This window comes from Eschscholzia californica, unplaced genomic scaffold (genome assembly GCF_041429995.1).
Source record: "Eschscholzia californica isolate CP2 unplaced genomic scaffold, dmEscCali1.0.p SCAF_4, whole genome shotgun sequence".
NCBI classification, from domain to species: Eukaryota; Viridiplantae; Streptophyta; class Magnoliopsida; order Ranunculales; family Papaveraceae; genus Eschscholzia; species Eschscholzia californica.
The window spans coordinates 37487910-37559998 of record NW_028238461.1 but is presented as its reverse complement, the minus strand read 5'-3'; the positions used below and the strand labels follow the sequence as shown (position 1 = coordinate 37559998).

At 38.0% G+C, this 72089-nt stretch overlaps 2 protein-coding genes, 1 long non-coding RNA gene and 1 pseudogene across 3 annotated transcripts; 3 read left to right on the top strand and 1 right to left on the bottom strand.

Moving 5' to 3' along the window:
• The first annotated feature begins 27721 nt into the window (after positions 1 to 27721).
• On the top strand, positions 27722 to 54621 carry LOC147544462 (uncharacterized; annotated as a pseudogene).
• Positions 54622 to 55018: 397 nt separating this feature from the next.
• Positions 55019 to 55531, top strand: LOC147544461 (uncharacterized). The gene has a single exon (XM_086635712.1). The coding sequence runs from the start codon at positions 55019 to 55021 to the stop codon at positions 55529 to 55531; it is 513 nt and encodes a 170-aa protein (XP_086491838.1).
• A 4166-nt stretch (positions 55532 to 59697) lies between these two features.
• Positions 59698 to 60494, bottom strand: LOC147544460 (uncharacterized). The gene is made up of 2 exons (XM_086635711.1): positions 60247 to 60494; positions 59698 to 60124 (listed from the first exon to the last, which is right to left on the bottom strand). The coding sequence occupies exons 1-2, from the start codon at positions 60492 to 60494 to the stop codon at positions 59698 to 59700; spliced, it is 675 nt and encodes a 224-aa protein (XP_086491837.1).
• Positions 60495 to 61371: 877 nt separating this feature from the next.
• On the top strand, positions 61372 to 70572 carry LOC147544459 (uncharacterized). The gene is made up of 2 exons (XR_015223717.1): positions 61372 to 61787; positions 69797 to 70572. It is a non-coding gene; the product is annotated as an uncharacterized LOC147544459 (long non-coding RNA).
• Positions 70573 to 72089: the final 1517 nt, after the last annotated feature.

Genomic DNA, 72089 nt, shown 5'->3' with positions numbered 1-72089 from the left:
ATTTCTTTGATCAATTTCAACTTGGTACCAGAGCCAAAAGTCTTAAATTTGTGTTTGGGAATTTATATTGATTGAAAGAGAAGAGCCTTTCATCTTCATCTTGTTTTTCCGGTTTAGCTAAAGTGAAGGGCAACTGATGCTTCCACAATAATGACTCTCAATAAGGCAAATTCAAATTTTGCTAAAGTTGTTGGTCAATCTGACAAAATTACTTATAAGTGTACACACTGCAACAAAATTGATCATACCAAAAGTCATTGTTATGAACTATTAGGCTATCCAAAATGGTGGATCATAATCGAAAGAAAAACTCTAAGAAGACCCTTGTAGATCCAACTGTTAAGCAAATTTCATCGACGATAGCCACTACAGGTAATGTAGGCAAGACTTTAAATATGTCTACACAATTTTCGAATAGTACTTGGATAATTGATTCTGGTGCTACAGATCATATGACTTTTGATTCTAGACAGGTCTCAACCATAAACGAATCTTCACATAAATATGTCCCTACTGCCAATGGCACCTCAGCCCCTGTTGTAGGGGAAGGACCTATAACTCTAACAAACACATTGAACTTAGACTCTGTTTTGGTTGTCCCATCTTTAGATCATAATTTATTATCAGTGTCTCAAATAACCACCACTCTATTTGGTGTTGTCATCTTTTGGCCTGAATTTTGTGTCTTTAAGGACATCCGGACAAGGCAAACAATTGGTTATGGTGTTAGGCAAGGAAAGTTGTATTACTTGGATTTAGTATCTGAAAGCTCTAATAAATTGCGTCAGGCATTAATAGTGAACGATTCTGAAATAAAAAATAAAGATGAAATATGGTTATGGCATCGCCGTCTGGGGCACGCCTCCTTTGGTTACCTTAAGAAGTTATTTCCATCGTTATTTGTTAAATGCGATGTTTCAAGTTTTTCAATGTGATGTTTGTGCACTTGCAAAAAGTCATCGTGCATCATTTCCGTTAAATTTAAATAAAAGTCCAACTCCTTTTATGATATTACATTCCGATGTCTGGGGTCCATCTAAGGTTCCTACTTTGGGTGGGGCTCGGTGGTTTGTTACCTTTATTGATGATTGTACAAGGATGACTTGGGTGTGTTTGATGAAATCTAAAAGTGAGCTAAAGTTATTGTTTCAGAAGGTTCATAAACTGTTTAGTACTCAATACAACGCAAATGTTCAGATACTTCGTAGTGACAACGGAGGAGAGTATATGGATCATGAACTTCAAACTTATTTTGTTTCTCATGGTATTGTTCATCAAACTACTTGCCCAAATACCCCTCAACAAAATGGGGTCGCTGAAAGAAAGAATCGTCACTTGTTAGAAGTTATCAGGGCTATGTTGATCGAAGCACATATGCCATTATCTTATTGGGGAGAAGCACTTCTTGCTGCAACCTATTTAATTAATAGAGTACCATCTAGTACTATTGATTTTAAGACTCCTTTTCAAGCTCTATCGGATGCTACAACTTCTCCGACAGTTTCAAATTTACCTCCCCGTGTCTTTGGGTGTGTAGCATTTGTTCATCTTCATGAGCACCAACGTACAAAATTAACTCCAAGGGCATTAAGATGTGTATTTGTAGGGTACGGTGCAAATCAGAAAAGGTACAGATGTTATCATCCTCCAACTAAACGAATGTTTGTTACATCGGATGTTATCTTTCATGAAGATTCTAAGTATTTTTCACCTGAGTCTGAGCTTCAGGGGGAGAAAACTAAGCAGGAAGTTCTGACTCTTGATTATGAAGAAACGGATAATCATGTAGAAGAGAACAAAATTGGATCTAATATTGAAGTAAATTTGATTCTTGAAGAAATAAGTAGAGCTAAAATTGAAATTCCAGAATTACCAACACCTAAATCGGTAATGGAAGAAAGTGTTAATGAAATCGTTGAACAAATTGTGGATTCACCTCCAATTGAAGCCGTTGAACCAAGGGTTAGTAATACACCAAACCAATCAGTTGTCGAGGATGTTCCTGAAGCACCTTCCGAACCACCTAGGAAAATATTACCGTCGCGTCAAACCAGAGGTATTCCTAAACTGACATATGAACCTGAGCTGTCTAGTAGAGTCAAATATCCTACGACTCAGTATGTGTCAGATCATCGGTTGTCAGAATCAAATAAGTCGTTTGTAAATCAATTATCTATTGTATATATTCCTAACAATGTACAGGAAGCCTTATCTGATTCAAAATGGAAAGCAGCTATGAATGAGGAGATGAAATCCTTACAAAAGAATGACACTTGGGAGCTAGTTGATCGTCCAGAAGATAAAAATCCAGTGGGATGTTGGTGGATTTATTCAGTGAAGTATAAAGCAGATGGTACAATTGAACGTTACAAAGCGAGACTAGTGGCAAAAGGCTACACTCAAACTTATGGAGTCGATTACACAGAGATATTCGCTCCAGTTGCAAAAATCAACACTGTTCGCGTCTTGTTATCGTTAGCAGCAAATTTAGATTGGCCACTACAACAATTTGATGTAAAGAATGCTTTTTTGCATGGGGAACTATTAGAAGAAGTCTATATGGACCTTCCACCGGGATGCAAGATACCACAAATACATAGCCAGAAGGTATGTAGATTGAAAAAGTCATTGTATGGATTAAAACAATCACCAAGAGCGTGGTTTGGAAAGTTTACAAAGGCTATGAAGGAATTCGGTTATCACCAAAGCAATTCTGACCATACCTTATTTACAAAAAAGCAGAAAGGAAAACTCACAGCACATATTGTATATGTTGATGACATGGTGGTTACTGGGGATGATCCTGAAGAACGAAAGGCTTTACAGAATTACTTATCTAAAGAGTTTGAGATGAAAGACCTTGGTCCATTGAAATACTTTCTTGGAATTGAAGTATCTCGATCTAGTAATGTAATTTTTTTATCCCAAAGAAAGTATAATTTAGATTTGTTACATGAGGTGGGTATGTCAGCGTGTGAGCCGATTGATACACCTGTCGAAGAAGGGTTAAAGTTGTCAGTGGAGCCTAATCAGATACCGGTTGATAAAGGAAGATATCAACGACTGGTTGGAAGGTTGATGTACTTGGCGCACACGAGACCAAATCTTGCATATGCGTTAAGTATTGTTAGTCAATTTATGCACAATCCCGGTGAAAAACACATGAATGCTGTTTTACGCATTTTGAGATATTTGAAGGCGGCTCCTGGAAAAGGTATTTTGTTTACTAAAAATTCGAGTTGTCGAACTATTGATGTATATACTGATGCAGATTGGGCCGGTGAAGTAAATGGTATGCGATCAACTGCAGGATATTTTACCTTTGTTGGTGGAAATCTTGTTACATGGAGAAGTAAAAAACAGAATGTTGTTGCACGTTCAAGTGCAGAGTCTGAATTTAGAGGAATGGCTGATGGCATATGTGAAGCGTTATGGTTAAGACTCCTGTTGGATGATTTAGGATATCCTTCTGAAAGACCAATTCAATTATATTGTGACAATAAAGCAGCATGTGATATTGCTCACAATCCAGTCCAGCACGACCGCACAAAGCATGTTGAGGTGGATAGATGTTTTATTAAAGAAAAGTTGGAAGACAACGTCGTAGAGTTACCAAAGGTTCGATCTGAAGATCAGTTGGCTGATGTTCTTACCAAAGCAGTTTCAAGTCGAATATTTTCGAAAATGGTAGACAAGTTGGGCATGTGCGATATCTATGCACCAACTTGAGGGGGAGTGTTGAAATATCTTTTATATATTAAGATATCCCATATAATAGATATTAGGAAATATCAAATATTAGAAACTAGTAAGAATTAGGAACTAGTAAATATATTAGTATAAACTATTAAGAAACTAGTAAAATATTAGAAACTAGTAAAGTTAGAAACTAGTAGTATTGTAACTCTATAAATAGAGTCTTATATTTCTTTTGTAATCTATCAAGGAATAAAACAATTTCTTTGATCAATTTCAACTCAATCTACTAGAGCTAGAAACAGCGAAGAATGTGAAGCTAAGGCGATCCTCTTAGGCATGGAATGGGCAATAGTCAAGCAATACAGATTGATTATCATAGAAAGCGATAATATTAACCTGATAAAACATCTCCGCAACAGCCACCACTCTATTCAATGGCAATCGACGTTTCACATCAGTAAAATCAGAGAAAGATGTAGAGCCTTTGAAGCTATTCATTTCCTTCACGTCAAGAGAGAAGCAAATTCCCAAGCAGATAAATTAGCTAAATGGTCGAGGAAGCACATTCAAAGCAAAGTGTGGCATAATATCCCTTGTATTTTAGTTAATATGTCTTGTAATAACGCTTTACTTCATTAATGTTATCTTAGTTCAACAAAAAAAAGGGTTTCCTCACATGTTTCTATCCAAAATTTTCTCCCATTTATCTCTCCTTTACTCAAGTTGTACATATATTGGTTTCCTTTTTCAATTTTTAAATCCCAAATTTTGTTAGGATAAATAACCTAATTAACTTGTTCAGGAATATGAAGATAAACGATGTGAAAGTAAAAGTAAAGACACAAAGATTATTTAACGTGGCAAAAACCCCCTCCAAGATAGAAGGTAAAAAACCACGTGACCTAGTCCAGAAGTCTTCCACTATAATGATAATAATGGGTTACACAACTCTTCACCAAACCTATGGTGGATAAACTGAACAAAGAATCAAAGAAATAAAAATCTCTTACTCCTTAGGGTTTGAACAAATCCTAGATTACTAAAGGTTGAAGAAGATAACCACAAACTAAATTGCTTCACAAGATTAATAATCTTCTTTTCTTCAAACCAATATTCTGTTCTTTCAATCTCTCTTGAAAAAACCACTTCAGAAATCTCTCTTTCTCTGACTTCTCTTTGTTCTGGAAGTTGTTGTTTCATCTCTCTTATCTCTCTCTAACCTGAGAAGATATATCTGAGAGGATTCTTTTGTAACTCTCCCAACTGGGAGGATACTCTGTAACCTGAAAGTATGATACTCTGTAACCTGAAAGTATGATACTCTGTAACCTGAAAGTATGATACTCTCTAACCTGAAAGTATGATACTCTGTAACCTGAAAGTATGATACTCTCTAACCTGAAAGTATGATACTCTCTAACCTGAAAGTATAAATAATTTCTTCCCTTTCATTCCCTATTTATAAAGATAAATAAGGAGGTATTCTACTAGAAATAGGATTCCTTTTTAGGCTAGAAATAGAAACTTCTATTTCTCCCTAAATAAGGAATAAGGGAAATCCTATTCTAACTAGAAATCCTTTTTATATAAGGAGGGACCCCAACAAACTCCCCCTCCCGACTTATGAAAAGGGACCCACCATTCTAAAGAGAACAATACTACTATGTAGCTCATGCTTCCCGTTGAACACTCTTTTTGCCATCATATCTGAAGTATTGTCTTCTATATGGATTTTCTTGATATCCAACAATTTTTTCTTCACTACGTATTTAATCCGCTAATCAATCACATCCCAACTGCATTCAACTCTTATTCACGAATTCACTTGAATTATGTGTAAAGTACACTACTGTTTTCCTTCCATATTTCTGAACGATAAATCTAGCCTTGCTCTGATACCACTTTCCATCAACAAAGTGACTATGGTACCCTTCATCATCTAATACTCCGGTAGAGATTAGGTTATATCGAAGATTTGGTATATGCCTCACATTCTTCAGAATCAATGTACTCCCTGTGCTCGTCTCAATTTTAACTTCTCCAATTCCTACGATTTTTGAGAAACCTAAGTTTCCCATCCTGACTTTGCCAAGGTCACCAGTTCTGTAAGAGTTAAAGAAATCCTTACATGGAATAGCATGATACGAAGCACCTGAGTCAACCAACCATGTTGTTTCTGGTTCTGACTCAGCCATACTTAAGCAAGTGTCTCCACAACCTGAGAGTAAGATAATGTCATCACCTGAGGCAACTGCCGCAACATTATCTTGTTTTTTTATCATCCTTTTTATTTTCCTTCTTTGGTTTCCTGCAATCACTCTTGTAATGACCCATTTTTCCACAACCAAAACATCTAACTTCTTTCTTTGGTTTTGATCTTCCCCTTGACTTATCACGGTTATGAGGTTTTCTACTTTTACCTTTCCCCGTCTTTCTGTAACAAGTGCCTCTGAATGAGACTCATCTGACGATGATTTCCTTCTTGTTTCTTCATTCAACAAACTACCTGTTACGTGATTCATACGCATTATGCCACCAGGAACAGAATTGCTAAGAGACACCACCAATGTCTCCCAACTATCTGGTAAAGAGTTTAGAAGAAGTAAGGCCTGCAACTCATCATCCAAAACTAACTTCATTGCAGAAAGCTGATTTACTAGACTTTTCATCTCATTCAAGTGTTGAGCAATTGAGGTTCCTTCTTTATATTGTAATTTTCCTAGCTTTCTGAACAAGTAAGCCTTTTTGGCAGCTGTCTTCTGATCATACAATTCTTCTAATTTCCTCCATAGACTAAAAGCGGAAGTCTCCGTCGATACATGATGAAAAACACTGGTAGCTACCCATTGTCGAATAAATCCAACAACCTTACGATCTAATACCTTCCAGTCTTCTTCATCCATCTTCATCGGTTTTGTACCGTGATTTTCAATGGGTGCAGCTAGGTCTTTGCAGTATAACAAATCTTCCATTTTTGCTTTCCACATCAAGTAGTTTTCTCCATCTAAACTAATCATTCGATTAGTATTCACTTCCATATTTCTGAACAATAAATCCAACCTTAGCTCTGGTACCACTTGTTAGGAAAAATAACCTAATTAACATGTTCAGGAATATGAAGATAAACGATGTGAAAGTAAAAGTAAAGACACAAAGATTATTTAACGTGGCAAAAAACCCCTCCAAGATAGAAGGTAAAAAACCACGTGACCTAGTCCAGAAATCATCCACTATAATGATAATAATGGGTTACACAACTCTTCACCAAACCTATGGTGGATAAACTAAACAAAGAAATAAAAATCTCTTACTCCTTAGGGTTTGAACAAATCCTAGATTACTAAAGGTTGAAGAAGATAACCACAAACTAAATTACTTCACAAGATTAATAATCTTCTTTTCTTCAAACCAATATTCTGTTCTTTCAATCTCTCTTGAAAAAACCACTTCAGAAATCTCTCTTTCTCTGACTTCTCTTTGTTCTGGAAGTTGTTGTTTCATCTCTCTGATCTCTCTCTAACCTGAGAAGATATATCTGAGAGGATTCTCTTGTAACTCTCCCAACTGGGAGCTCCTAACTGGGAGGATACTCTCTAACCTGAATGTATGATACTCTCTAACCTGAAAGTATGATACTCTCTAACCTGAAAGTATAAATATTTCTTCCCTTTCATTCCCTATTTATAATGATAAATAAGGAGGTATTCTACTAGAAATAGGATTCCTTTTTAAGGCTAGAAATAGAAACTTCTATTTCTCCCTAAATAAGGAATAAGAGAAATCCTATTATAACTAGGAATTCTTTTTATATAAGGAGGGACCCCAACAAATTTTAGATCTTCATCCTTATTTCTGGACAGATGTTTTAAATTTACGGGGGTTCATTACCAATAAAACAGTCTGAAATGCTTCTTATAGATTAGGGGAGACATGAATCAATTTTATATAAAGATTTCAATACTTTATCCCAAAAAAGGTTGTCACTACCCTTAAATCAGACAGACTCTAGCTTCCTAACCTATTAAGAAAGAAGGCCACTATCAACATGAAATAGTAGGAAGAAGAGATGTAATGGCTCTCATTAATAAAAGAAAAAAAGCAGAAAAACAAAAGAGATGTAATCTATATTTTCAGCATTGATGGAGGCCAAATACAAGAATTTTTGTCCAGAAAAAGACTGCAACTTCCTTCCTTCATAGTTGTTATAACTAAAAATCGCGAAAGCTATCGAACCTATCCTAGAAATTGATCCGATTATGAAAATTATCGAAAAGCTATGCCAAAACTAAATATGCAAACAGAAATTTACGAGGTTCGACTTTAAAGCCTACGTCCTCAGGCGAACAAGAAATCTTTATTGAAGGATAGATGAAGACGACTCACACAACCCGCAAGTTCGTCCCAAGATGGTACCGTGTAGAAATTAACCTTCTATACTAAATCTTCGACGACCGAGAAATTAAACACCGCTCAAAACTATGAACAGAAGTTTCTCTCTCACTTGCTCTCTCTAGCTCTCTAAAGAAGAGTTGTTGTTGAGTTGTTTGTTGATGTTGAATACAAGCATTCAAGACCCCTTTTATAATTAATATAAGCCGGTCATAACTTTAGGAATTAGAAACTCACAATTCTAATTGGTAACCACCGACTGCCAATTGATGCCATGAAACCGCCTATTGGCTTTGGCTTGAAACCGCCCCCAATCCAAATTGATGCCATGAAACCGCCTTTTGGTTTTGGCTTGAAACCGCCTCTTACAATTCTCCACCTCGTACACAATTTGATACTCTTCAAATTTTGGACGAACACCAGGATACTCCTTGTAAGATATATCTGCTTCTTGTAACTTCATCCGACTGCGCCATATGACCATGGCTGCCTACGTACCCTTTTACAGGATCAAGCCTACCGTAGTTCTACCAATCCCTCACATAAAGATTACCTTGTCGCCATTACGCACTTTTGGGCAACTTAACACGAGCCGATTTGTAGCAATTTCAGGCAATGCTGAAACTTGCTACACGTCATCACTTTAGTCAACATGTCCGCGGGATTTTCATCTGTGTGTACCTTCATGAGAGAAACATCACCTTCCTCTATGACATCTCGTACAAAGTGATACCTAACATCGATATGCTTAGTACGAGCATGATGAACCTGATTCTTCGCCAAGTGAATCGCACTTTGACTATCACACCATACCTCTACGCACTCCTGCTTAATCCCTAGATCATCCAGAAGACCCCACTGAAGGATTTATCCGTTCGGTCTGAAGGAGATGTCCTTCCGAAGGAGTGTCCTTCGACCAAGGTGGCAATGCGATCAATTTGTCAGTTAGGATAACGATGACCACAAGTGAAGATCATCCAGTCCGGTCCAATTAGGGGTCGTAATACTTTGCTAGAAGCCAACTACCATCGTCTGATCAAGGAGTTGATTCGCGGCTAACATAGACCGGATCCTACAACGGGTTACACATAAGAGTGGTAGCTTGATCGGAGAGACTTGACTAGACGGGAACTGGCTAAAGATGGATGGGATCCAACTAGAAAGGCCGAAAGGGTCCGAATGGAGATTCGGGACAAGATAGAAAGGAAGGCTCATAAGGCCGGCCATGTGATGGCCGACCAGAGTAAGTGGGCCGGCCATATAAAGCCCATGGTGGCCGGCCACACTTAAGGGATTGTCAAAATACCCCAAAAGGGTATTTTGGTAATTATCTTTTCTGTGACCCGAAAATAGAAAACCTAATCTGAATGGGATTCTAATTAGGGTTTGTCTATATATTGGGTCAGTTGAGAACAGAAAAGGTGTGGATTTTTCTCTAGAAGAAAAATATACAGCTCTCTTTCTCTCTCAATATACAGCTAGTGGAGAGAGAGGAATATAGAGAAAAAGCTCCCGTTCTATCAATCTAGTCAAGAAGAAGAGTTCTTCTCAACCTTCTAGTAAGTCCTAGCAGTCTGAAAGGAAGGGAGATCAAGTCTATTCACTCGGTGTCTCAAGTAGAGGAGCTACAATTGGAGCTCTCGATCTTTGCATGCGATTGGAATGGTTCGAGGGAAAAAAGCGTTAAGGTATTTATCCCTCTTCTAGTTCATTGATTAGTTTATGCATATGATCCTGGGCAATCTAGTGTTAAACATATGATGTTGAGATTCCGCTTAGAACACTAGTTAGTGTATAGGATACACAAAACCCTACACCCACAACCACAATGCTTCCTTCACACCCTCGGCCATAGCCATATACTCGGCCTCCGTAGTAGATAACGCAACTGTAGATTGTAACATCGATCGCCAACTAACTGGAGCACTATGTCTCCTAAATACATAACCAGTAGTAGATCGTCTTCTATCTAGATCGTCAGCATAATCCGAGTCAACATAACCGTTTACCTGACATGTGTCTCCACCAAAGCACAAACCCGTATCAACAGTACCCTTCAAGTACCTCAAGACCCACTTCACAGCTTCCCAATGTGTCTTCCCCGGATTTGCCATAAACCTACTAACCACACTGACCGCCTGTGAAATATCTGGACGAGTACACACCATAGCGTACATCAAACTGCCAACTGCACTAGCATACGATACACGATCCATATGATCCTTCTCCACCGTAGTAGTGGGAGATTGTCTTCTGATGTGGCGTGAAAATGCCACATTTAGGTCACTTAACTTTAATGAGTTGGTTCCTTTTGAATTTTATTTCTAATTATTTATGTGTTTTTATTGTTAGGTACTTTATTTGGAGCTTGGCGTTTGATTAGGAATAAAAGGAGTAAATTATCACTTTTCATCTCATGCGGCCGAAATCGATAAATCAAGAATATTTTGGTCTTTATGTACGAGGGGTACTTTGGTCATTTGGAAAAATCAGTGTTTAATGACAAGTGGGACCAATGGAGAGTCCGGTGGTGAAAACGAAAGTCAATTTGGAGTTCGGACGGACAGGATATGAATGAAAGAAGCCGAGGTTTTGTCTTGAAATTAGATTGGCAAAGAAACTGAAGGCACCCCCTTGGATTTTAAATGAAGCCAAGATCCAAGCCCAAGTCCAAGAAGAAACCCAAAGAAGAGTAAGGAAACAAGAGGAATTCTATGAGCCCCCTTGAATAAAGATTATTAGTTGGAGATTTTACAAGCACCCCTGTTTTGTGAGCTTTAGTATTTTGGGTTTGGGCACCACAACAAAAGAAAGAGAAGTCTTTGAGAAGGAGATGAAAGCACCCCTTATTTTCCAAGTGAAGACTCAAAGCCCACCAAAACTGAAGAGTCCAAAAGAAGAATGCCAACAAGAACTTTAGAGGCAACCCTTATCACTTAGGTTTAGTAGTTGAAATAAAGAAAAGAAAGGATCTAACCGGGGGGTTTTTGTGGAGGAGACTTGGGGTAGAGAGAGAAACAGAAAGGGTGAGTATTCCTAATCCGGCCAAAGCTTGGCCGGGAAAGGTAGACCGGCCAAAGCTTTGGCCGGCACAAGAAGGAACAGAAGTTCAGGAAGGATAAGCTCGCCGGAACAGCAACTCCTCACCTCGGGTTACACGAGCAAAAACAACTCGGTACTTCATAAGCTAGAACCGAGAAGAAGCAGCTCGGATTTCACCAAGGGTTGCTCGTGAAAGCTGCAAAGCAGCTCGGGATTTCTTCTCAAAGGCTCGGGACAACTGCAAATAGCTCGGGTCTTCACGGGTAGTAGCTTAGTATCACGAGACAGCAGCAACTCCACCTTTGGAATGAATTTTCAGCTTGCTTGGCCGGACTTGGTTCTAGTTTTTCCGGCCATTTCTTTTGTCGGAAACCTAGGGTTATTGGTCGGCAGTCCTTTGTCTTGAACTCCTTGTGGTTTCTTAGATGTTTGGTTGTTGCTTTCTAGTGAGAGAAAGCTTAGTTCAAGCTTCCATGGTGGTTTTAGTTTAAGATAAAGAAGATGATATTCTGTTGTGGGGAAGTCAAATTGTGCTAAGGGGAGCTAATAATCATACTGTTAAGGGGACTCTCACTTTCTGCTCAGAGGAGATCAAAACTGCACTTAAGTACCAAATTACACCATCAACTCTAGCCTCAAACTTACATCGAAAAGGGGGATTCCTAAACCAACTCCATGACTAATTCAATTTCCTTTCGTAGATTAATTATAACCATGAATGCTTAGGTCTTGTGTTGAAGTCTATGATGAAATTGTGATGAACTTGTGATTGTGTACGTGTTATGATTTAATAATTTTGATAATGAATCGAACTCTCTTATTTCGATTACTTGTTTCAATCGTTTTTCATGTGTCTTATCAAGTACTTCGCATAGTTAATCGATTAGGCAACATTTTCGATGATTCGGTTTTAATTGTTTAGGAAGTTTGTTTGACTAAGTATTATCTCCGGACATACGTAGTGCTTATGAACATCCACCTTAGGAATCGAGACTAGGTTTACATCAATCCATTTTATTGGACCGCACATAGTTGTAGGGAAATCACAACGGATTCTCGACATTTCTCTCATTTGTTTGCCTCCCGACTTCTTGTTGTTGCCCGACTTTTCTCTCACATCTCTCACTTAGATAGTTTAGTATTACTTTACGTTTCTTTATTTCTTATAAACCAATCAAAAACCCAAATTGACACCTTTTCTTTTCAGTCTAAGATAGTGAGTGACTCGTAGACCGGTGGGCTAAACTTTCCCGATAACCGGACTACCAACCTATCCTTGGATCGACTCCGGTTTTACCGGTTACTACTTGATACCTCCGCTTGGGTGTGCAACCTTTTCGGGTGCATCATCTTCCCGAGAGCCTGAAGTGTGGTGTCAAAGGTGTTAACACCGCCTTCGCATTCTGTATCCCGAATCGAGAAACTACTCGTTCGATGTAACCTTTCTGATTCAAGTACAGTTTCTTACTTGACCGCTCTCTCTTAATCTCCATTCCCAGTATCTTCTTTGCAGCGCCCATGTCTTTCATCTCAAACTCTTGACTGAGTTGAGATTTCAACTTATCTATCTCCACCATGCTTCGAGAAGCAATAAGCATGTCATCCACATACAAAAGGAGATAAATAAAGTCACCTTCGCGAAGTTTCTTGATGTATACACAACAATCATAGTCACTTCTGCGAAAACCATGCTTTAGCATGAAAAAATCAAATCGTTTGTACCATTGGCGAGGGGATTGTTTCAATCCATAAAGAGACTTCCTCAAACGACATACTTGATTTTCTTTACCCTCAACCTTGTATCCCTCAGGTTGAGCCATATAAATTTCTTCTTCCAAATCCCCGTGCAAGAAGGCGATTTTAACATCGAGTTGTTCCAGCTCAAGATCACTGTGAGCAACAATACTCAATAGCACCCGAATAGAATTCTGTTTCACGACCGGGGAGAAAATCTCATTGTAGTCGATCCCTTCTTTCTGTGCATAACCCTTGACCACTAGTCTTGCCTTATACCTTGTACCGTTGATCTCGGAAGAATCCTCTTTCTTCTTGTACACCCATTTACAACCAATAACAGACTTACCTTCGGGCAATGGGACAACCTCCCATGTCTTGTTCTTGTGAAGAGACTCCATCTCTTCTTGCATAGCAACCAACCAACTCTCTCTTTCCGCCACGGTAATAGCTTGTTTGAAGGTGACCGGCCCGTCATCTTCCACCGAGAGTGCATATTAAACCAGATTTGCCTGCCCGTAATGCCTAAGAGGTTTGTCTGACCCTAACCTCTGTACCGGCTTATATAACCGTTTCGGCCGTGTGTACCAAAACATCTTGTTGTTGTTGTTGTAAAACTTGTGTACCTTCCCCTTGAACCTCCTCACGATCGGGTTCATCAATTTCCTCATCCTGAGTATTATCCTGATGCTCCACCTGATCATGATTCCTAGAAACCCGTTGGTCTTCGGCTTCTACTTCCACTACTTGAGCTTTAGTAGACCCAACATCACCACAACTAGGCACCGTAGCTTTCGCCATAGCTACAATAGATGAATCATCAAACACCACATCTCTGCTGATTACAAACTTTTTGTCTTCCGTACACCATAGCCGATAACCCTTGACTCCTGTAGCATATCCTAAGAAAATTGCCTTCTTTGCTCTATTGTCAAGTTTGTTACCTTTAACATGGTAATAGGTCGTACAACCGAAAACCCTAAGTCTCCCGTAATCTGCATGTTCACCTGACCACACCTCGTAAGGTATGCCGCCATCTAAAGAAGAATGTGGAGACCTGTTCACTATATAACAAGCTGTAGCAACAGATTCTACCCACCATTCTACGCCTAACCCCGAATTGGAGCGCATACATCTAGCCTTTTCAAGTAGTGTACGGTTCAATCTCTCTGTGACTCCATTTTGCTGAGGTGTGTTTACTACTGTCCAGTGCCTCACAATGCCTTCCTGATTACAAAACTCCTTGAATGCCCCATCCGTGTACTCGGTCCCATTATCCGATCTTAACGTCTTCAGCTTTTGACCAGTTTTGTTCTCAACCATTGCTTTCCACACCAGGAACGTGTTGAATACAAGCACTCAAGACCCCTTTTATAATTAATATAAGCCGGTCATAACTTTAGGAATTAGAAACTCACAATTCTAATTGGTAACCACCGACTGCCAATTGATGCCATGAAACCGCCTATTGGCTTTGGCTTGAAACCGCCCCCAATCCAAATTGATGCCATGAAACCTAAATAAAGGGCTATGTTGGCCGGCCACTTTAAGTGACCCAAAGGAGGGTGTTTTGGGTGTTGCCTTATATTTAGGTTTTAGGAATCCTAGTTTGAGTCTAATACCTCTACTAGGGATTTCTATATATACCTAATTATACAACCTAAAGAAAGAGACAATTCTCAGACAGAATTCTGAGTGCCTGAAAGAGTTTCAGAATATACATCTCAGAGAGAGAGAGAGAGAGAAAAGGAGTTTTCTCAAGTATCTAGTCAAGAAGAAGGAGTTCTTCATCTCAACCTTCAAGAAGGTCCTAGCTGACTGAAAGGAGGGAGTTCAAGTCATTACTCGGTGTCTCAAGTAGAGGAGCTACACTTGGAGCTCTTATCTTCCGAATACTGGTCGGGATTTAGTTCGTGGGAAAGCGATTAAGAGGTAATCATCTTTCCAATCTAGTTCATTGGTATGTTTTAGATCCTGGAAACTAGTGTTAAACATAGAGATGTTTGAGATTCCGCTACCAACACTAGTACAATCCCCTTCAGTGATACCAATTGTTATAACTAAAAATCGCGGAAGCTATCGAACCTATCCTAGAAATTGATCCGATTATGAAAATTATCGAAACGCTATGCCAAAACTAAATATGCAAACAGAAATTTACGAGGTTCGGCTTTAAAGCCTACGTCCTCGGGCGAACAAGAAATCAATTATTGAAGGATTGATGAAGACGACTCACACAACCCGCAAGTTCGTCCCAAGATGGTACCGTATAGAAATTAACCTTCTATACTAAATCTTCGACGACCGAGAAATTAAACACCGCTCAAAACTATGAACAAAAGTTTCTCTCTCACTTGCTCTCTCTCTAGCTCTATAAAGAAGAGTTGTTGTTGAGTTGTTTGTTGAGTTGTTTGTTGATGTTGAATACAAGCACTCAAGACCCCTTTTATAATTAATATAAGCCAGTCATAACTTGAATTAGAAACTCACGATTCTAATTGGTAACCACCGACTGCCAATTGATGCCATGAAACCGCCTATTGGCTTTGGCTTGAAACCGCCCCCAATCCAAATTGATGCCATGAAACCGCCTTTTGGTTTTGGCTTGAAACCACCTCTTACAATAGTGATTTTTGGATGTGGGAATCTCACGTTCTCTTCTTCTTTCTTAATATTTGGAAACTATAATACTTGTGTTCTTGATGGTTAGAATCGTTAAAATTTGAAATGGCAGTCTTGTAATTAACATGAAATTCTTTTATGGACGGTTGATCTCTTCTCAGACCCATGGGCTGAGCTTGAGCTCACTGAATCACCACTATTAATTGACTTTGTCTTCACTTAGTCTAATGTATAATTTGTTTCCTTTCTAATTTTTAGAGATCAACAAGATCGTATGGTTAAACTAGCACAGAAATATGATTGGAACTTCTTGTTGAGGTATCCTCTTTTCTATGATCAAAGGACAACTATGATATTTATTGGGAGGTATACTGATTTTATAAACACTTCCAGTGTTGTAAAATCCCATGGTAAATTTCAAGGGAGGCTTAATGAACTAACTACAAAGTATTGCTATTCTGATGGCAATGAAAATGTTGAAATTGTTGACTATGATTACCTGTCATGGGGATGGGCCCGGAAATTCAGTAAAACTATAAGAAGGGCGTGTGAACATTCTCGAGGGGAGGGACCTGTCGGCCAACATTATACAAATTTCAGAGTGTTAATCCGATTTTACAGAAATACGTTCTTGCATTATTTTAACCAAATTGAAAGTGAAAAGGTAAGTTTTTCTTCTAAAACTTTAATTTTTTTTTTCGTTTTTTTTTTATTATTAATTAGTCTTTTTTATTTAACGCAGGATATATTCACGCCTGCACACATTGTAGCAGTCTTCAACGAAATGCGAAAGTGGCATCCGGAGTTCGTCATTGACATTTACATGGCCTATGAAGATTCTTCTTTCGAATTAATGCGCAGTTAACAGACCCTTAGGTTATTATTTTATAAATGAACAGACCAAAAAATTTAGTGAGTTCCAAAAAGATTATTAACTATAGTGTAGAATTAAAATATTCAAATTTGATGTGTCATTTTAAGATGTATTAAAGTATTATTGACTCTAATTAAAAATTTAGTTAAATGAATGTAAGTGAATTTTATATTTAAGTTAAATGAAAACCAACTTTTTAAAGATACCTATTTAATTCATGTGTTCATTTAAAAAAGACGGATGACCTAATGAGCTCGAGCTTGCAACCGTTGATATCTCCTCACCGGTTAAAAGAGCTTCCTACAATTACTCCTTAATTTAGGGTTAATTATAGCTAATATATCCCCAATCACTAAAATCAATTTAATTACACGATTGCCACTCCCGTTTAAACCCAAGCATCTTCGGCCATTAAAATAAATTTAAACACCTAACCGATTATATATTGAGCCGTTTTAAAATTATTTACCTTCCCACGTCTATAGGACCAACTTTATATGATCTCGGATGATTTCATCCAAACTGATTGTATTTCTTTTCTCTACTAATCAACTTAAAATATAGGAACTTCAACAAAAAAAGACTTACTAGATAGGAACAAGTAACTCTTTATTCTATGGGCTAATAATTTTTTGAAAACTAAAACATCAAATTAATAAAAAAAAAACAAATTAAATGGGTGATAAAAAAACTTAGCAATATCAGATTATAATCAAATAGTTCATAAACGAAAATTAATCAAAACTTGAACACTTATCAAAGTGTTATGATTTTTTGGGTTCTTTACAAAATAAAGAAAAAGATGAAGACAAGAAACTCTCATAATCAAAGTGAAAATAAAATCACAATATTCTACAAAGGAAGATACTCATTATTTTACAGTATTTTACAGAAATTCTAATATCTCCTTCCAAGAAATATAGCTCTCCACCTATCATGACAGGTTAAAAGTGAAAAATTCGGCAATGGACTGGAGCTGAATGGCAATTGATGTAATTAGATGGGTGGAACATGACTTGTTATGGTTGGATGGAAAATTTGATGGTAGTTATGTAAATGTTTTGATTTTGAAGGTTGAATGTTATTGCAACTAATTACCCAGAGAATTTATAGTAAGATTTCTTCCACGTAGAAGGATATCTTGAGATCTAACGGTTGCAAGAGTTAGAGCTCATACCCATAGGTATGAGCTCGAGCTCACTCAATCAGCCCTCTTTAAAAAATAGCATGTCTTTTCTCTTCAAAAGATAAAAAGAGCTCGAGTTTATAGGGTGAACTATGAGCTTGAGTTCATGACCGTTAGATCTTTTAAGATCTTACCATATATCAATTAAACAACTTGGTATTCCTTAATTTAATCCTTGATTTAAGGAGTTAGTTAAACTAAGAAATATTAACCATAAATATTTTCTTAATTACTATATTATCAAATCCATTTTTATACCCCTCCGTCTCACGCTCTCTCTCCATTTTTTCTTTTTGGTTTTTTTCTCCAATGGTTGCTTTGAATTCCTTCAACACAAAAATAATTCGTGATCAAGATGACAAGATAATCATGCGACAAAATATGTATTTCTTTTCTTATAGATTCATAAGCTAGCACATATTTTATAGTACCCTCCGAACACTCAGAAATATTAAAATAAGAAATGTAGATAAAATCAACTCATCTTTGTTCTTATTATACAATTGCACATGGATTTGATTATTCGAATTAGCAAATACACGAACAATTAATTAATGAACCGTAATAACAAACTCCTTCTCTTGCTTTTAGACAAAATATTTAATTTTCCTAACAAAACAGATAAACACCGCAAAAACTTGATGTGAAATCTACTGAAACTAAATACTAGGCTAACTTGAACAAATTAAAACTCGCAAGTGCACGAACCGTATGTGAATATGGCACGTATTATGAAGTCGATCCCACAAGGATTTGTTTGGAATTAAACCTAAATCTGAAATTAACTAATAAACTAGGAAAGATAATAGTTAGGTTTTTTGAGAAATTATTTGAAGACTTAAAAAGTAAAACTAAAGAAACAAGGTAAAATTGTTGAAAAACTATTAGGTTGTAAATCTAGAATATTGGAATTCACCACTAACAATCATATTCGAGTCTAATATCTAATTCGTATTATTATCTCTCTTTGATAACTCAAAAATTGGTGGAAATCAATCTCCAATTTTCGGAAGATTAAACGATAAATAACTTTTCACAATTAACTAAACCTATGATGAGACATGAAACATGTCTCATTTGAATCTCTTAACTCGGGTTAGTTAGTCCAGTTCGAGCGGTTAATCTGATTATTTGTTTGATTTTCTTCCTCAGGTCTCATTTACGGAGTTCGATGCGAAAACATCGTGACGAAGACATACTTGAGGGGCATTTTGGTCATTTTAATGACAAGGGTATTCTGGTCAATATTAGTGCTCATGTGAAAGAATAATCCAAGACAAACCCACTGGCGAAAACAGAGGTTGAATCGGAGTCCCGAGAGAAAGATAGAGTGAGTCAAAGTTTGGGTCCAAATACGTTGACCAAAGGTCAGCACAGATGTTGCAACACGTGGCGCGCAAGAAGAAAATCAAATCAGACGGTTGCAAAGATACTCGGGCTATTTTCGGTTACACAAGGTTGTACGTGGGGATATCGAGTAGCCAACAATTCCATGTACCCCGAAGCATTATATTACAGTGCAGCCTAGCGCGTCCATAAGATCCGACGGTTGGTGAACGATCTCCTAGATCCCATGGTTATTGCTTCGCGTTGAAATCTCCCTAGCATGGCCGCTGTGCACGTTATCGACTCCTCTCTCCAGCAACCGCATGGGTTAGTTTCCACGAATTTTGGAAACTAATACTTTATTTTCTTCTCTGATTTCACTTAGAGAGAGAGAAAAGGAAAGATTTGAACATTTATAACCGAGAGAAGGAAACATAATATGGAGGGAGATATAGGAAGTTTTTAAATCAGAAAGAAGGGAGATTGAAAGATTAGCAGGAAAGGTAAGAAGAAAGAAGAGAAGGAAAGAGAGACAGGAACCGTGAGCTGGAGGAAGAAATAGAGTTGCTGTTTTTAGAGAGAGAAGATATTTTCTCTCTCTAAAAACCGCAACTAATATAGCTGAAGATTGATGGAAATAGGAGGGGCGATGTTCGATCTTTCTTCTCTATATAGGTGAACAGATAAAACAAGAGGAGGGCATCACCTCACGGGAGAAAAGAGAAACGAAATAAACGATTCTGATCATCTTCATCAACTCGGTTTTAAGAATAAGAAAAGGGGTTAGAGAGAGAAACCGAGATCATCACCCACTCAATCATCATCATCATCTATTGTTCTGAAATTACTTCTTAGTGAGAGAGAGAAATTACAGAAAGCAAGAGAGATTAATGTATTGAGTGTGAGTGATTTATCATCACTTTTCGGGTTAAAATAAAAACATAAAGTTATCTTAATCTTTTTTATTCTTTTTGTGTATCTCTTTTGGTGAGAGAGAGAGATTAACAGAGATTATAGTGAGAGAAAAAGGTTTAGAGAAAAGAAACAGAAAGTTAGAGAGAGAAAGAGAGTTGGAGAAGGTGAGAAATTAATTTTCCCACAGGGAATCCATTTTCGGGAAGACGAGAAAATCGTTTTCCCTAAAGGTGCGTTTGGCAGAATTCTGGGAAAACAGAAGGAAATCCTTTCCCTAAGGTCCTGTTTGGTTTTGAAAGAGCGAAAAAGTTAAGTTTTCTTCTCCCTCTCTTTACTTTATTTTCCAAATTTTTTTATATAATGTTTATGAGTAACTAATTCTCTATCTAGGGTTTAAGATGAAGTTCTTCGTACTTAATTTTATCGATATGATTTGTTAATAACTTTTATTGTTTTTCATGATAAAATCTTCCGGATTTTCAGACCATTCATGGACCAAAAATCTGAGTTATATAAAGAATTTGCTAATTAAATCATAATATATCGTCGTTGGAATTGTTAGGAGGACGGATTCGAAAACCCTAGGTTCCCCTTTTCTGAATATCAACTTAAGTGTTATTTAAAGTTTAATTGCTATTTTTTTTATTATTATTTGAATCATATTACCCATCAAAAACCAAGTTAGATTCCAAGATTAGAATTTAAGTTAGAATTTAAGTTTGACTAAGTCTCTGAGGAACGAACCGGTCTTACCGGAATTATTACAACTTGACACCCGTGCACTTGCGGGTCTAGACCTATTTAGGAAACTTTCTAGGCCCATCAACCTATAACCCACTTCACTTAAAATATCATGAAATAGGAACCAAGTTGTTAGTTTCTTAGGCTAACCGAAGTACGGTTAATTCAAAACATTAAAGCACATTAACAAGAGATGATAAAACAAATATGATGCTAAAATTCAAATACTCATGTTAGGGTTTCATCCTCTATCCTAGCGGAAGATTTAGAAACCCATGGATATTAAATACATGGTTCAATTAATGATAAACAAGTAAAGGAAGAGAGAAGAGAGAAAAAGATAAAACCGGATTAATGTTGATGAAGCCCGTTCTTCTCGTCTTTCTCCAAAACTTGTCTTCGATATAGCCCTTGTATCTCCCAAATTCTTGCACCCAAAAGAAGCTAATTTATCTCTAATGTTGCTCCTCTAAACTTACTCTCTACACTGGTGTGTGGGGGTTGTGTTTTAATTCATTGGGTTGTTTGACTTTTATAATGTCCTGGTAGCTAAAGATTTGGAAACCCATATTTTGGAAGGCCAGCGCTTTGGGGAAAGCTAAATAGTTTCCGGGGTGTGAAGACTTGGTCAAAATTGGTCAATTTTGTTTGACAATTTTATTTAGGGGGAAAGCAAAATACTTCTCCACCTCACCTCACTCTCTCTCCACCTCACCTCTATCTTCTCCGATTAGGTCGCCGGCCGGAAAATTTTCCGGCCGGCGACCATTAAAAAAAAAAAAAAAAAATATTTTTTTCACTCTCTCTCTCTCTAGAAACTCAGGCGAAGGGAAGCCCCTTCGCCGGAGTTCCGGTCTGTTCTTCAACAGACCGGAACTGGTCTGTTCTTCAACAGACCAGATCTGGCATGTTGAAGGTCTGTTCTTCAACAGACCGGACTGGTCTGTTCTTCAACAGACCACTTCCGGTCTGTTCTTCAACAGACCGGAACTCCGGCGAAGGGAGACCCGATCTGGTCTGTTGAAGAACAGACCGGGACTCCGGCGAAGGGAAACCCCTTTGCCGGAGTTTCTAGAGAGAGAGAGAGTGAATTTTTTTTTTATTCATGGTCGCCGGCCGGAAAATTTTTCGGCCGGCGACCAAATCGGAGAAGACAAAGAGGTGAGTTGGAGAGAGAGTGAGGTGAGTTGGAGAGAGAGTGAGGTGAGGTGGAGATAGATTGAGGTGAGGTGGAGTGTTTTTTTTTATTTCCCCTTAAAATTTATTTCCCCGGAAAATCTGTAAAATTCTACATATTCCCTTTAAAATTTCACACCCCGGAAACTATTTAGCTTTCCCCAAAGCGCTGGCCTTTTGGAAACCATACATAATTGGAAACAGTAGGTTTTAATGGTTAACCGACTGTTACAAGGAAATCACAAGCTCATTGTCGCTGCTTCCACCGAATTAGAAGTAATGCTAGAGGCACTCCAAAAGTACTGCTATGAGCAGTCCAAAACTTGAATTCCAACAACACTTTGTCATTCTCGGGCCAGGGACATTGAAGATCCCTTTAATTTCAATTAAGCTTTTAAGTGGGACCAACATAATATGTTTGGCACAAATTTGAGTCCCACCACACCTTAGTATTTGAAGTTCAAACCCTATATGAAACATGTAATTTCCAAATACATCTTATATTAAGGTCAGCGCTTTGGGGAAAGTTAAATAGTTTCCGGGGTGTGAAGACTTGGTAAAAAATTGGTCAATTTTGTTTGACAATTTTATTTTGTAAGTTGTTATGGGGAAATAAAAACCTCCACCTCACCTCACTCTCTCACCACCTCGCCTCTCTCTCACCACCTCATCTCTCTCTCACCACCTCACCTCTCTTTCTTCTCCGACAAGGTCGCCGACCGAAAAATTTCTGGCCGGCGACTATGAAAAAAAAAAATTTCACTCTCTCTCTCTCTCTCTTTAGAAACTCCGGCGAAGGGAAACCCCTTCGCTGGAGAAACCAGACCTTCAAGGTCTGGTTTCAAACTAGATCGAGATCTGGTTTAAACAACCACATCCCGGTCTGGTTTCTCCGGCGAAGGGGAACCCCCTTCGCCGGAATATTTTGAGAGAGAAGGAGGGTTTTTTTAGAGAGAGAAAGAGAAGAGTTTAAGACAAAAAAATTATGTTGAAGGTCGTCGGCGGAAATTTTTCCGACGGCGACCTTCGTCGGAGAAGAAAGAGATGAGGTGGAGAGAGAGAGGTGAGGTGGAAAATTTCCCCGTAAAATATATTTCCCTAAAAAATTTTACATATTCCCTTTAAAATTTCATATCATGAAAACTATTTAGCTTTCCCCAAAGCGCTGGCCTATATTAACTGTTCTCTTGAACGACTTCAACCCTCAAGCACCAAATCATAGATCCAGTTTGATGTTTTCACCAACTTCTTATAATTATGAACTTCTTTGTATCTTTAAGAGTTTCCTACAAAACCATACAACTTAATTAATTCCACAAATATTAACACGTAAAGATTGTAAAATAAAGCCCAAAAATGGAGTACTTTACGTACTTATCAAACGCATACAAAAAAAACTCCAAAAGATGGTGAAGAGACTACGAAGATGATAGTGTTAACGAATCAACCCAACATCACCATATGGGTATAGATGTCTAATGGTTGGGCCAAGACACTGGTTCTTAAACAATTCATTTTAAGAGTGGAGAGGTTTTGTATTTTGGAAGCAGTTGACAATAGTTAGGTACTAAAAATTAAAACAACTATTAGTGTAGAAAACAAGAGATAGAAAGTAAAGAGAGGAACCACACAAAACAAAGAATTGGTACTACTTAAATTTTGAACTGGTACTACTTAAGAATTGGTACTACTTAAATTTTGAACTGGTACTACTTAAATTACCTTTACCAAATTCTTTCTCCTAGAGACTAAGTAGTACCAACTCTTTCTTTCTTTTTGGTTTGTTGATCTAGAGGCTAAGCAGTACCAATTCTTTCTTTTTGGTTTATATATATCTCATAATTTTGAACTGTTATTCTGCATATCAAGTATGAAATGAATCGATTCATTATCATCATATTCTTCTTCTTCCAATGTTGTATTAGAAAGTTTGTTATGATAATTTTATGAGTTATTTGTTGCTTTTAGTTTTTATTTGAACGAGCAAGATCGGTATTTTGAATTTGCATTATCTTGTGTTGTTTTTATCAATTTATAGGTACTTTTTGTGGAGAATTGAAGGTTGAGTTTTACGAAAAAATAACAATTACAAACCACCTAAATCAAACTATGTGGGCAATTAATTTGGCTATAGGCTTTTTTCGGTCGTCTTTGACTTTGAGTGATCTCCTGTTTCTCTTTCTAAAAATCTCAACATTTCTCTGATCTATTTTCCTTCTTCATGTTGTTTCAATACTAGAGTGACTGATCCACATTTGTACTGTAAAAACCATTCAGTTTGAATCTTCATAGACAAAAAAATGAAGCTCAAATTTAGTAGTACTAATTCTGGTAACATTTCTAGCTTCAAATGCTTGATTTCATTAGGGTTTTTGTATGGAATCATGTAGTTTTTAGTGTATATAATCCTTCACACTAAACACATTAAACCTCTTGAAACCGACGCTCCTCTTGATCGATTCTCAGAAGCAAGAGCTATTGAACATGTACGAATACTCTCTGAAGAAATTGATGGTCGTCAAGTGAGTTTACTTCAATCAATAAGATCTTTTTTTTCCTCAAGTTTTGGGACATCTTTTGTAATGGAGATTTTTGTTTGTGATAATGTATCAGGAAGGTCGACCAAGTTTAATGGAGGCGGCTCATTACATTCAAATTAGGACATTTGAGATTCTACGAAAGTCCGAGGCATTCAAATCCAAAGTCCTCGAAAGTCCGTGGCATTCAAATCCCGACATTTGAGAGTCTATGAAAGTCTGAGGCATTCGATTATAGACAAAATATCCCAGACTTTGGTAGACTTCATAGTTTGATGGATTTTGTGAAGGATTTGGGACAAATTTGGAGCCCAAAATGCCTATAGTTACAATGTGGGGCACGTATAGATCACCTCACGTGACACATTTGATAGAACTATCTGTGCCCGTCGGACACGGGTTATACCCTAGTATATATATTATGGTGTAAAATAGAAGAAGATATGATCCATATATACCTAGCAACCTTCGGTTTGATCATTAAGCCTCTCAACTCTACGTTATAACCAATGTTATCTTCTCGTTTTGTGCCTTTTAGGGTCAGGGGGTTGGTTGAACAACACCACATCTTTTCGACCTCTATGGTTTTTCTTTCTAGGCTTTAAGCCACTGGCCCTTCATATAGTCATATGCGATGAGATTATTATTTAACAATACTTTTTTTTTCAAATAAGTTTCAATAAATACCAATAACTGTCGTAACCAAAGTAGGATCAAATTTGTCGGGCTTTAGGCCATGAGTTAGTCGGACTTTGGGTTTTTTTTTCAGGATTTTTTGATGAAAAGCCCAAAAAATGGGTCCAAATCAAATAAAATCCAACCCGGAATAATATTACAAAAAAAACCCAAAAACTTAAAAACCCGACACATCAAGCCCAAATACGGATCTCGAAGCACTTTTCCCCATCTCCACGCAATGCATATATACCTAGCAACCTTTAGGCCATGTTTGGCGCGCGGGAATGGCGTGAGAATGGAATGTGATTCTCGGGAATCACATTCCAGATCATTGTTTGGCTTGCGGAAATGGTGTGGGTCCGGAAATGTGATTCCCTAAAAAAAGAGTAATAGCAAACCCAAGGGGGAGGTGGGTTTGTGATTCCCATTCCCCCGGAATCACATATATAAATATTTATTGACAAATATATCCTTAACAAAATATTGAATTACCAATTTTATTTTTTTGTAGGATCTGACATTAATAAGTACTATTTATGTTTATGAACAAAATTTAATATTAGATAAATTTCTGTTTCGGTTTACAAACAAAATTTCATTTCAGATCAATTTTTATTAAGACATTTATTTATTATCTTTAAATTCTAACCCTTTGATGTATTGTGTTATTATTTCATATCTACGCATTTGAAAAAATAATACTGATTTTAATATATAACAAAGTTGATGTGTATATTTTATGCAAAATAAAAAAAAAGTTGATATGTATTTTATGTAGTTTAAGTAAGGTAAAAGTAAACCTTTTACAAATATTTACATTTATTATCCTTATACGAACCAAACACCTAATTGGGAATATGTCAGGAATCAAATTCCCATTCCTGATCAAACCAAACATCAAGCTACAGTAATCTGATACTAAGGGATCAAGTTACGGGAATGTGATTCCCAAGAATCACATTCCATCCCCGCGCGCCAAACATGGTCTTAGGGGGGTGGTGGATTGGGACTTTCATAGACATTTATAGACAAAATGTCCCGTAGACATTTCAAGACTGAAAACTTTAGTTTATCCATCAAATCTCTCGTCTCTTCTTCCATGTCTTCTTCCCATCTAGGGTTAGGGGGGTGACTGAAAACCAGAACAGGTTTTTCTTTCTACTAGTGTGTTGGGAAAGGAGAAGGCGGAAAGAAATCGTTATAATATGGGGCAGTAGCGAGGCTCTCCCTCTTTCTAACCTCTCCCTACAACCGTCCCTCTCTCTCTCAAACCGGGTACAGATCTGAGTTTTTCCTCCGACAAAGGAAGCCCTTTACCGGAACCCGCTTATCTTTCCTTTGTAGTTTATTCTCCCTCCATTAATAGAATCTAGGGACTTCAATTATGAGAATTGCTTCCTCAAAAATGGATTCACTGCTCCAAATAACTACTTTTGTAAAAAGAAAATGAAGAACAAAATCAAGGTTTCTCTTCTGGTTCTCTTATCAATTGCTTTATTATCTTCATCTCAGTCACCACTGTGGTTCAGGCAAATCACACTACATGTACACTCTAGGGGCTACTAAGAATAGATTTAAAGTTGTCAATTTTATCTTATTTGAGTACACAAATGATTTTGTTATTGAAGTGGAAAAACAAGGTTACGATCGCTGTAACTTAACCAATCCATTGGTTGCGTTCGATGATGGTAAAACGGTTATAAAACTCATGTATTGTAGTTCCTCCACAACATTACATAACATATCTTTCTCCTACACCATCACCACTTTCAAATGGAGGTTTTAAAGAATAGAAGACCGATTAGTGCAAAGAAAGGGGATTGGAAAACATCTTGATTCGTTTTTTATTAGTATTATTGTAATTATTTTGTCGACCTTTAGGGTATTTCATTCACGATCTTCAGGATCTTTTGTCGGTCTTTAGAGTCTTTGCTTTTAGTCAGTGTCGAGTCAATTTATGTCCCTTCATGAGGCACTTTACATTTGAAAGTTTTTGTAACTCTCGTGAAGTTGAGGAAATAAATAACAATATCTACCATGTAACTTCGTGACGTTGATCACTTATGAATGAATGTATGGCTTTACTAAAAAAAAAGTCGTTATAATATGATTTATAACCCCCACCAACATATTAGGGTTGGGAATAAAGCCCATAGGCCTGAGCCAGGGCACCGACACTTGTGACTCAATGCCACCGATGACGCCCCCTGCCTGTTGCTCGAATGAGGCCCGCTGCTTAACTACAGGTTGAGCTTGTTCGTTCCGTAAAAATTAAGGATTGAGTACGAGTGGGAACCAGACGAGTATAGACATTAACGGTATAAATAAGTTGGAATCACATAGGTTGATTTATGGTTATTGGGGTGAGTTAGCAGATTCATATGGTGGTAAGTGGACGAATTTTATTCTAATTCAGTCATATTAGAAACTGACTCACCTAATCAGACTCATCTTGTGTTAATAAGGGGAACAATATTCATATGAAGTCATCGCACAACGGACTGTTAATTAAAATTTATTATCTGAAAAAATATTTGAAATTTGGTTCGAGTCAAGGGACAAATTAAGTCAAATGTCAGATTGGAATTCGAATAAAAAAAACACCACCTAAATCAAACTATGTGGGCAATTAATTTGGCTATAGGCTTTCTCGGTCGTCTTTGACTTTGAGTGATCTCCTGTTTCTCTTTCTAAAAATCTCAACATTTCTCTGATCTATTTTCCTTCTTCATGTTGTTTCAATACTAAAGTGACTGATCCACAATTAAAAACCATTCAGTTTGAATCTTCATAGACGAAAAAATGAAGCTCAAATTTAGTAGTACTAGTTCTGGTAACATTTCTAGCTTCAAATGCTTGATTTCATTAGGGATTTTGTATGGAATCATGTCGTTTTTAGTGTATATAATCCTTCACACTAAACACATTAAACCTCTTGAAATCGACGCTCCTCTTGATCGATTCTCAGAAGCAAGAGCTATTGAACATCTACGAATACTCTCTGAAGAAATTGATGGTCGTCAAGTGAGTTTACTTCAATCAATAAGATCTTTTCTTCTTCTTTTTTTCTCAAGTTTTGGGACACCCTTTGAAATGAAGATTTTTGTTTGTGATAATGTATCAGGAAGGTCGGCCAGGTTTAATGGAGGCGGCTCAGTACATTACGTTACAGTTACAGACTCTGGCTCAGCGAGCTGGACCCAGTATTAGGTAATTATCTAGTTGTTGTTGTAGCTAATTTTTGTTCATTGGCTTAGTATAGGAAATTCAAAAATTTGACCTATGTTTGGCGGGTGTGGGTGGAATGCGATTACAACGAATCACATTCCAGAATGGTATTTCGTGCACGGGAATGCACCAGGATTCACATTTCGTGGGAGAATTCTGGGTAGAAATCCTATGTGGCTTGTTGTGATTCGCAGTTCAGTAGATTCTGGGTAGAAATCCTATGTGGCTTCTTGTTCCCTAGCATTTCTCATTCCCAAATTAAGGGGAAATCCAAAACCGAGGCGTGGGTCGGTTTGCGTTTCCCTTTCACTTGGAACCATTAGATGAAAAAGCTATGAACTTCATTAATCTCTAGCAATCCTATTCCCGACTAAACCAAACAATATAGTTAGGTATCGCAATCATACTAATATTGTTATGAGGTTGAAGAAGAAGTTGTTGCTGGTTCTTTCAAGATGATGTTTTCAGTATTTTTATTGCCATCCTATTCCCGACTAAACCAGAAATCACATCACAGGTTTGTTTTCGGTATTTTTATTGCCATTTATTTGATTTTGAGTTCTACCTGGTTTATTAGGATTGAGATTGAAGAAGAAGTTGTTGCTGGTTCTTTCAAGATGATGTTTTTGGGTCATAGTTTGGCATTTGGGTATCGAAATCATACTAATATTGTTATGAGGTACTGTCTTTGCTCAATTTGTGTAAACTCTTAAAGTTCATATAAATATGTTATGAGGCACCAGATATTGATCTTATATCAATTAGCATTATGTTTTTCTTTTTAGGATAGCGAATAAACCTTGCCCTTTTAGTCCATGAAACCCAATGAGATTGCCAATTAGAGGGAGGCGGATACTCCATCACCATCTATCATCTTATATCCCGAGAATGAAGACATGAGAAGAAAGAATGAAGAATGTTAAAAGCAAGTATGAAAAGAAAAGTTGATTGCAAGAATAGAGTTGTATGTGTTGTATTTTGTTTTGGTTGATTGTCTTTGTGTTATGAAAAGAAAAAAAAGAAAAAAAGAAAAAAAGAAGAATGAAAATAAAAAAGAAGAAGAAAAAGAAAACAAAAGAAAGAAAAAAAGAAAGCAAGAATGAAATAAAGTGGTTTATGTGTATGTTTAAGCATGTTAGCTCTTTTGTGTGAGTGATGTGATTGTATATATGTGTGTTTGTGTGTATGTTCATGAATAAGTATTCGAAGCAAGAAACGAATGTGGAAGTGCTTAAGAGGTTCTATCATGAAGAGTTCGACATTCTCGGGAATCCTCCATCGTCATCCATCTCTAGTATCCGTTAACCTTTGGAAGGCATTCTTAGAGGGTAGAATGGGTGAGAAGGGTGAGTGAGCTTCCCCACTCCGTGTAGTGGCTAATTCCTTTTCGAAGATCATTCGTTCCAAAAAGCTGTCCTCACCCCTTTTTATGTGTTGAGTCCATGTTAGTGATCACACTCACACATACGAGTGAACCATTCTTGAGTGATTTCATATTTGGAGTGTTCGTCCGTGACGCCGAAGTCGAGACGAAATGTACTAACTTAGGAATCAAGGTTTTGTGACTTCGGAACATAGATGTTGCTCATTATGGTATGACACTAGCACTTTAGGGTAAGATCATTAGTGAAGGGGCCTTTAGCTTTTACAAGAGCTCATTTACTTGATTCATTATGCATTGACATGCTTAAACCCTTTACTATATGAACCATGTTTATCTATGATTTGGATTTTCGACCCTTGTGTATTTGAAACCCGATGTTTGTGGGTGTCATCTATGGAAACCCTCACGAGACGACACTCGTCCTCTAGGGGTAACCTAGAGGTTTAAAGGCTTGTTGCATACGCTAAATGCAACCGGGATGCCTCCGAAAGTGAGTTAGGTTTTTATTTTGTTTTATTTGCTCGAGGACTAGCAATGTTTAAGTTTGGGGATCTTGATGTGACACGAAAATGTCACATTTGGAGAGCTAACTTAGACTAATTAGTCCTTTTCGAGTGTTATCAATAATATTTTATGTGTTTTTCATGTTAGGTACTTATTTTGGAGTTAAGCGTGTGATTCGGAATAAAAGGAGCGAATTATCACAATCATTTCATGTGCCGAAAATGAGAGAAAAAGACTTAAAGCAAATCATATTACAAGTATAGTCAATGACGAGTCCGACGGTGAAAACGGTATTCAATTCGGAGTTCAGACGGGGAAGATATGAAAGAAAGAAGTCCGAGGGTATTCTAGTCCTTTGTGAGAATTTGAAGATGTAGAGACAAGGATGGAGGCACTCTCTTGGTTTCTTAATCAAAGCCCAAGAGCCCAAGGAAGAATGACAAGGAAGAATTATATGGGCACCCTCTCTTTATGGATCCAAGTCAACAAAGTCTAAAGAAATTGACTAAGTCTTGACCTAGGGTTTGAGTAGTAAACGCAAGTTGGATATACTATTCATCATCTTCTACCTTGGAAAAGGAGGCAAGAAAAAGGAGAGAGAGAAAGGGTGCTAGGGTTGGTGTTCTTCATCAACTTCTAGGCTTTTGAGAGTTTGAAGGAGAGAGAGCAAATAGAAGGAGAAGTGCCGGCCAAAGCAAGGCCGGCCAAGCTCAAGGCCGGCCAAGGTTGACCGGCAGCAGCTCGGGCTGCTCGGGAGAGCTGCAACAGCACCTGGCCGGCACGGGAAGGATGCACGGGAGCTGCTGCTACAGCTTTCATGGACGCACAGCAGTACCCGCGGGACAACAAGGGAGCAGCCCCGATTTCGCTCGGAACGGACAGATCGTGCACGGGAAGCTTGCTAAGGTCGCGACTGCAGCTCGGAATGGCCTTGGGGACGCGACTTCAAGCAGCTCAAGGCCGGACAACACCTCATTTAGCCGGAAACTCCATTTTTTGGCCGGATTTCTTCTCAATTTTGGCCGGACTTGTATGAGTTCTCCGGCAACCTTCTTGACCCGAAAATTTAGGGCTTTTGTTCCCCTCATCCTTGGCTAGCTTCCCATGTGGTTTGATTTGATTTTGGTTGAAGATTGCTAGAGAGAGAAAACTAGGGTTTAGCTTTAATGGAGGTTGAGTTCTAAATGGAGAAGATGATGATAGTCGCTCTGGGGAACCCAGAATTTGCTAAGGGGAGACCGGCTGCACCTTAAAGACTCATATTTGCCGACGACCTTAGCCTCGAACCACATCGAAAAAGGGGGATTCTCTCATCATTTCCTTTCCATTTCTTATTCAATCACCATGTTTAGCTAACTTTCGTGTGTCGATTATATAAGATGAAATGTGATGAATTCGTGATTATGTTTAATATGATTTGATGTTTTGATTATGAATTGATGTTCATTTATTTCGATTATCGTTTTGATCGTATTTTCATGTGTCTTGTCAAGCACTTCGCATAGTTAATTAACCGAAACGAAGTATTCGATATCGATCGTAGTCTAAGTCATAATTTCATGTGTCTTGTCATGCACTTCACATAGTTAGGCGACTAGACAACACCTTCGTTGACTCGGGATTAACCGATTATGACGTTTGTTTGACTAAGTATGATCCCCGGATATACGTAGTGCTTATGGACATCACCTTAGGAGTCGAACATCGATTATACTTAGGAACATTAGATCGGACCATACATAGTTGTAGATTTATCATTATGGATTCTCGGACTTCGACACCTTACTCTTGTATTCGGATACTCTTGAAGCATGATTTGAATGTGATGAATGACTTATTATTTATTTACATGTGAGTTTAATTGACTTCGTCTAGTTTTATAAACTAGAAACCTTGATCTTAATCGCCTATTGGCACAAAGTTTGATAATGCGTACTTAGTTTGATAATCGATACTTACTAACCCTTGATCGATGATACTTAGTTTGACTTATTATACTTATTAGTGTCATATTTGTTCATTGCAATTCATTAGATAGTGTGTATAAGTTTGATAGTCGATGCTTAGTGACGTTTGATCGATTATGCTTAGTTAGATACATGATGCTTAGGATTGTTAATGTGGGTGAAGTTAATTGCATTTTCATGTGAATAGATTATTAGTAATTGTCACTTTCAATCTTGTGGATCGAAGTATCCCTCTCGATCGATGTTTGCCCGAATCGAGTCTTACCACCTCCCGACTCTTGCTCCTCCAAACTCTTCTCTCGAATCTCTCTCGCCCGTTTACTTTTATTGTTTAGTTTAATTTTCTTGTTTTGTTCCTCATTCAATCCAAAACCCCCCGTTTACCTGTATTCTTTTCCTTTTTAGTCTAAGTTAGTTAGTGATATCTAGACCGGCGAACGAGACCCTTTCGATATCCAAACTACCTTCCTATCCTTGGATCGATCCCGGCTTTGCCGGATTACTACTTGATACCTCCGCTTGGGTGTGCAACCTTTTCGGGTGCATCAATAGCGGTACATATTTTCTCTGAAGGACCTTAGCCACTTGTGTTCAAATCTTGTACATTTTTATACATATTAATAGAAATTCTCTATTGTTTCAAAAAAGCACTCTGAAATTCTATTATGGTGTATGAATTTAAATAAAATCTGTAAAGCCCTAGGTGAATGGCGTGCATCTCCATAATTAGCCCATGGATCAAGGATAGACATGTGCCATGACAGTCCTGTTGGTACTTTGTTGGGGTTCGGAACTTCACGCTTATGCATATTGATGTGACACTAAAATGTCACATTTGGAGCCTAACTTAGACTAATTACTTCTTTTCGAGTGTTATCAATAATATTTTATGTATTTTTCATGTTAGGTACCTATTTTGAAGTTAGACATGAAAATCGGAATAAAGGGAACGAATTGTTACTATCATTTCATGTGCCGAAAACGAGAGAAAAAGACTTCAAGCAAATCAAATGACAAGTATAGTCAATGACGAGTCCGACGATGAAAACGGTATTCAATTCGGAGTTCGTACAGGAAAGATATGGAAGAAAGAAGTCCGAGGGTATTCTAGTCCTTTGTGAGAATTTGAAGATGTAGAGACAAGGATGGAGGCACTCTCTTGATTTATCAAAGCCCAAAACCAAGTCCAAGCCCAAGAAATATTAAGAGAAGAAGAATTGTGTAGAGATTTTATGGGCACCCATTTGTGGTCTAAAGACTTAGTCAAGTTTGACTAAGTCTAGGGTTTGAATGAAGTTAGAGAAAGGAGTCAAAGACACTATTCATCATCTTCTAGCTTGGAATCAATCAACAAACAACCAAGCAAGAGAGAGAGAAAGGAGGCTAGGAACTCTAGGGTTCTTGAGAACTTAAAGGTTGAAGAGAAAAGAGAGAAGAAAGGAGGAAGATCCGGCTAAGCTAGGACGGCAGCAGCTCGGGCTGCACGGCAGCAGCTCGAGCTGCTCGGGAAATCGGTTCTCGGGACGGCATAGCAGCATGGGACGCGGGAGCTGCAGCGCAACAAAACAGATCGGAACAGCAGCTGCTCCGAGTACGAGCAGCAGCTCAGGCTGCAATCAAGAGCACCAGATCGGACGCCAAAAGGAGCAGCTCGGGCTGCAGCTGCTAGCACACGGGACAGCACCGGACGCGCGCCTCCATGCTCGGGAAAAGCTTCCTTTGGCCCGGATCCAAGCTTTTTGGCCGGATCTTAAAGCTTCTTTGGCCGGAATTATCTAGGGTTTCCGGCCACTATCTTGGTCCGAAATCTTAGGGCTTTTACTCCCCATCATCTTGGCTAGCTTCCCATGTGGTTTGATTTGGTTTTGGACTTGAAATCTTCTAGAGAGAGAAAGCTAGGGTTAGCTTTAATGGAGGTTGTGTTCTAAATGGAGAAGATGATGGCAGTCGCTATGGGGAACCCAGAAAATTGCTAAGGGGAGATCGGCTGCAACTAAAAACTCATATTTTCCGACGATCTTAGCCTCGAACCACATCGAAAAAGGGGGATTCTCTCATCATTTTCTTTCCATTTCTTATTCAATCACCATGTTTAGCTAACTTTATTGTATCGATTATATGAGATGAAATGTGATGAATTCGTGATTATGTTTAATATGATTTGATGTTTTGATTATGAATTGATGTTCATTCAATTCGATTATCGTTTTGATCGTATTTTCATGTGTCTTGTCAAGCACTTCACATAGTTAATAGACGAAACGAAGTATTCGATATCGATCGTAGTCTAAGTCATATTTTCATGTGTCTTGTCATGCACTTCACATAGTTAGGCGACTAGACAACACTTTCGTTGACTCGGGATTGACCGATTATGATGTTTGTTTGACTAAGTATGATCTCCGGATATACGTAGTGCTTATAGACATCACCTTAGGAGTCGAACATTGATTATACTTTGAAACATTAGATCGGACTACACATAGTCGTAGATTTATCATTATGGATTCCTGGACTTCGACACCTCTCTCGCTTATTTGTTGCCCGAATCGAGTCTTACCGTCTCCCGACTCTTGTTCCTCCGACACTTCTCTCGAACCTCTCTCGCCCGTTTTACTTATATTATTTAGTTAGTTTTATTTGTTCTCTTGTTTACTTATTCGATCAAATACCCCCATTATCTTTGTTTCTTTCCTTTTTAGTCTAAGTTAGCTAGTAATACCTAGACCGGCGAGCGAGACTCCTTCGTTATCCGAATCACCTTCATATCCTTGGATCGACTCCGGTTTTACCGGTTACTACTTGATACCTCCGCTTGGGTGTGCAACCTTTTCGGGTGCATCAAGTTTTTTGGCACCGCTGCCGGGGATAGGTTTAGTAGTTTGGATATCGGTTGTTGTTTTGTTCATTAGTTTAGTGTTATTTGTTTACTTAGACGTTCTTGTTTTCTTTGTTTTTGTACTTCTTTAATTTCATTTTTTTTTAGTTACCGTTTTATAGAAAAGAGCCAAAAGAGACATAAAGGCGAAGGAAAAGGAAGGAATCAAGAAGCTAAAGAGGAAAAACGGACGAAACGAAAGGAGCATTTGCTAGTATCGCATTCTAACTCTTCCTTTTTACTTGTGCGTGATTGTTTAGTTCTATTAGTGTTAGTCTCCATTTTGTGATTGTGGGTTAGCATCTTTTAAGATTGTGAAGTCATGGCAAGTTTGTCGTTTGATGATGATGATGATGACATTATTATAACTATTTCCCACACTAGTGGACCACCTAGAAGTCGTCAGGACTACTCAAACTTATATAGAAATGGTTCGACTAGTGATAGGAATAGGCGAGTTGAGTCTGACCGACCTAGGATGACCATGGGTGAATACCGTCAAATGCATGGAGTCGGTCAGACAAGTCATAGATATGGTCGTAGGGATTATAAGCATGAGGGTAATCAACCCCGTAAGAGTCTTCGAGACTATCGACAAGAATTTGGGATGACCACATCTTCATGTATGAATTCGTCATTTGATGATAACCGTAGTTCTATTAGTATTGATCGACCACGTCGAAGTCTTCGTGACTATCGACAAGCATATATGGACGGTTCACTTAGTGATGATAATTCCGGACTCGATGATTCCACTCAAAGAGTCGAGTCTAGGTATTCTACATGAAGGTAGTGAAGAAAGGACCATGGAGACCATTAACCCGGTTTGTGCTATTTGCGCGAGCTTAAACCATTTGACCGAGTATTGTCCCATGAACCGTGTTCTGCAAGAGTCTTTATCTAGTTATACTCATGTTCCTTATTACGAGGAGACATCTGAAGATAGTCTCCAAGCAATTTTGGAGTATCAGACTAGATTCAATCGAGATGTTGCAGAGATCACGGAATGGATTCTCAAAATTGTTGATAGACTTGAGTCAGAGCCTATCGTCGACGAGGAAGGGGTTTGCGCACCCCAAACTCAAGAAGAGACTATGAATGCTGGTGAGGGTAATACACCTAACTCCAGTCTTAAGTTAAATGTCGAAGAAGCTCCTGATAGACCCTTTGAACATGAATTGACCGATAACCCTTATTGCTCATTCCCTCGACCATTGTTATCTCACCATGATTCGACTACATTAGATTTTGATGTTGAGGATGATAGCTCTACGAGCAAACTTGGGAATCTTACAATGTTGAACTTTCCAATCTTTAGCACTTGTGATTATTTGGATGGGTTATGTAAAATGGAAGGTGTTATGCCTGACTTTGAGGCTCCAGATGCCTTTAAGGGTGTCGATAACATAGTAGTTGAAGAGATAGCGGATAGCTTGTTGGATTATTTACCTAAGGAAATTATGGACCTTGACTTGGTCCCCGCGCCTATTGCCTTACCCTTAGAGTCTAGTTCGACCTTCCACATGATCTCAGACACGGTTGTTGACCCCTTCTGGGACACTTCGGACGTCTTCCCTAGCATGTCTAGGGACTTAGTGGATGTTTTATCCACTAAGCTTGAGTTTGACTTTTTGCCTTCGACTGACTTCCTCTCACTTCACTTCTATGTCGATCCTTTTGACGACTTCTTAGTCGTCGCCCCTAGCATTCATGCTAACTTAGTGGACCGTGCATCCACTAAGTTGGGGGATAACCTCTTTTTGGTTTTCGTCTCACGCGCACTTCTTTGGTTTAATACTCTTGTGAGACGATTACCATTTGTATATAGTTTTCTTTGGGTTGACCCCCCAAATCTTCCGTCTTTTGCTTTATGATCGTTAGGCTGACTAAGTGGGCCTTGATGTTTGTGGGTAACATCTCTGGAAACCCTCCGCGAGACATAACTCGTGCTCTTGTGTGAAAACAAGAGAATCAAAGGTTAATTGCATAGCTCAATGCAATCGTGTATACCCGCGTTAATGGTAGACTTTTACATGGTCATGTCTTTTATGTGCTTCATTTCCATTATGTTTTTGGATATTTTAGGAGCATTTCTTACTTGTTTTACTTCTAAGGCGTGGTTTGTTCCAAGTTTGGGGATGGCGTGAGCTAGGCATCAACTTGGAACCTCGTTATACATGAGTCTTCGTAGTATCACCTTTTATCTCCTTCGGTTATGGTAATATCTCTCCATTCTTCTCTTTAAATTGATGTGTCTCTTTATCATTTGGTCAGTGTATGCTTAGAACATTGAGGACAATGTTAGTTTTAAGTTTGGGGATGCGGGATATGACCATTACCAATGCATGACCATGGGTTTCAAAGACAAAAGGGTTCAAATTAGCTAAAATTTGAAAATTTTTGAACATTTTGAGAAGATTTGCATGTGATTGTAGTGATAGTTTTAAGAATGTTGATGCATATGTGTCGAGTTGATGAGATTTGTGATTGCTAATGGTCTTTGCATGAAAGTCGAGTCTTTGAGTGTTTGTGTTATACTATGGGAGTAACATCTTAGTGAAGAAGAAACATCTCTAAGAGACCTAGAGTAGTCATTAGTGGAGACATAACCCATGTGAGAGCTCAAAGCCTAAATTGTCCTTCGAGTGTACTCTTCCGCGCTAACTCCGAGTATAATGAAGAGCTACTCAACCTCGTAACTATTAAAAGAGCTCATTTGATCTCGTGTGCTCAACTTCCTTAGCCACTAAGAGTGACATTAGGATAGCGAATTAACCTTGCCCTTGTAGTCCATGAAACCCAATAAGAGTGTCAACTAGAGGAAAGCGGATACTCCATCATCATCCATCATCTTATATCCCGAGAATGAAGACATAAGAAGAAAAGAATGAAGAATGTCAAAAGAAAGTATGAAAGGAAAAAAAAATTGATTGCACGAATGTAGTATTGTGTGAGTTATGTTTGTTTTATGTGATGTTGTGTTATGAAAAAAAAAAGAGAAAAAGTGAAAAAAAGAAAAAAGAAAGACAAAAAGAAAAAAAGAATGATGAATAAAGTTGTTTATGGTATGTTTGAGCATGTTAGCTCTTTTGTGTGAGTGATGTGATTGTATATATGTGTGTTTGTGTGTATGTTCATGAATAAGTATTCGAAGCAAGAAATGAATGTGGAAGTGCTTAAGAGGTTCTATCATGAAGAGTTCGACATTCTCGGGAATCCTCCATCATCATCCATCTCTAGTATCCGTTAACCTTTGGAAGGCATTCTTAGAGGGTAGAATGGGTGAGAAGGGTGAGTGAGCTTCCCCACTCCGTTTAGTGGCTAATTCCTTTTCGAAGATCATTCGTTCCAAAATGTTGTCCTCACCCCTTTTTATGTGTTGAGTCCATGTTAGTGATCACACTCACACATACGAGCGAACCATTCTTGAGTGATTTCATATTTGGAGTGTATGTCCGTGAGGCCGAAGTCGAGGCGAAATGTACTAAACTAGGAATCAAGGCGTTGTGACTTCGAAACATAGATGTTGCTCGTTGTGGTTTGAAACTTTCATTTTAGGGTAATATCATTAGTGAAGGGGCCTTTAGCTTTTACAAGAACTTATTTACTTGATTCATTATGTGTTGACATGCTTAAACCCTTTACTATATGAATCATGCTTATCTATGATTTCGATGTTGGACCCTTGTGTATTTGAAGCCACGATGTTTGTGGGTGTCATCTATGGAAACCCTCACGAGACAAAACTCGTCCTCTAGGGGTAACCTAGAGGTTTAAAGGCTTGTTGCATACGCTAAATGCAACCGGGATGCCTCCGACAGTGAGTTAGGCTTTTATTTTGTTTTACTTGCTCGAGGACTAGCAAAGTTTAAGTTTGGGGATCTTGATGTGACACTAGCAAAGTTTAAGTTTGAATGAAGTTAGAGAAAGGGGTCAAAGACACTATTCATCATCTTCTAGCTTGGAATCAATCAACAAACAACCAAGCAAGAGAGAGAGAGAAAGGAGGCTAGGAACTCTAGGCTGCACGGCAGCAGCTCGAGCTGCTCGGGAAATCGGTTCTTGGGACGGCATAGCAGCATGGGACGCGGGAGCTGCAGCACAACAAAACGGATCGGAACAACAGCTGCTCCGAGTACGAGCAGCAGCTCAGGCTACAATCAAGGGCAGCAGATAGGACGCCAAGAGGAGCAGCTCGGGCTGCAAGCTTTCTAGTTCGGGCTGCAGCTGCTAGCACACGGGACAGCACCGGACGCGCGCCTCCATGCTCGGGAAAAGCTTCCTTTGGCCCGGATCCATGCTTTTTGGCCGGAACTTCATCTTTTTGGCCGGATCTTGAAGCTTCTTTGGCCGGAATTATCTAGGGTTTCCGGCCACTATCTTGGTCCGAAATCTTAGGGCTTTTACTCCCCATCATCTTGGCTAGCTTCCCATGTGGTTTGATTGGTTTTGGACTTGAAATCTTCTAGAGAGAGAAAGCTAGGGTTAGCTTCAATGGAGGTTGAGTTCTAAATGGAGAAGATGATGGTGGTCGCTATGAGGAACCCAGAAAATAGCTATGGGGAGATCGACTGCAACTAAATATTCATATTTTCCGACGATCTTAGCCTCGAACCATATCGAAAAAGGGGCATTCTCTCATCATTTTCTTTCCATTTCTTATTCAATCACCATGTTTAGCTAACTTTAGTGTATTGATTATATGAGACGAAATGTGATGAATTCGTGATTATGTTTAATATGATTTGATGTTTTGATTATGAATTGATGTTCATTTAATTCGATTATCGTTTTGATCGTATTTTCATGTGTCTTGTCAAGCACTTCGCATAGTTAATAGACGAAACGAAGTATTCGATATCGATCGTCTAAGTCATATTTTCATGTGTCTTGTCATGCACTTCACATAGTTAGGCGACTAGACAACACTTTCGTTGACTCGGGATTAACCGATTATGATGTTTGTTTAACTAAGTATGATCTCCGGATATACGTAGTGCTTATAGACATCACCTTAGGAGTCGAACATCGATTATACTTTGAAACATTAGATCGGACTACACATAGTCGTAGATTTATCATTATGGATTCCCGGACACCTATCTCGCTTATTTGTTGCCCGAATCGAGTCTCACCGTCTCCCGACTCTTGTTCCTCCGACACTTCTCTCGAACCTCTCTCGCCCGTTTTACTTATATTGTTTAGTTAGTTTTGTTTGTTCACTTGTTTACTTATTCGATCAAATACTCCCATTATCTTTGTTTCTTTCCTTTTTAGTCTAAGTTAGTTAGTAATACCTAGACCGGCGAGCGAGACTCCTTCGTTATCCGAATCACCTTCCTATCCTTGGCCTGGTTACTATTGGTCTGCAAGTAGCTGAAATAAAATGTCAAGGATTCTGCATATTCGATCCTGCAAGGCTCGCCCTTTGTGCAGCTGCAAACTGCTGGTTTAGGATGTATAATCTCTTCTTCCATTGCTTACTATTAAATAACTCAAAGTAAATTTCAGGATTTCATCAGCACATGCGGCAGATACAGATCCATCAATTTTAGTGAATGGTCATTTGAAAGCTGTGTCATGACTCCTCTTTTGAAACAATGGAATTTTCATTCGCTTAGTTTGAGAATTCAGAACTCTTCACTATATTGACAAATTTACATAGTTGTACAAGTCATATCCATCGGGTACCACATATTTCTTTTGCTTTGTCCTCATTTCAGATGCCTGCAAGGCTGCAACTAGTTGATAACTTTTCAAGCTTCTTCCTTAAATTTTTCCGAACTGATGTTTTGTAAGGTAGTAAGGTGATGCATGTGTGTTTTACAGGGGGCGCATGGCTTTCTAAAGACAAATAAATGGAAAAACACAATTGGAGCTTTTATTAATCTTGAAGCATCTGGGACTGGTGGTCCTGGTACTCTTCTGCTCAAAGATTTAATACTTTCTTGGTTGCAAATTTTCCATATAATTTCATTTAGTAGATGAAACATCTTTGTTACCTACAGGGAAACCTTAATAATAAACCACTAATAATGTGAAATGTCTTAAATACATATATAAAAATATGAAGATACGTGATTCTTTCTTTATGTTGCTAAATTGACTGACATATTTAGTTTGCCAGTCTGGACCTGGATCGTGGCCTGCTTTTGTTAATGCTCAGTCTGCCGTGTATCCCATGGCACATAGTGCAGCACAAGTTTCAATTTCATATTACTTAGCTTTTCTCGGTCTCTGTTGATAGGGCATTTTATGTACTCTATTTACGGATGGTCGGTTAGGCGGCATATGAAAGATTTAGCTTCTCAATGCAGGATGTTTTTCCTGTTATCCTTGGAGATACGGATTACAGAATATTTTCTGAAGACTTTGCGGACATTCCTGGGCTTGATATTATCTTTCTTATTGGTGGTTATTTCTATCATACAGCATCTGATACTGTGGACAGATTATTGTATGCATTACAAGTGCTACTTTGGTATAGTTGTTTTAAATTTCTTAGATTGGTAATACATAGTGTTGGATATTTTCAAATATTCAAATTGGTGGGATGTGTTAATTAAATGGAAAATGAAGAGATGGCATGCATCCACCGCCACATCCACTGGGTTGAATAGGGATGACGAATAGGGATGACTCCTATTCATTTTAGGAACATCCAATGCACTTGTATCTCTTGGCATCCTATAAATAACTTAGGATGTTTTTCCAAATTGCATATCAAAAAAAAAAAGCCAACAGAACCACATCTCTCTTGCTCTCATTTTTCATGTGTTACACAAAACAGTGAAATAATTCTTGATTTTTTCTATACAATTTTTGGCGAATTCGGTGTCGGCTTCGATTTGGCATTATCAGTTAATTAATTCTCTGAGTGTTCTTGGTGTTGGTCAAAGCGTACATACTTTGAACCAATATAGTTGTAAAGACTTCATCGTAACCTGAAGGCATAATTCCATACCTGTTGTGTACTCGTGGTTTTACCAGAAGGGGGCGAATTACTGTCTAAAAGAATCGATATAATCGAGCTTTGAAGTTTAGTGTACAACATCATATATTTCTGGTTTTCAATTTCAAACTTGTTAGCAACATTTTCCAACAATTTTTAGACAGTAAATCAATTGGTTTGAAATGGAAGCATCAACGGCAATGACTCAATCTTTACGTGTTATGAATCAAGACTACACACGTCTTGAAAGTTTTAATGGAGAGAATTTTACAAGGTGGCAAGAAAAGTTGCGGTTCTTTCTGACTTCTATTAAATTATTCTATATAATAGAAGGGGTACTCGACAAAATTCCTGATGAGACTCCTGAAGACTCTACTGAATTAAGGGAAAAACGAAGGAAGCGAAAGGAAGACGATTTTCTTTGTCGTGGTCATATACTGAACGCTTTGTCTACTTCTATCTACAATGCTCATCGTTCAATTGATTCTGCCAAAGCATTATGGGAAGCACTGGACAACAAATACCGCATTGAAGAGGCAAGTAATCAAAAATTTCTAATTGGTAATTTTATGGATTTTAAGATGGTTAACAATAAGTCTGTTATGCTTCAAGTTAATGAATTTTTACTTATTGTTAGCAATCTTAAAAACGCTGGAATTTCTCTTATGGATGCTTTTCTGGTGGGGGTTATCATTTCTAGACTACCCCCATCTTGGAGCGACTATAAGAAAAAACTCAAGCATGACGAAGAAAATTATTCATTAGATTCTCTACAACGTCACCTTCGTATTGAAGAAGATTCTCGTATTCGAGAATTAAAAGAGACCCAAACTGATTATCAACCTAAGGCTAATGTGGTTGAAGAAGGGAAATCTGATAAAGATTCTCTAAAGCCTAGGAAAGATAAAAAGTTTAAGAAACAAACTCCGAAGGACAAGAAGAAGATAATTTGTTACTATTGTAACAAACCCGGCCATTATGCTCGTGATTGTCGCTCAAGAAAGAAAAATCTTAAAGGGCAAGCAAATATGGTCGAAGAAAAATTTATAGCCACAGTTTCTGAAGCCAATACAATAGATGCCGACAGTGGTTGGTGGTACGACACAGGAGCTACTATCCATGTCTGTAATGACCGTAATCTTTTCAAGACTTACGAAGTTGGCGGTGACGGAACCGATATTAAAGGAGCCAATAATATCCGTTCTAAAGTCATGGGATTAGGAACTGTGGAACTCTTCTTTACTTCTGGAAAGACTCTAACTCTTCAAAATGTTCATCATGTGCCCGATGTGACTAAAAATCTTGTATCGGGAGACCGTCTTAATAAGAAGGGGTTTAAGATGGTGTATGAGTCTGATAAATTTGTATTGTCCAAAAGGGGCACGTTTGTTGGTCAGGGGTACTCTTGTAACGGAATGGTTAAGTTGAATCTAATAAATAATAATTCTTCGGTTTATATTGTTGATTCCGTTAATTTATGGCATGGTAGATTAGGTCATGTTAATTATGGTTCTCTTAGAAATATGGAAAAATTAGGTTTAATTTCTAATTGTGATTTTAATTCTACTAGTAAATGCCATGTTTGTGTTCAAGCTAAAATATTTCGAAAATCCCATAAATCTATTGTTAGGAATTCTAATTTGCTTGACATTATTCATAGTGATGTGGGTGATTTAAAAAATCACATAACTAAGGGTGGCAACAAATATTATGTAACTTTCATTGACGATTGTTCTAGATATACTTACGTATATCTAATGAAAAGTAAAGATGAGGTCTTTGAAAAATTCATAATATTTAAAGTGGAAGTTGAAAATCAACTTGGTCTTAAGATTAAAATTTTAAGATCTGACAGAGGTGGTGAATACTATCCAAATGAATTTATTAAATTCTGCCAAACACATGGAATTGTTCACCAAGTCACTGCACCTTACACTCCTCAGCAAAATGGAATTGCAGAGAGGAAAAATAGGACTATGATTGAGATGGTTAATGCAATGTTAATTAGTTCTGACTTACCGTTATCTTTATGGGGTGAAGCATTATTATCAGCATGTTATATTTTGAATAGGATTCCCTTGAAGAATAAAAATGTGACTCCCTTTGAACTCTGGTTTAAAAGAAAACCTAATTTTAGTAGATTAAAAGTTTGGGGCTGCCTTGCATATGTTAGGAAACCAGACCCTAAGAGACCAAAATTAGGTGTTAGAGCCTACAAGTGTGCTTTTATAGGTTATTCGCATAATAGTGTGACATATCGATTCTTAAATCTAGACACTTTTGAAATTATAGAATCTGTAGACGTAGAATTTTTTGAGAACTTGACGAGATCTAGTGCTAATAATCATAATTTAGTAGATCCCATAAATTTGTCTAATTCTGAGTCTACCACTGTTGACACTAATATGAATGAACATCCAAAGTCTCGTGAACCTCCTGAATTAGAACCAAGGAGAGGTAAGAGGGCTAGAACTGAACGTTCATTTGGTCCTGACTTCATCACTTATCTCATAGAAGGTGATAGAAGTGAAGTAACAGACGTTACAAAGTTTGTTTTGAATATTGATAATGATCCGATTAGCTTTTCTGAAGCTATGAATTCGAGAGATTCTAGTTTTTGGAAAGAAGCTATAAATGATGAAATGAATTCTATCTTATCAAACGAAACTTGGGTATTGTCTGATTTACCTCCTGGGGCTAAACCTATAGGATGTAGATGGATATTTAAGAAGAAGTTAAATCCTGATGGTTCCATAAATAAGTTTAAAGCAAGATTAGTTGCTAAAGGCTTTAAACAGAGGCATGGTATTGATTATTTCGATACTTATGCACCAGTGGCACGTATCTCCTCAATTCGTGTGTTGATTGCCCTTGCCTCAGTTCACCATTTAGTTATTCATCAAATGGATGTGAAAACGGCGTTTCTAAATGGTGACTTAGAGGAGGAAGTTTATATGGAACAACCTGAAGGATTTATTTCTCCAGGCCAAGAAAAGAAAGTTTGCAAGTTGGTAAAATCTCTTTATGGTCTGAAGCAAGCGCCCAAGCAGTGGCATGAAAAGTTTGATCATATTGTCCGATCAAATGGATTTGTCGTTAATGATGCAGATAAGTGTATTTACTGTAAAGTAAATAAGTCTAGTTGTGTACTTATTTGTTTGTACGTTGACGATATGCTCATTTTTGGAACTGATCTATCTTCTGTTGAAGAAACGAAAAAATTCTTATCATCAAAGTTTGATATGAAGGATCTTGGGGTGGCTGATGTTATCTTAGGAATTAAAATTCTAAGAAAGGATAATGTATTGGCTTTAAGTCAAACACATTACATCGAGAAAATTCTGAAAAGGTATGATCACTTCAATCATAAACCAGCTCCAACTCCAATGGACCCCAGTATTAAATTACTGAAGAATACTGGTCGTGCCCAAGCTCAACTTGAGTATGCTAGTGTTATAGGTAGTCTGATGTATGCGATGCACTGCACTAGACCTGACATAGCCTACGCTGTCAGTGTACTGTGTCGATTTACGAGTAATCCAGGACCAGAGCATTGGAAAGCTATTTCTAGAGTGTTAAGTTACCTGAAGGGAACCATGGATTATGGTTTACATTTTAAAGGAGACCCCGCTATATTAGAAGGATATAGCGATGCCAGCTGGAATAGTATTGAGACAAAGTCAAAATCTACCAATGGATGGATTTTCACTTTAGGTGGTGCTGCTGTGTCTTGGGGATCCAAGAAGCAGACCATAATTTCTGATTCAACTATGTTGTCAGAATTAATTACATTAGCAGATGCAAGCAAGGAAGCGGAATGGCTTAGAAATCTGCTAGAAGAAATTCCCATATGGAAGAAGCCATCTTCGTCAGTCATGATAAATTGTGCCAACCAGGCAACACTTTATAACGTTGCAAATAAGACCTACAATGGCAAGTCGAGACATGTGAGTCTCAGACATCAATTTGTGAGACAATTACTCAAGACAGGAGTAATTACAGTCGACTATGTAGAAACAAAGAAAAACTTAGCGGACCCATTAACTAAAGGACTTCCTAAAGTAATGGTCTCGGTTAAGAATAAGGAAATGGGACTCAGGTCTGTGAATGAAGGTTGATCGCCTTTAACGGAAACCCAACTTATGTCTTGAAATAGATAGGCAAAGTTCAACGGGTACCAACAAGTTAAAGCTTTCGCGATTATGGAATACTAGCGATTTATATTCTCCCGTTTCTGAGTTAGTATTGGTTTTCTGCAAGACAAAGGATGGATGATAAATCCTTAATAAGTCCTAATCTTTAAGTGGTGCCTCGCGGAAACACCTCAAATGGACTTACCTAAGTGAGTGTGGAGATCAGGCCGTCTCCTAAGAAAATAAGACCGTTTTCCGAAGAAGACTCATGAAAGGGATATTGCACATGGCCATTAATGTGCGGAGTATGAACACTCTGATTCACCGAAACAAGTATGTGCGATGGCTCCGGTTTCATCACTAAAGGATTCTTGGTTCAAGATACGTTCACCATAGCATTCTGATAAAACTTTGAGTTGTCCGCACTAAGTGAAGGTTCAAATCCATAAGATACCTATCATGTATGTACAAGTTTCTACAATAATGCCAAAGTTGTTAGTTTTTTCTTTTCTTTTTATTTTTTTATTTCTTTTATTTGTCTCGGTTGGATATATTATTTCATACTTCCAATCTTTTGAAAATGGTGGGGGAATGTTGGATATTTTCAAATATTCAAATTGGTGGGATGTGTTAATTAAATGGAAAATGAAGAGATGGCATGCATCCACCGCCACATCCAGTGGGTTGAATAGGGATGACGAATAGGGATGACTCCTATTCATTTTAGGAACATCCAATGCACTTGTATCTCTTGGCATCCTATAAATAACTTAGGATGTTTTTCCAAATTGCATATCAAAAAAAAAAAGCCAACAGAACCACATCTCTCTTGCTCTCATTTTTCATGTGTTACACAAAACAGTGAAATAATTCTTGATTTTTTCTATACAATTTTTGGCGAATTCGGTGTCGGCTTCGATTTGGCATTATCAGTTAATTAATTCTCTGAGTGTTCTTGGTGTTGGTCAAAGCGTACATACTTTGAACCAATATAGTTGTAAAGACTTCATCGTATCCTGAAGGCATAATTCCATACCTGTTGTGTACTCGTGGTTTTACCAGAAGGGGGCGAATTACTGTCTAAAAGAATCGATATAATCGAGCTTTGAAGTTTAGTGTACAACATCATATATTTCTGGTTTTCAATTTCAAACTTGTTAGCAACATTTTCCAACACATAGCCCTCATGGGAATCTTCTCTAATACATGAAATTTTCAATCGACTAGACCAGGAAGTATGCAAGGGCGAGGAGAGAATTTGTTCAGTTTGATTAAGGCCTCCACAAGTTCTTCTAAGCTGCAAAATGTCCTCGAGAGATCATCTGTTTTGCCTGCAAGGGATGAACCAAAGGATGATCAGGAGCGGGTTGTTTTCTTTGATTACTTGTCATTGTTCATGGTATGCTGATGGGCATTAGGAGTTTCTCGATTTTTCGTTAGTCAATTTGAATCTCTACCAAGCATTAGTTTCTCCATGGCTATGTCAGGTATATGTGATTTTGGAATTTCATCAATCAACTACATCATAAAATTTTACTTTCAGGTTTTTTATTCCAGAAGAGCCTCTATGGTACTCCATAGTCTTCCGGCTGTTATCTTCATACTCATGCCTTTCTTTTTGCGTTTCCGTAATGTTGGAGGGCTTGCTTGCTTTAGGACATAGTGTGACTTTATTAAGGGTATGATGGTTATTATTTTCATTCTAGTTTCATAGTTTGTAAGGCTTCAATTATGCCATTTGAAGTCGAAACGTATCACTTTCGTTTCATTATATTTTTCAGGAACGCTGTTCCATGCAATTGGGTTTATTCTTGCCGTCATCTTTCCTATTGTTTTTGCTATTGTGAGATTGCTATTCTCTAGCCAAGCGATGAGCTGGTAAGATCATTTTCTTCTCATTTTCAGAAGTAGATTAGTTCTGCCGATTCATTCTGCAATTGAAGTTATCAGTTAGTTGATCAAGGCTTTAGGATCGTAAAATGGAATAGTAGCTGAGACTGACTTTGACTCTTGTTTTACACTTCATATGTTGCAGGTTTTCTAACCCATATTTGGCTTTCTTGATGTTTGTTCCCTGTTCGCTTGTTGGCTTGCTGATTCCAAGAATTGTTTGGAGATGTTTTCCCCTCTCTCAAAATGTTTTAGTTCTCAAAACATCAAAGGAAGTAGAGGTCTCATACCTTATTCATCATTAAAATCATGCCAAGTCTGTAGTATTTTAATATTCTGTCCACCAACTAATTGTAGCAGTTGGTCGTGCTAATAACGTTTTTCTTTCTCTCATCCTCTTTATGAGCAATTACTTACATAAAATAATACAACAAAATGTGTTGATATACCCGTAGAATTTTAAGTTTCTGTAGCGGATTACCTAGTCAAACGTTAGCTGGATGAAAATTATATTTTAATGTATTACTCAAAATATGATTTCGTGCTCCTCATATGCTACCATATTGCATCTTTTAAGGTTGAATTTTGTAGGCGAAGGCTGGTTTCTTTTCTACCATGTATCGGCATCTCCTAAATGTTATGCGCTTAAGTACACCTGGATAATGTGAAAATGGAAGAATGATTAATGTGAAAAATTAAAAAATCCAACTTTATTATGTTTGTTAATTACATTTTTGTAAGAATTGAGAATAAATCTGTTTCACATTTTGCCAAAATAACTGCATAAATGCTTCATAACTAACAGCAGAAATCTTAAATTCTAGCAATAAATAAAACTACAAGGCTGTGTTGTTGTGTGCAAATCATCTCATTTTTATTTTTATTGGTTATACTTATAACTTGATTTAGCGTTATGATTACTCACAAAAAGTGAAATTTTCTCTGTTGTTTTGTGAACCTTTTAGGAACTAGCTGATGAAGCCAGGTTCTGGGGAGCTTTTGGGTTATATACATGCATAACATTGGTGAGTTATCTCATCATTTTGTATTACTGTGTGTAGTGAATTAACTGTGACAGTAAATATTTATGGTAACAAGTTTAGACAGGCTACTGCTATCTTGTTAAAAGAGGTTGCATTTGTGGGCTTAATATGTTGATTCCTTTTCTTATTTTTGCTAATAGGTTCACCAGCAGATGAATCAATGTTTGATTTTTCGCGATTCGAAACATAATGTTAATGTTTTCTCTGAAAAAGCATAGAATAATTCATATTAAAAATAGTCTCCACTTGGAGGAGATCATCCTCACCGGTAAATGGCCCTTGCATTAGTTTCACGTGAACGTGGGCTAGGAGCTTGTTTCAAAAGAATGTGTGAATAGGCCGGCTCCATGCAAACCATATATTACATGTTGCCTGTTGATTAAAAGATGGGGAAATTGTTTGACCTCACCCAACTCTGTTATGTAGACACTTTTTTTTCCTCTTATTTTTTGGGAGACTTCGCAACTTCTATTTAATTGGAAATAGACGGTTAACAAACCAGGAATTTGGAGCTTGCTTGCTCAAAAGATCAAATATGTTTTGAATCAGATAACATGAAGAATCGGTAGCCAACATCAACAAGTGTAGGACAAGGAGTAAAATTTCCTAAATTTAGATTAGGTGCACGAAATCAAACTTACAAGTTACAACTATTTCCTACATTATTTAATTTTGGATCGAGTATAGTTTATATAACACACAAAGACATTAACTTAGTCGTACTTTATGGTCCTTTCATGATGATGTGCAAATTCACTTGAGATGTGCGTTAAAAGCTCATTTTTATACGCACTGAAGTGACTGTAGTATCCAGCAGGGAGTATTCAAGTCATATTCGTTGTATTCCTCTTTTGATGGCGTTTGAACTTCTTAGATTAAGATGCATATATATACTTTTTTATCCGCTTATTGTATGGTTAGATCCTCAAAGCATAAAAAGTAATGCCTTCATTTTATGTTTAGGTTATTTCTGTTGGCAGCTTTACCGTGTAGCTGGCTTGGGTGGAGGTTTTGTAACCTTTTGCCTGACAGTTTCTGTGCTTCCTGCATGGATACTCTTCTGCAAATCCAACAAAGCTTTTGGTCATCCCTCACTTGGGTAGTTTGTGAAACCTTCACTTAGTTTATATTATTTTTTCATAGTACGTGAATTGTAAGGTAGCAAACATTTATTTCTCAGTTCCTGAAATAAATTTACACCTATATTAATTTGGATCTTGTATCACGTCCACAAGATTCCACTACAAACAGAAAGGGTGATATCTTTCCATTTGAAAGTTCAAAAGTTGAGATATTTTATTTGAATGATCCTTTGAGAATATACCTACTTAAGCACTCAAGTGTCGCGTGCAGATGTCATTTAGCTTTCTTTAGTTAAAAAGAAAAAGTTTTTGGAGTTGATAAATAGGGCTCTTAATTTGTCTCAAGTAAAAGTGAACTTTAGCACAATGAACCTAATGGTAGTTTAGTCTGCCCTTGTGACCCACTAAGTGTGGAGAAGTGGGGGTTATAAATACCCCAACCTTCTTCCAGAATGGCTGGGACGGGCCAACATGCCATGGCCTGCAATGACGTTTCTTGGGGCTCTGTTGTGTCCAAACTTAATTTAGAGTCTGGGCACGACGCGATTTCTAAGTGTGCTGTTCCATGTGACAATATCAAATACGGCAGAACATAAAACTCAGACTTGGTGGGCGTTCCCTTCTGGGGAAGGAAACCCTATTTGGTCCAATCCCGGAATTGAAGGTCAGCCATTGGCATACCGTATTCATGGGTAGGGGTTATGGGAGTGCCGCCCTTTACACCTACTAATGGGCCTCTCCCGGTGGTCGAGCAACTTTGTTGCTTGCTCGTCTCGTAGTAGCTTGTTGGGATCCCCCCCCCCCCCCCCCGCCTCCTTTTAGTAGACGTCATAAACCATTCCTTATTCAGCCGCCGCTTGGTGCTGCTCCACACGAGCCCCCTTACGCCCTTTTTGAAACTAGGTGTGCAGACTTCGGCGACATTCCTCTCAATACCGAAGAAGATTGGAAACACTTTGTGGAACTGAAAGGGGCTTGGAGACTGCATACCAAGTGGGGTAGTGGAGTACTCCTTACGCTAGGAGACTTGTTTGTCTGGGAGAAATGGTCAGTAGGTCGGGTTTTGGCGGAGACTAAATAGATCGATCCACTTGACCTAACCAGAAAGGCCTCCATTTCTTTTGGATTGCTAGCTTGATCAAATGAGGCAGCGAAGATTCTTCCTACTACTTCGCTCTCAGAGGCAGGCTCGTAGGTGATTAAAAGTAGGGTTATTTCCCTAATAGCCTCTAAATTTGTGACCAACTTCCTGCCTAGCCCCTAACTTTAGCAATAATTCACGTATGACCACCTTTTTCCGTTATCTTTAACTTCTGTTACTCTCTCTCCTCCATCTTATTTTCTCTCTCTGCCACATCATCTCAGCAAGCCACATCATCATCTTCACCGGCAGGTTCGCCGGCTGGCCAAATTTTCGGTCGGCGACCTTCAAATTTTTTTTCTCTCTCTACCCTCTCTCTCTAAAAAAAAAATTTAAAATCCTCTCCTCTCTCTCTTTCTAAACTCCGGCAAAGGGGGTTTCCCTTCGCCGGAGGTCTGTCGAACAGATCCGTTCATCTCGACAGACATCCGGCAAAGGGAAACCCCCTTCGCCAGAGTTTAGAGAGAGAGTGGTGAAAGGAAATTAAAAAAAAAAAATTTAGAGAGAGAGAATAAAAAAAAAGAAAAATTGAAGGTTGCCGTGATAGGTGATGATGTGGCGTGATAGGTGATAGGTCACCACTTGGCAGAGAGAGAAAATGAGATGGAGGAGAGAGAGTAACGGAAAGTTAAAGATAACGGAAAAAGGTGGCCATACGGGAATTATTGCAATGAAGACTTCAGATTTTGGTTGCTTTATGTTGCTCTGTACCTAGATTTTGCAATAAAGACATGTTCAAATTTTGTATCATCCTTGTAAAATCGCAGATTCTTGTCCAAGTTCTAGTTTGGGTTCAACAAATGGAGGTAGATATGATATCCTAGTTTTTGTTTTGGATATTCTGTTATTACACATTTATAGCTGTCAATTTCCGTTCAGGAGCTATTTTCATGATTGAAAGCATATTATAGGGTTAAGATATCCATTTACGGCACAGGTATGCTACAAATCAGTTTCTAATTAAATAAAAATGCATGGAGACAGTCTAGAGGTCATTGATGTACCGAATGTCTTCATAGTGGTTGATGTCAATATAAGTAATCAGTCAATCCTGAAACCTATGATTGTATTCCAAACCATTTTTGTCATTGTTGACTTTCTATCGTAAATTTGGTAGAGGTTTTAGACCTGTGTCTTGAAAACCTTTATTCATTATATGTAACTGAGTTGATAGAAAATATCAGACTCCCACAGTACGCTAATACTCTATTGTTGTTTTCTTATATATTCTTATGTTGCAGAAAAGAAATGCTTTGTAAAACTGTGCCACTTAAACATGTGTATTACTTCATTAAGAAATGTGATTGTTAACTACCAGGTTACCTATATTGCAGGTCAACTATGAGTTATGTGATACCTTTACTTCCCTATCTTACGTACTCCGTCTACTTTAGGGGATTTCTTGTACAATTCTTGATTGAGAAGATGGGTATGATGGGTTCTCTCCCATCTCCATATGGTAAGCTTTGCCAACTCATGTGCTTGCAAATGGTAAGTAAATGATTAGGCTCTTGGTCCACTCATTAATTGTGATAATAGACTTGCTTTGCCAAATTTGTTAAATTTTATTCGGTTCAATATCTGAATAATTAGGGTGCACTATATCTGTGCGAGGTACTAAGTAGACATGATAAACAATTTCTTTGTGGATGGGTAAGTACATTGGGCAACTCTATCAAGGGAAAGCGCTTCAAAAATTAAACCGAAAACTTGTATTAGCTCGTTGGTTGAGCTTTTTCTTGTCAGTGATGTGATTATTCCATTTTTTCACTGTTTAACTGTCAATGATGTGGCACTCATCTCATACACCACCCAAGATGCCCCTGACTGAGGCAACACTCCAGCCGATACACATTGTACCTAGGTGGTTAGGCACGAGACACCAACCTCCTCAGGTCTGGATCATTGTCATAAGACACGTGGGACTGAGTGCTTCAGCTCATGAATATCGCTTAATGGGAAGATGTTGCAGTCACTTTTGCTATTGACAGACATTATCAAATGGCACAATTTCGCATTTTTGTTTCCATGTCTAGGTTTTGAGTTGAGTGGTCTATTCCCAATCCAGGCCATGTAGTAGCTTCACAGCTCCTACTTTTACTAAAGTACATCAAGAATGTGTTTGAGAATTGAAATGCCTGTGTATTTCTCTATTAGTTTGAGAGAATGATAGCTAGTTAGGTACACATATATCTTCACTTCCAAAAGATATTTTTCTGATCTAAATTTTCTGCTTGCAGGATTTTTTGTTCCCGATATTATAATATCTGGGTTAGTTGGGTTTGTGACAGCGTGGTGTGTCAGACCGTTAGTTCCTGTCGCCGGTTATTGGCTAGCCAGATCTTCCATTATGCAATTTTTGCTACATATAAGCGTGATTTCCATGGCACTGTCTTCTCAGTTATTTCCATACAGCACATCTGCACCAAAAAGGCTCGTATTTCAACATACAGTCATTACACCAGGAAAACGAAAATGAAAATTGCAACATAGCTGTTGACTCTGTTCTATGCATCTACTTGCAAGTTGCAACAAATCTATAAGGGTTAAAATGCCGTTCCATTTTTACTTCATCCTTTTTGTACGAGTAAAGCACAATCTAACTCCGTGTTTCTGTAATATCCTCTTATGAGCAGATGGAAATTCGATCATGGACTCCAGTTACGAATTTTCTGTGGTGGATTCAAATTCTTTTCAATTTATTTTGAAACATGCACCTGAAGTGGCAAATGAACTGCAAATCAGTCCAGAAACATCTTTTGAAAAGTTCAATCAGTCAAATCGAGGCACTTGGATGGTATTTACTAAAACACATCAGATTGCTACATGATTGTTAATTAATTAGAAGAAATCTCAAGTTAAAAATCATGAAGTAAGCTTTTTCCTTGCAGGTGCTATTTCCAGTATCTCTGATGTTTTCAAGAAGCTTGAAGTTCCCTTATAGTGGTGACGAATTTTCGAAGCAATATAGGGAGTTTCCTCACTTGTCTACCTACAGGGAAGCTACAATCTCTAGTATGGGATCTCGGAAAGTATACCTGGAACTCTCATTAGGGTAAGATTTCAAGCATGTCGTGTAAACGCAACCTGGAATTGTTTTTACAAGAACACGACCGACTTAGATTTGTCTAGCTGTGAAGTATGGCACATACGGGTCATTCGTTGATTTTCTTTGCGAGTTTTCCACCGAGTGATTATATACGCGTCTAACTTTCTAATTACACTCCACATTTTCCAGAACATATTGCACGTAAATATATTTCTACATGCCAGTGTTGAAACCATAAGCCTAATCATGTATATGATGAACATCGAATTATGCTTTTCTGGATGACCCGGTGGATCAAATTTTGATGCTTTTCATTTTTCATTTCAGTTCGTTAAAGGAGGTTTGGGTGACAGTATTGAACATTACAGGTCCTTTATCTGGGTGGTCTCTCGGTGACAATCAACTATTAGGTGATCTAATATGTTCTTATGCTTCATCTTTTCTTGTCTGAGACCAAATGCATGAATGCGAACTTTAACAAGCTTCTCAACTTGAGCAACGTCTATGACCACAAGGATGTAGACCCATAAACAAAGCAGGGGGTCTAGCAATGTTCTGGTCTAAAGCCATTACCTTAGACTTTGTGCTGTTAGACAATAACCTTATCCACGCTAAGGGCACGTAAACGCACACCTAATTCAATTTTTACATCACTGCCTTTTACGGGTGCCCATATAATAATAACAAAATACAGTCGTGGAATACTCTGGCCCAGGATATTCCTAATGAGACCACTCCTTGGGTGGTGATAGGAGACCTGAGCTGTATTTTACACCCCAACTGAGAAAGTGGGAGGGATTGTAGGCCAACCGGCCCATTTGACCAAAATTAATCAAACCATTAATAATATGGGCCTGCAAGATATTGGTTTTTCAGGCCCTCCTTTCACGTGGTCTAACAAGCAATTTAAGGGCAATCTCATTCAAGAAAGGTTAGATAGGGCTCTAACTAACCACAATTGGCTTCTGGACTTCCTGGCCTCTCAACTTACTCATCTCCACAATCTTGGATCGGATCATAAACCTATTCTCCTCACTGCTAAAACTAAGTCCAATCTAGGTAAGAAGCCTTTCAAGTTCATTCGTGCTTGGATGTCCCGTCAAGGGTGTGCCAAATTTATCAGAGACAACTGGAACCAAATTCCTAATCAAATTCAACATAAGCTCAATTCTCTGGCCATCCAACTCTCCAAATGGAACAAAACTGTTTTTGGTCATCTGGAATCGAAAATTAAACAACTTACCAGCAGCATCCATAATGCCAAAGATTATGATACCTTCAATGAAATCAATACTCAACTTGAGAAACTATTCGTTCAGCAAGAAAGCCTCCGGAAAGAAATCCCTCATTTCCAACATTAATTTGGGTGATTGCAACACCAAGTACTTCCATGCTAAAGCTATTGCGAGAAACAGAAAAATCAACATTAACTCCATTAAGAGAGAGGACAATACGTGGACTAATGATGAGGCAGAGATTGCTAATATTTTTTCCCATCACTTATCCAATATTTCTACTTCTGTAGGGTCATCTATGTCTAACAATCTTCTCAACTGCTTTCATTCCCAGATCGACAGTTCTCAAAACCTCACTCTTGTTGCAGTTCCTCTGGAAGAAGAAATTCGTAAAGTCGTTTTCTCTCTTAAACCTGATGTGGCCCCTGGTCCGGATGGATACCCTCCTTTGACCAATCTAACTGGGACACTATCAAATTTGATCTCTCTACCATGGTCACAAATTTCTTCAAATTAGCTTGTCTTCCTTCTCAATCCAATCACACTCACATCTGTCTTCTTCCTAAACCAAGACACCCCAAATTCCTAGGATTTCAGGCCCATTAGCCTGCTGAACACCACTTACAAAATCATTACCAAAATCTTAGCTAACAGGCTTAAAAACCTCCTTCCAGACCTTATTTCCCCTTTTCAGGTAGCCTATGTCCCTGGAAGACAAATCACGGATAACACTCTCATCAGCCAAGAAATTATACACTCCTTTAACAAATGTCGAGGTTCCAAAAGCTATTTCGGTCTCAAACTCGATACCTCCAAAGCGTTTGATCGAATCGAATGGAGTTACCTAGAAAACATCATGTCCCAGGTGAACTTCTCCAATCAATGGATCTAACTCATTAAGAGCTGCCTGAGCTCCTCTTCTATGGCTATTTTAATTAATGGTCGCCCTGGCTCCACTTTCGAGGTCAGTAGAGGCCTTTGTCAGGGTGACTCGCTTTCTCCTTTTCTCCTTGCCTTGGTTATGGAAAGGCTTAGTCGAATGCTAGAGAGTAACAACAACCCTAATCAGTTCGATGGTTTTCCGATCCCCAACTCCGATATTAACATCAAGCATCTGCTCTTCGCTGACGATTGTATTATTTTCGGTCGTAACACTTCGGAGAACATTCACAATTTTAAACAAATTCTCGCGAAATTCAGCTTGACTTCGGGGTAAATGATTAACTATGCTAAATCGACAATCTTTTTCTCCAAGAACTCTCATCCGAAATTCAAAAGAATAATCATTCAAAATCTTAAAGTTCATCAATCCTCTTCCCTGGATAAATATTTAGGTACTCATCTTTTCATCGGCAAGAATAAGAAACAACTCTTTTCTTCTCTCCTCTCCCAGATTCAGAATAAGCTGTCCAAGTGGCAGACTAATCTCCTATCTCAAGCTGGTCGCTCTATAGTAATTTCCTTTATAGTAGCAGTCGTTCCCCAATACCAAATGCAATGCTTTGCCATCCCAAAAGTCATAAGTAGTAGCATCGAGACTCTACAAAGGGTCTTCTGGTGGGGAAAAACCAAAACTATCCATACCATCAATTAGGCGGCAATCTGCAAAGCTCGTAAAATGGGGGGCGGATGATAAAAAATCCCCAGGATCTTTAGGCACCTAACCTCTCTAAATTTACCCATTCTTGGCCGCGGAAGTCCATTCGTAAGCATTATGACCAAGTCCCCAGTATTATATTTTTGGACGTTAACAAAGGTACTCAGGTTAACATCTGGGTAGACAACTGATTACTAATCACCCGCATCCTATTCAGAATGCCAGAAATGCTAAATTAGTGTGGGTTAGTCAGTTAATTACGAATAATGCCTGGAATCTAAACGTTATTAATAATTGTTTTACCACTGAAATTAAAAATGCTATTTTGAGTATTAACTTGCAGACGGATGCAGTGGACACGGTTATATGGCCTCTAACTAAATCTGGTAACTACACTGTTAAATCGATGTACCATAATATTCGAACCAATGACAATGTACATAGTAATGATATGATGGAATGGAACCATATATGGAATATGAATATTATACCACGGGTAAAACTCTTTCTCTGGAAATGTTGTACTAATAGTTTACCAGTGAGAGATAAAATTGGTAAATTTATTGGTAACATATACTCTTGTATAAATTGTGATACTAACGAAACTATAGATCATGTGCTCCTACAATGTCACCATGCCAAAGCGATTTGGTTCTATTTTCAGGTCCACACGGATAATATACAGTCGATCAAACTATGGATCCTTCTTTGGAAGATTTGGATGAGGATCTCACAATTTTGTATGCTAAAATATTATTGTTTATCTGGAAAACGAGATGTGAGGCTTGCTTCATATCCAAAAAACAATCTCCAATGCAGGTCATACAAATGATTCAAGCTTATACTATAGAACCATTAAAAGTAACCACGAAGATTAAAGAACCAAAACATCAAAAATGGAACCCTCCATCAACACCATTTCTAAAAATCTACACTGACACCTCTTTTACAGATCTATCTGAGCCAGCAGGATTTGGATGTGTTATTTTTTTTTCGGATGCCAACTTCATCTCAGCTCTTGCAGATACTACCAGAGGTCAAAATGCGGAAGAATGTGAATGTTTGGCAATCAAACAGGCACTTATGTGGGCGATTAATCTCAAGATATCTCACGTGCATATAGAAAGTGACAACTTGAATATCATTTCATTTCTGGAGGACCAATCTTACTCCACACAATGGCAATTTAGGAGACATCTCTTCGAAATATTACAACTGAAGGATAGATTCACCGAGTCGAAATTTTCCTACATTCCGAGAGATTACAACTTGATAGCAGATGCATTAGCTAAATGGGGGAGGAAGAATCGCCAAAGAAAGATTTGGGACGCTTTGCCTTCTTTTATTTCCTGTTCTATTTAGTTTCCTTGTATTATCTTAACAAAAAAAAAGCAAAATATTCTGACATGTACGGTCATTTCTCCAACAAACTATTTGATTGTTAGTTTGTTTGTTAAATCTTATAGGTACTTCTATTCTTCTCTTGGTCTTTACGCTTCAACAGTACCTTCCCCCAAATACTCTAAAATTCGGACATACACCTCCGACCGAATTTTAAAACATTTTGTGTAGGTCTGAAGTTAGTTGAAGTAACATTACCAGATGAATAAAATATCTCGTATGAGTGTTATGAATTTGCCATGCCAGTAGAATAACTATAGTATAGTAGATAACATTAATTATTTTTATTTATGATGACGAACGTTTACAATTTAAAATTGTAATTGATCACTAGCACCTACCAATAAAATGAATTGACACCTAAGGATAAAAAAACTGTTCAAAACACAAGTACATTAAAGAGGAACAGTTTCAAATCTCTCAATTCCATATATAAGTGCACTCAATGTATTCTAATACCATAAACAAGAAGAGAAGAATAACAAGAAGAAGATGATGAATAAGGTAGGACAAATTTTTGTGCTCGTGTTGATGGTTGTGTCATCAGCTGCACCTGGACTAGCCGATACCCAACCCAAAGTTCAAGGAGAGACGTTGTTATGGCCTTGGATTCCACATTTGCCTATTGATCAAGATATTCAACGATGTTGGTCGACTATTAAGAGTATTGAGGGTTGTGAGCTTGAGATTCTCAACTCTTTGCTTGGAGGCAGAATTCATTTAGGCCCAGCTTGTTGCAAAGCAATTAGTGACATTAGTGAGAATTGCATCCCTAAGATGTTCTCAGGGTTTTTACCACCCTTTAGCCCTTTATTTCCTCCATTGCTCAAGAACTACTGTGCTACCGTAAGTGGGAGCGGAGGAGTTTCATCACCACCACCACCACCACCACCATCTACTGATCAAGGAGTTATAACACCACCAAGTCCACTAACCCCTGATGTTAGTATTGGCGGTCCTGCTCCTAGTCAATGACTTGCCATACTAGTGAAAATTAAGGTCAATCTAAAAATGTTAGAATGATTTTTTAAGTTTTGTTTTATTTCATTGATTTGATGCAAATGTTGGCAGAAACCCATTGTGCTTTCTGAGAAATACTATTAATATGAGAGAATCAGTTTCTAAAAATGGTTTAAATTTGCATTTACTTTTTGTTTAGCTATAAACACAAACATAGATGTCATATCAATTGGAGGAGCAGGTTCCTATTGGAGAAAAAATCATTATAAATTCCAATTATTGAATCTTAATTTAACTTCGTCACTTTATTAGTTTCTTAATTACAATGGCTTCTTCACTTCTCTATGTCAAACAAGAACCAGATCTCATTAACCCTATTCTGAAATTCAAATCGAGAACTATACTGGGCCACGGTATAGTTAGATTTGGTAGGGTTATTAACCCGACTTTTTTCAATAAGAGATAACCATTTAGAATCTGCAAGACTAGCATGTAAAGCTGCAGCTTCTTGTCCAACATCGGAGTCAACAGACGCGAACCCTCTGAATTGTCTAACAGCAATATATTTGGTACCCCAGTTTTGAACATTTAACCCATTACTAGCCGGTGGATCTGCTTGATTCTTTTTAGGGATGTAAAGGCTAACAACAAATGAAGAATCACATAAAGGACCATCACTTGGGGAAACATGAGTTAGTACTGGAGCTGTCATATCTATCTTCTTATTGTAGCTGTTCTTCCCTTGAATATAAGCCAATAGCCTGTAGAAGCATGAATATGTTAGTTAGACATAATACTGCACGACAATAGATTTCTTTAAACAAAAAAAAAATGTAAAAAAAATGTAAAAATTAAAATGTATGCAAAATATTTTAATTCTTACTGTCGAAAACCGATTTTAGTGGAGTCCACGAAAGAGATGTTCTCAATAGGAGAAGTGGACATCCACAGAGATGAATTGAATCGACGAATTTCAAAGCCATTTCCAGAATCAATGACGTCGAAGCTCGGACATTCTATACGTCCACAAGTCGAAGGGAAAATACTGTCACTTGCCAGACATGGGCAAAGTGCAGGAATAAGGAGACAAAATAGATAGAGAGACAGTTTCAAGAAATTAGTTTGAGCCATTTTCGTTTATAATAGTAGTTGAGGAAGAAACAAACTAGTAGACTAAAAGTGAATGAGTTTCTGGATACCTTTGTGGTAACCAAGTGTCTCTATTTATAGATTAACATTGAAGATTTGTAAGGTATTTCAGATTTTTTTTGAACATTTGGAAGATTAAAGGAAAGAAATTTTTAATATATTTTATACTACATACATATATATATATATATATATGCAAATATATATTTCCATATTGACGATATTTAGGATAGATGATTTTTTCTATGGACTACAAACTTTACAAAAATAAAGATGTATGTTAATATGTGAAATGTAATTCTCAATCTAGAAATCTATTTTTTCATATTCCAACCATGACTATGTTTACTAGAATCGCGCCGTTGGTGTAACTGTTGCTTCTCTGGTAATAAACTTCTAAATCCAACACCACCATAAGAAAAAAACAAACATGTTGATGGTTTTTTAAATGTTTGAGTTTTCATTTTAGTAATGAATATATACCAAAATAAATGAATATATATAATGTAAGGTTATGAGCATCAGTAATAACTAGTGAAGATGAAGAAGTAAGAAGAGTAGTGGATGGCAACAGTAGAAAAGACCCTTATGTTTCAGCAGAGGAAGTGAAGGTAAAGAGAGAAGATGTTTGGATGGAGAAAAACTATTAGCTGGGTCCAACCCATCAACTCGACCTTAGTAACTAGCTCCACTCATGCTAGTTAGTGTCGAGGGACTGATTTAGGGTCCAGAAACGATTGGAGGCCTCTAGTCGATTCGGTTTAGCAATTAGACGACTAGGTCCGCCTAATCGAGGATATTTTAGGGTTAGTTTTTATTCTTCCCTTTAATGTGTTTCCAAAGTTTTAGATAGAAAGATGTCACTTTGGCCCATTTTTCACAATTATGTGTGAATTTGTGAAGCCTAGCCACTAGGATCTTAAGGCTCACAATTGTATGCCTACGAAACCCAAAGCAACCGAATCACCTTCACCCTGATTGTGTTTTTGCTTCTTTTCCTTTCTACCGTAACCCTAGCTTTCAACCTCTAAATCACTTGCAATCATTCAAGTCAATCAACAAATTACTTCCTATCTGAAATCTAAGAGAACTCTCGTAGAAATCAGATTTGTTTTGAAGTATTCATCTCCATTTTAACATAAAAATACGTACACAAGTCAGATCTAGGGTTCTACTACTTCATCGGGCAACTTTGTTGTTGATCTCTCCTTCTCTACAAGGCGATTGGATTTTCATTTGCAGCTAACAAAAGCTTCACTGCTTATTGTTTAGGAGGTAACATCAACTCGGAATTTTGAACATGCAACAATAAATTCCCACATAGAACTGAGGGAGTACCTCAGCATACCTCACTTTCTCCATATTATTTACTCTTTTATGTTAACCTAGGGCTTATTTGTTATTAGATCTTGCCTAGATTTCATAGTTGCTTACTTGCTTAAATTAACTAGGTCCTTTAGTCTTTCCTTTAGTCTCTTGGGTGCGTCTATAGGCGCCTCCCTAAATTGTTGTAGGGGCCTCCCGGGAGGGATTGACTATAGTCAATTCGTGGTCAACCCCGACACCTATAGGTGCCTCTCTTGACCATATTTGGAGGCGCCTACAAAAATTTAAAGAGGCGCCTCCTTCCAAATTATAAATCCTAGCGATTTGGTGGTGTCTTCATGCAACACAATACTCCTCCTCCTAAATGACATCCCAATGTTAGCGTGGAACATGAGAGGATGTGGGAATCACACGAATCGTAAGCATCTTTGGAACTTGATAAATGAGCATAAACCTGATGTTATTTTTCTTTCCGAGACCAAATGCATGAATGTGAACCTTAACAAGCTTCTCAACTTGAGCAACGTCTATGACCACAAGGCTGTAGACCCCATAAACGAAGCAGGGCGTCTAGCAATGTTACGGTCTAAAGCCATTATCTTAGACTTTGTGCTGTTACACAATAACCTTATCCACGCTAAGGGCACTCAAACGCAGACCCAATTCAATTTTTACATCACTGGCTTTTATGGCTGCCCATATAATAATAAAAAAATGCAGCCGTGGAATACTCTGGCCCAGCATATTCCTAATGACACCACTCCTTGGGTGGTGATAGGAGACCTGAACTGTATTTTACACCCCACTGAGAAAGTGGGAGGAAATGTAGCCCAACCGACCCATTTGACCAAAATTAGTCAAACCATTAACAATATGGGCCTGCAATATAATTGTTTTTCAGGGCCTCCTTTTACGTGGTCTAACAAACAATTTAAGGGCAATCTCATTCAGAAAAGGTTAGAAAGGGCTCTAACAAACCACAATTGGCTTCTGGACTTCCTGGCCTCTCAACTTACTCATCTCCCCAATCTTTGATCAGATCATAACCCTATTCTCCTCACTACTAATACTAAATCCAATCTAGGTAAGAAGCCTTTCAAGTTCATTCGTACCTGGATGTCCCGTCAAGGGTGTGCCAAATTTTTCTGGGAGATCTTCTCCTCGCCGGAAGTTACTACAAGGAAGTAGCCGATCGGCAAAAAGTTATTCACCAGGTACAAGGATAAGAAATAATGGATGAGGATTACGAAACAATGGTGGCTTTGATGGGTTCACTTATGGGGAAGAAAGATGAGAGTTTGTTGAAGTTATCAAACGATTATGCGAGATCAGAAGATGAAGGAAGGAAAAACCTAGCGATTAAGCTAATCTCGGGGAAAAGTATGAACTTAAATACACTAAAGGAAAAATTATTGAGTGCGTGGAAACCTATTGCCAAACTCTGGTTGAAAGAATTCTATGAAAACTCTTATATTGCTAGTTTTGAATTAACCACTGATAAAGAAAAAGCAGAGGATGGATCACCTGGGTATATCCAAGATGAGTTACTCATATGGGAAAGATGTGAAAAGAACAAGTTACCAACTGATTATGTGTTCAAGAAGATTGAATTTAATGTCCAAATACATGGTTTACCAATTGAGTATCTTACAGAAGATACAGTAACAAAAATTGGTAATATGATCGGGCAAACAAAAGCTATTCAAGACGGTGAAGCTAATAAATGGGGTAAGTATGCCCAAAAAAAGGTGTGCTTAGATACTACGAAAGCTTTGAAAACTGAGGTATTGATTGAATTACCAGATAAACGGCAAAGCACATTACAAGTTAAGTATGAAAAGTTAACCAAATGCTGCTATTTTTGTGGAAAGTTGGGACACTTGATGGCCGACTGTGTTACGAGGGCGGAGATTCGTGAAGCTATTTCTGACAAGTGGTCTGTGGAAACACAAGAAAAAGCAAAGAAATTACTGCTTCCAAGATTTAGTAACGCTATTAAAGCGGATTTCAAAAGGTATGTCAAAAGTGAAGCTCGAACAAAGAACATCGGAGAAGAAGAGTCCAGCCGGAATCCGGCCAGGAAAATCTACGAAAATCCAAGACTTTGTCAAAGCGAATCGACGGAATCAAGTAAAGTTAGGCAACTGCCAAATACTGAACAAAATAATTCCCATAATAGCGAGAATTCAATATCGAAAGAGGCAGGTTATGGCAACAGGAATCTGGTAAATTTCCAAACCACTAATGATAAAGATGGCCAACAATATCTTAGTATCTCCAAAGTTACCAATTTAAAAGGTATTCCAAGTCAGGAGGGCTGGATAGAAGAAGTGGACCAACTGAAGATACATACACCAATGGAAGTGGAAGTGGGCCAACATAATGCATTGACCATGCCTACTGAGGATATAATTCAAGAGACAGTTCCTATTGAAACTCAGACTATGGTCAATTCCATACTAAGTGAAAATATATTTTCTAAGGAGGAGGACCCAAGAATGAACAAGACTCATGTTGAAGTGAAGAGTTGGCAGGAGCATAGTGGGATGACGGATAATAGGGAGACAAAGAACTTGAATGACAAAGTAGAGATAGTTAATGAAGAGAATGATATGCACAAGGCTGCCAAAAATTCCGATCGACTAATACACAGCCTAATACACAGCCCCAATCGCGGGTCTTGGAGGAAGCAAGCTAGAATGGTGAACAAAGTTAAGAAATCTCAAGACTTAGTAAGTCCAAAGAGTACAAAGCGGAGTCGAGCAATGAACGTAATCGATGAAGAGATAGTCGAAGAAGTAGGTAAAAAAAGAAAATTTGATATTGAACGCGTAGACGATACCAGGGGTGATGACAGCCAGCCCCTTAAGGCCGCTTCCTCAATGATTGTACAAAGTTGGAATTGTCGGGGAGTGGGGAATGACCCGACAATTCTGTCCTTGAATACATTCCTCCAGGCAGTAAAACCTTCTATTATTTTTCTGTCTGAAATTAAGTTATTACAAACTTCTTCGAATACTTGGATTCAAAAATTGATTTATAAGAACTATTTTATTGTACAGGCAATTGGGTTGAGTGGAGGACTATGGATTTTATGGGATGATGATGTAAGTCTAGACATTGTCTCTTCTTCATCAAATCATATACACTCGAGAATAAAGGAGATAGGGCAATTACATAATTGGAGCTTACTTTCAGTTTATGGGCCTCCACGTATGAATGATAGAGGAGCTTTTTGGGATTTTATGAGAAATTTCAATTTTAATATACAGGAACCGTGGTGTGCGATGGGGGACTTCAATGCTATTACCACTAATTCAGAAAAATGGGGCGGATCCGGACTAAATAGTAAAGCGGCAGAACAATTCAGAAACATGATTACAGATTGTAATCTTATTGATTTAGGATACTCCGGTCCTGCTTATACTTGGGCAAATGGTCGAGGAATCCAACATCATATACGAGAAAGGTTAGATAGAGTTCTTGCAAACCCTGAATGGAGGCTTCGATTTCCAAACTCGATAGTTAAACACTTGCCAAGGTTTAATAGCGATCATGCACCTATTATAATGAACACTTCGAAACAGAAAACTCATGGAAATATTCCTTACCGTTTTGAAGCTCATTGGACTCTTCATGCTGAGCTTGGCAATGTAGTGAAAGAAAGTTGGGGTCTGACTAATGGGGGATTTGTTCAGAAACTACCTCAATTGGCCAAGAAATTAAAGGGATGGAGCAAAGTCAGGGTAGAGAAACTATTTTCTCAAATCAAACAAGCTGAAAAAGATCTCCTCGAACTACAAAATCGGTCACCCTCGTCGGTCCCTTTAGAGGAGGAAAAAAGAGCTACAGCGAAGTTGGAACATTTAAGAAGAATGGAGGAGGCCTTTTGGAAGTAGAGAGCAAAGAAATATTGGGCTCAGGATCACGATCGTAATACCAAATTTTTCCATCTCTCGGTTCTTAACAGAAGGAGGAAAAATAATATTCTTGGTATCAAATTAACCGATCAGAGTTGGTCTGCAGACCCGATGAAAATTTCTAATGAGTTCATTGATCATTTTTACAGGGCATCCAGGTCAGAACAAACAGACGACTTCCCCGAGGCTCTTGAACTCACAAACCGTCCACTATTAGCCACAGAGAACCTTATGCTTAGTGCGCCACCACAGAAAGAGGAGATTTGGAACATACTTAAAGAGATGAATCTTGTAAAGCGCCTGGACCTGACGGTTTTCCAACTCTATTTTACAAGAAATGTTGGTCGATTATTGGTGATGAAGCCACTAGCCAAATCAGGAACATCTTTATATCAAGTCAATTACCAGGTAATCTAAACCACACGTTCATCGCATTAATCCCAAAAGTGAAGGCACCTGAAAGACCAGTGGAGTTCAGACCAATTGCTCTATGTAATGTATTGTATCGTGTTGTTACAAAGCTACTAACACACAGGTTCAGACCACTTATAGGGCAACTTATTTCTCAAGTACAAAAATGCATTTGTACCCGGACGTCAGATCTCTGACAATATTATTGTGGCCCAAGAAATGTTTCACTCTGTTGCGCAGACCTCAGCGAAAGATGGCTATTTTGCTTTGAAAGTTGATATGGCGAAAGCATACGATAGGGTGGAATGGAAATTTCTGAGTGCGGTTCTTATACGATATGGTATTATTGAAAATACACATCTACTCATCGTGAATTGTGTTTCGGCGGCATTTTTTTTTTGATATTATTGAATGGGCGCCCAAAAGGCCACTTCTTCAGTGAAAGAGGGCTAAGACAAGGTTGTCCACTTAGCCCATACTTATTTATTCTATGCTCGGAAACTCTCACAAAATTGGTGGCACAAGCAGAGAAAGATGGGTTGTATAATGGAATTAAAGTTAACAGATATGCTCCGTATTAGCCACCTTATGTTCGTTGATGATTTGTTCTTTTTCGGGAAAGCTAGTGAGACCAATGTATCAAAATTAAAACACATCCTAGATATGTATGCTCAATGCTCAGGGCAACTTATCAAGTTCCAGAAATCATCAATTCAATTTAGTGCTAACTGTGAAGATGATAGAAGGCAATTTATCTTGAATAGGCTCGAAGTTAATGAGATGAAAAGCGATGATATATACTTGGGTAACTACTTATTGAAACCAAAGCATAAAGTATCTTCGTATGATTTTATAGTACTAAAAATTGAAAAAAAAAACTAATGGGGTGGAAAAGAAGTACTTTATCTCATGCGGGAAGAACTACGCTTCTAAAGAGTGAACTATCGTCAATTCCCATTTAGTTTTTATCGACAAATATTGCACCTAAAGGAGTTGTTGATAAAATTGAAAGGGTTCAGCGAAACTTTTGGTAGGGGCACAATACGGAAAAACCAAGATGCATTACTTGAATTGGAGGAAGCTACAAGCTAGTCAAAAGAATGGTTGACTGGGTATTCGAAATCTGGGTACAATGAATAAAGCTATGGTGGGAAAGTTAATATGGAGATTCATTTCGGAACCGGAGGCGTTGTGGGTACAATATTAAGGGCCAAATACCTAAAAAACAAGGATTTCTGGAAACATGAACAAAAAGCAACAAGTACATTAACCTGGGAGGAGTATGATGGAGATGAGAGGTATTATGAAAGATGGAATGTGTTACTCGGTTGGTAATGGAGAAACTGTTCGAATTTGAGACGACCCATGGGTTCCAAGTTCCAACCCTCCGAGGTTTTAAACCGGGAACTAAGAAAGATGACACCGATGTAAAAAACCTATTTCGGGTGTATGACCTATTTCACATCGATGGAGGGTGGAACAAGAATATTATTGAAGCTACTTTTGATTCGTTATTAGCAAATGCAATTTTGCAAATCCCATTGATAGGCAGAAATATAGATGATAAACTAATTTGGACATTCACAGTAAAGGGGGAGTTCACATCTAAATCACTCTATCAGTCTTTAGAAAAAGAAATGTCGTCTTCTTCGCAAAACATGGAGCTGCCTAATGGGATCACTTGCCGCCGAATACGGACGAAGGTGGAACTCGTTCCGCGTGTGAAGATGTTTATATGGAGGATACTCCAAGATGCATTACCTACTAAGAAGCGTGCACTTCGATTCAATTCACAAGTTTCAAAATTGTGCTCTGTATGTTTGAATGAAGAAGAAGACATTGACCATCTATTCCGAAGATGCCGACTTGCCAGGGAAACTTGGATGAGCCACCCTCTACAACTAAGATTGGAAGGAGATATTACCTTTCCCACCTTACTGTGTAAGTGGTTTGAAGGTAAAGAAGAGGAAGAGGTGATTGCATTGCGATGTTATGTGGCTTGGTTCATGTGAAAAGCCCGAAACAAATGTGTATTTGATGGAACAAATCCGAGTAGTCAAGTCATAATCAAAGATGCTACGACTATGATGCAAGACTTCTCCGATGCAAGATTAGAATCTCCAATTCAAGATGAAACAAGTAAGATTGAACTCTCACCAAATTGGAACCCGCCGGATCGAGAGAATTTGAAAGTGAATTTTGATGCCGCTTACAAGGACGGAAAGGCAGCATTAGCTGCTGTGTGTAGAAACGGAAAGGGTGAGTTCATAATGGCTCTAACCCAGTCAACTAGAGCTCTTTCGGCTATGGAGGCTGAAGCTAGAGCAGCTCGATTAGCTATAAGGTTAGCCACTGACCTTAATCAGTATGGATGTACCGTGGAAGGTGATGCGTTAGTAGTTGTAAACGCTTGTAGCTCAATTGATGCTGAAATGCCTTGGAAGATTCGAGCTCTAGTCGTGGAAATCAAGAATGAAAAAGCTAAGCTAACGAATATTCTTTTTCTTATTGTACCCGTCAAGCAAACCAAGTCGCGCACTTGTTAGCGCAATCAACTTTTAACTCTAATGAAAAAGTAATGGAGGAGACAATGAATACTCCTCCATGTATTGTAAGTCAGTTGGCTATTGATAAAGCCAACTGCTGTCTTCAATTTGAAAGTTAATAAAATTAATAAAACTAGGCAATAGCCTATTTCCATCAAAAAAAAAAAAAAAATTCCAACCATGACTATGTTTACTAGAATCGCGCCGTTGGTGTAACTGTTACTTCTCTGGGAATAAATTTCTAAATCCAACACCACCATAAGAAAAAAAACAAACATGTTCTTGGTTTTTAAAATGTTTGAGGTTTCATTTTAGTAATGAATATATATAATGTAAGGTTATGATCATCAGTAATAACTAGTGAAGATGAAGAAGTAAGAATAGTGGTGGATGGCAACAATAGGAAAAACCCTTATGTTTCAGCAGAGGAAGTGAGAAGGTAAAGAGAGAAGATGTTTGGGTGGAGAAAAACTATTAGCTGGGTCCAACCGATCAACTCGGCCTTAGTAACTAGCTCCACTCATGCTAGTTAGTGCCTAGGGACTGATTTAGGATCCGGAAACGACTGGAGGCCTCTAGTCGATTCGGTCTAGCAATTAGACGACTTGGTCCGCCTAATCGAGGATTTTTTAGGGTTAGTTTTTATTCTTCCCTTTAATGTGTTTCCAAAGTTTTAGATAGAAAGATGTCAGTTTGGCCCATTTTTCACAATTATGTGTTAATTTGTGAAGCCTAGCCACTAGGATCTTAAGGCTCACAATTGAAATGCAATTTCTTTCAACCTTCAAATGTGTATGCCTACAAAGCCCAAAGGAATCACGTTCAGACCTACGCCTCTGTCCGAGTGTGACACATGGTTTGTGGGTTTGAAGTAGTTGAAGACTTGAAGTAACGTAACCAGAAAAATAAAATTTATTGTATGAATTTGCCATGCCAGTAGAATAAATAACATAAATTATTTTTTATTTATGATCACGAACGTTTACAAATTCAAATTGTAATTAATCACCAGCACCTAGCTGTTAGATCTTCACAAACAAATTAACTTTCTTGCATTTCAAAAGAGTTTACTTTCTTGCAGTTACGTATGAAATAAGTTTAAGCTAAAGAAAAAAAAACTGATGATTCAAAACACAAGTACGTTAAAGAAAAACAGTTCCAAATGTCTCAACTCCATATATAAGTGCACTCAAGGTATTATATTACCATAAACAAGAAGATGATGAATAAGGTAGGACAAATTTTTGTGCTCGTGTCGATTGTGGTGTCATTGGCTACACCTGGACTAGCCAATACCCAACCTACAGAAGGTCAGCAAGGAGAGAAATTGTTATGGCCTTGGATTCCACACACGACTATTGATCCATCTATTGAACGATGTTGGTGGACTATTAAGAGTATTGAAGGTTGTGAGCTTGAGATTTTGAACTCTTTGCTTGGAGGTTTAATTAAATTAGGCCCAGCTTGTTGCAAAGCAATTAGTGACATTAGTGAGAATTGCATCCCCAAGATGTTCTCAGGGTTTTTACCACCTTTTAGCCCTTTATTTCCTCCATTTCTCAAGAACTACTGTGCTACCGTAAGTGGAAGCGGAGGAGTTTCATCACCACCACCACCACCCACTGATCAAGGAGTTGCAACACCACCAAGTCCACCTACCCCTGATGTTAGTAGTATTGGTGCTCCTGCTCCAAGTCAATGACTTGACATACTAGTGAAAATTAATGTCAATCTAAACATGTTTAGAATGATTTTTTTAAGTTTTGTTTCGTTTCATTGATTTGATGCAAATGTTGGCAGAAACCCATTGTGCTTTCTGAGAATTACTATTAATATGAGAGAATCAGTTTCTGAAAATGGTTATAATTTTTTTTTTTTAATTGGTCAGCGTGTTCCGAACCCTTGACCTCTAGGATGGTAGACTATACCTCTTACCACTCCAACCAAGGGTTGTTGACAAAATGGTTATAATTTGTTATACACACAAACATAGAATCTCCATATTAATTGGACGAGAGGTTGAATCTAATGGAGGTTATAATTCAATGTTGAACAGATTGATGAGACCAATAAATTTATTAGGCGATGTAACGTTTGGGACGAACAGATTGATGAGACCAATGAAGTTGTTCATCTTTTTCTTGGGATATATTGGACAAAAGAATGAAAGATTGAGATCTGATCACTTTTTCGCTTGCAACCATATTTATTTTTGGTTACTGAAGATTGTGTATTTGGATCACTGAAGAAGATGAAGGAAGATTTTCCATATTAGAGGAATATTGTGTGCAAAATGATGATTACACACAGTACAACAACGGTTTATAGATACAAATGGCAATGTGCGCTCATAAATAATTATCACTAAAAAAACCAAACAAATGGGGTCCCCTACTCTAGCAGGTTGGATCAAAATTAACTTTGATGCAGCAGTGAAAGACGGCAAGGGCAATCACAGCGGTAGCTAGAGATTGTAAGGTTTGTTCTTAGCAGCAATGACAGAAGCTATAGTTGCGCCTGGTGTGCTAGTGGTCGAGACCATGACAGCTAAATTGGAAATTAATTTAGCCAAGAATTGGAACTAGAGGAATGTTAGTTTGGAGGGGGATTCGATATAGGTCATTTCGGCATGTAAAAGAATGGAAGAGCAACCCCATGGCGTATAGAGCATATCATTTCAGATATACAACTGGAGGTTCAATGTTTTCGACTATATTAAATTCGGGCACTGTGCCCGGACGAATAATAGTATTGCTCACTTTGCAAGTTTGCGTTTTCTAATAATGTAATTCATAGTTAGGTGTCTTTGAACATCCCATGTTGCGTTGTAAGTCAATTGACGACTGATTTAACTAATATTTTGTTCGAATAAAGTTAGGCCCCAACTACTTCTCATCAAAATAATATAAAATTTATAATTTCTGACCAAAACATCAGAAAACGTGTTGGTATCAGAATTATGAAGAACAAACATGTAACTAAAGTATTACTCCCCGTATAACCTTGAAAGTGCAAAAAAATGTGTAATTACTTAAGCGCTCCATTACTTGAGTGTCATCGTATTTATAAACTTTTTCTTCTTGGAGAAAAAGTATCCAATGGTAAAGTTCACTCATTACTAGCACTGACTAAACTCAAATACGCAATTTATTTCATAAATGGAAGTTGAATAATATTTTTACCTATTATTAGCCGTGATTAAACTCAAATACTCGCACAATTCCCTTAACCACATGTATTATCTTTCTTTTTCTTTTTGCGAAAAGTACTAACCATCTTCTCTTCATCTTTAGCTTTAAAATTAAATCCGATCTACCGGCTTTAGCGAAGAGGGATCAACTATAATAAAACAGCTCGGTCATCCAAGAGATAAG

What these genes read in the sequence shown, in the direction of transcription:
- LOC147544461 (XM_086635712.1), top strand. Translation starts at nt 55,019, where the DNA reads ATGGGCCTGCAAGATATTGGTTTTTCAGGCCCTCCTTTCACGTGGTCT.
- LOC147544460 (XM_086635711.1), bottom strand. Translation starts at nt 60,494, where the DNA reads ATGGCTCAAACTAATTTCTTGAAACTGTCTCTCTATCTATTTTGTCTC. An exon ending in ACTAAAATCGGTTTTCGACA is followed by an intron (nt 60,125 to 60,246) that starts GTAAGAATTAAA and finishes ATGCTTCTACAG; the next exon opens with GCTATTGGCTTATATTCAAG.